Consider the following 72,089-nt stretch of genomic DNA (forward strand, 5'->3'; position numbering starts at 1 on the left):
TACATACAAACATACAGACAGACGGACGCGGACCGGACGCGGATCGGACGCGGATCGGACGCGGACCGGACGCCGGGACCGCGGCGAGAGAGCGAGTCGCGGTCCGTCTCCCGTCAGAGTATCATACAATTCAATCGAGTAACATCGGCAAAGGCACGAGCGATCCTGACGCCGTTTTATAAAATAAATCCAGTTCCCCTTGGAATGGTCCATTTTCAATTGTCTTTCCATCTCCAGACATCTCTCTCCGCGTTTCTACTGTTCGCTTAAACGAAATCCGAGGGTGACGTCCATTGCAGTCGGTAATATATTTTGCTCTCTTTATAAGGGTGTTCGATTTACGTAAGCGAGCGAAAAGAAGAGGGGGGGGGGCTTCTAGGATTGAATAATATTCTTTAATAATAAAGGGAATAATTTTTATAAAATCGTAAAACTATCATCTACCAAACTTTAATGCTTGACAATGAAACAAAAATAAATGTTTCATAATGTTTCCTGTTTTCCTTTATACCCCCCCCCCCCCCAAGCCGTGCGTAATGTGCGCTCACCTTAAGTCAATATTAACATGTTTACAACGACTGGTTAGCGTCGCCGTTTAATTAAAACATTACTAATCTCAGAGGCATTAGTTTCATTGATAATATTATACATACATAAAAAAATGCACCGAACAGACCGACATAACGATACCTAGCTTTAATAAAACAACACTACACCAGCACTACGATGTCATAGTCATAATTTGCCCCGTGAAGTTAATAGCACAGAAATGTATGTAAAATAGTTGAGAAATATGTACAAAAATCAACCTTATATACCAAGAAATAAAGTCCAATTTCACATAAACAACTGTCTGTCTGTTATCAAATATTTCCAACTATTCAAACATACATTTTAATTCTTAGTAGGCTTAGTCTGTAGCAAAGCTGATGACTGTGATATCATTAAGATACTTGAACGGACCCCCTGCAGCACATACACAATGACAATGTTGACAATATATGTTGACAACTTACAAAAAACGTCACAACGACAATTAGTTACCAATATAACTGTGATTAATTAAGTTACGTCTCCAAAAGGAAAGATAAGTCTTCAATCGTCACAGATAAGAGTTACACGGAAGAGAAATCCGTTCAAATATTCTTAAACCGTGTGACACAACTATAAGGAATAAATCCAGTGCGTTCGAGACATCGTACACTTAATACTAAAGCGATTTTAATGTACGCGATCGTTTCGCAGTTTACAAATATTGATAATATTATAAATGTTAATTTGACATGACAAAGAGGGGGGGGGGGAGGCAACGGACTAGCGATGTGACCGCGAGACGATCGCGCACACGACACTAGCACATCGCGGATACAATTACTAAACTGTACATACCGTCCACATTGCAATAATTTATACAACATTACAGGAATTTAAGCCTTACCTCATAACATTACGGTCGATGTTTGAATGACTCACGTTTATTTATATATAAAGTAACGGGAATCGAACCAGTGATATTCGTCAGTCAATCAAACGCCGCCGTAAACCAACACGCCTTTATCGTATTATTTAAAATAATATCGAGAATGTTCCTAAGTTTCGTCTAGCATATACCAAATCAAAGTGTAAATCATCTACGAGACATTTTATTCCACTAAAGATATATATGTACATATATTACACGTAGCTATAGACTATTGTCATAGTGTTGAAATGTATTATATATATATGGGTTTTGGTATATTATATATATGTATATGATATTTTTGATGAAAAAACTACGTTAATTATTTTGTAGCCGCTATATTCATAAACTATTTTAGAGTCTGCTAATATATATCAATAATTAATCATATATATACATTATATTAGCAATATCAGCCTTAAAGACATCCGGTGTTACAGATTAACACAAATATCTCACTGAAGATTTAGAGGAGAGCTACAAACGAACTTCAACCACAAAGGTAGCAAGATAGGTTTCAAAATTAATTTTACGATGGATTTTGAGCTTGGCTTTATTTAAAGATTCATTTGTCAAATTCTACACATACTTACAAGAAATCGAGAGACTACATTAGAAAGAGACAGCATTATATAGTGACGTCACAGTAACTATTTAAAGAGAGAGAGACTAATGCATTAATCAATCTCGAGTGGAATAAAATGTCACCACAATCTCCATGTATTACTTGTACAATAAATTTAGTTACAGTCGAGAAGAAAACTCCCTGCCTCGTAGTCGTTTTAAATGTCTATGTATAATTAGAAAATTAGCCTAGAGTTATGTCCTATGTCATTGTATATGTATATTGTGTTAGCCCTTCCCTCTCGACTGTACTCCATGCCGGTCCCGCCACACGATCCCTCTGCATTAGGGTTAGTCTGAGATACTTCATCGACGACGGCAGATTGACAAAATGGAGTTTAATTTAATATTATTTGTTAGAATGCATATCGTTCATATCACGGCAGTGCGATTCGGTGAGAATTCACTTCGTATCTCACTCGAGAAATTTTCACAACCGACCTACGGTGATACGCCAATGTACTATAATTTTTGTCATGTATAATCTGTTTTCGTAAGTTTCGAGATTGATCTCACAGAATAGCGCTGCCGTGTGTCGTTTTATTTACTCATATATACATAATGTGCTCCTCCATTTCGGCAAACTATTGTGACGTCACGCGGTCACGCCCCTCGCGCGCACCCCCCGCGCCGCTCGCACACCACACCACAGCGATAAATGCGTTGCTTAGAAAAATATAACTACATCTCATAGAGGAGTCTCTACATTTATTTCGTATCGAGATCGCAACCTCCCCGGCCGACGGGAGCGCTACTGCCTCACATTAAAATAACGATAGTTGAATAAGAATATCATACATCGTTTTACAAAAGAATTCCGAGTAACGATCGAAAAGAACACTAAATGCAACGTAGGCTGAGCTCACGCAGCGGCGCGGGCGCGGGGGCGGGCGCGGGCGCGGGGGCGGTCAGTCGGTCTGCGTGCTGCGCGAGGCGCGTCGGGGTCGCCGCTACGAGTGCGAGCTGCCCTTGGCCGCCTCCTCGCGCTGCTTGCTGATGTACACCTGGCGGCGGGGAGACGAGATGAGTATGCTGATGTTACTTCGTCTCTCACGGCGACATTAAAATCTACTAATGTGATAATTATATTCTCCTGATCGATGTTTTCTATCGGAAATATATTAGGCACAGGTGGCATGGTAGTGTACTTGTCATTTGACGAGTGTCGACTTCTAAATTTCGGGCTGCAAATTGAGAATTTTTAGACAGAAAACTCCCCCATATCTGTCAGATTCCAAGATTGAACCAATGACCTCTGTTAGCAAACTAATATAATAGAGCTTCTCATTGCATGTAACGAGCGACGAACCTGCAGCAGGCGGTACTTGCTGACGGAGAGGTGCTTGAGGTGCGGCTGCATGCGCTCCTCGCCCAGCGCGAAGGTGAAGGCCACCATGCAGAACACGGCCGCCTTGCGCACCGCCGAGTTCTGGTGGTCGGCCAGCTGCCCCACGCCCTCCATGAGCTGCGCCACGGTGTCGTCGCACAGCTCGGCCGAGCGCGCCTTGGCCACCTCGGCCGCCAGCTTGAGCGCGCACAGCGACGTGGGGTAGCCGCGCGTGCGGATGACGGGCTTGAGCAGCGCCAGCACCTGCGCCGCCGGCAGCGCCGCCGCCACGTGCGGCAGGCCGGCGTCCACGGCGCGCATCACCTCCTTGCTGAGCGCGCCGTACGCGTTGATGAGCTTCAGCAGGATCAGGTCGAAGTACTCCAGCCACTGCGGGCGCGTCTCGGCGCGCCGGCACAGCCAGATCAGCACCTTCACGGCCTCCGCCGCCGCACGCTCGTGCGCCGAGCCCCAGCCTGCGCACGCTCCGCTGTACAGTCCGCTCGCACGCACGCACGCACGCGCACGCACGCACACCCCCCTCTCAGCCCGCATGCTTACCGGACGGCTGCTGCGCGTTGGTCGCGCTGTCGGCGTTCTCCTTGTCGGCCGCGTTCTCCTCGATGGACAGCGCCGCCAGCGACACGCGGACTATGTTCCTTTTGTAACATACCATCCAATTAATATTCGTAACAAATTATAATTTATCGCGACACAACTACTCTAGCCGTAACTTAGGCTACATGTGTAAACGCTTTGTAAGTAATAAGATTTAATTTTAATTTTACAAGAAAAAAAACTGCAACTCACTTGAAGTACTCCTGCGGACGGCGACAGTCGCCGTACTTGAGCACCTCGTGCGTGGCGAGCAGCAGGCGCTCCACCAGCTCGGGCGAGGCCGACGACACGTCCAACGTCGACAGCGCCTCTAGCACCTCTACCTCGCGCAAGCCAGCTGCGGACACAGACCATCGCAGCTTTAAGAGCAATCATCGTGATTTTTGTTTATAGCATAGGTAAGCATGAGTATAGCATAGGTAAGAATGAACTACCAGATGGTAAGTGGTCACCACTTCTCTGCCCATTTTAAAGATCCCTAAGATCGCCAATACGCCACTAACCTTGGGAAGATGAGGCTATGTCTCTTGTGCAATTACACAAGCTCCCATCAAATCGGAACTCAACCCTACCATCAAATGCAGCACCACTGACTTACTCTGTGGTGGGTAATTGTTAACAAATCAATTTTAAGAAAATAACTTGGCGTGCCGGACATCGGCCAGTATGGAAAAAAATATTGAAAGCAGTCCTTACATTTGGTAATGATCAATCCATTTTCGTCGACCTCGAAGGGCTTCACCTTGTCCCGGCCCAGGTGACCTGCGCTGTAGTCACTGCAATAAACGCCAACACCGTTTATACTTCGAATCAACTCAATTATCACATCTCTCCACACACAAAACATACCATGTTTCTTAAAAGTTCTTCTTGGTAGACAACCAGTTACATTCTGAATATATAGTCTATTTACATTTTATTTAAACTTTTAAAATAAATTATAATTATTATTATATAGAAAATATGTTATATGACTGTCTGTATGTAAAATAATCTACTGGAATATTGATATGTATAATGTATCGTGTCCTCACCCGTGACCGTAGTCGAGCCTAGCGTGGGGGGTGGGTGAAGACTCCTTGGTGCTGCTCGCCTCCTCGGAGCTGTCGGCCGACGCCGCGCGACCGATCATGTCGCTGCGATACGGAGAGATATTTGATTTAAGTCGATCGCTTAGAAATCGTGACACCGTGTCTAGTACACCAGAAGTAAAGATTAACTTCACGTTAATTAGCTGTTTCCTGTGACTTTATCTGTACCCATAAATGTAATAGGATAGTAAACAGCTTAAAAAAGGGTCGTTTTTTTTTAAATTTATATGTGGTTGGTGACTCGACCGCATGCGAACCAAGATGGTATATGCCTTGTATAATAAAATTAGCTCAGTCGCCCCCTATTGTGGGCCACAACCATATTAGTATAACTGAATTTGTGATAACTGGACATGATGGTATAAGGCCTAACGTAGTGCACAAGCATGTGCGCAACCAATTTTCCCGACTCAACCGGAATGAGTTCGGGTGGCGTGTGAGTCACTCACGCGCAGTGTCCGTTGGTGGCGGGCGCGGCGCCGTTGTGTCCGCGCGACAGCGTGGCGTCCGACATCTGGCTGATGCCGGAGTCCTTGCTCGACATGTGGTTGCCGCACTCCGCTGGAAACACACGGGTACACGTTCGTACTGTCATTTGTATGGCCTCGCCAAATTACAAAATTAACTTAAATGTATATTATACATTCATAATTTGTCATTGGAGTGACTTTATTCTTCGCATGGGTGGTATTTGTTAATATATATATGAATATATTTCTGTGTTCTATAGGTTGGGTTAGATTAGGTTGGATATAAATTAAAACTGGCACTCATAAAGAATTAGACACACAAACAAATTTTACCACTTTTTAATATTAATATATATAGTTACAAGGCAATATAAACATCTGTTTTCAGGGAACAATTATCAGCATTAAAAGCTTTACGTTTATTATATAACATAACATAACTAAATAAGTGCAGCATAGAAGCCCAACGAGCAAATTAGTGATTCCCACGAAACACGTGCTCTTTCTTATTCGAATGTATGATCTCACCGTTCGAGTGCTGTGCTGTGTACGTGTGTATCTCGTTGGTGGTTTTTCTGATGCGGGAGTACACGTCCTCCGCGTTGTTCGAGTTCGCGTTGGTGGTGGACGTCCGGAGCGGACTGTCGCTGCCTGCTAGAAGTCAGGTGTGGGATTAGGTGAGCAATGTTATTTAAAACACACTTTAACATAAACAACAATCAGATTAACAGCAGAATAATAAAATTCAGGTTTGTAAACAAAAAAAAAGAATTTCAAAGATTCAGTAAACGGACGAAGGGTTTGCATCTGAATATAAGACGTACTGCTAGATGTGCGGCGCACGTGCTGCTGCACCACTCCGTTGACGAGCGCCTGCGTCTCCGCCGGCAGCTCCGACATCAGCGCTGTGAACTGACGCGCACGGGAATGTTAGCACGGCACAGATAATCACTATCAGAGGTTTTGATTGAGTAGATCGCGTGTCTAATTTATCATTCTCGCTAATTAAATGATGTGATAAGTTTCACTTTTATTTATAAAAACCTACAGCAAGGCGAGCAGGCACCATCTTCTATTGAAATATTTAGGACACGTATAGGTTATCGTCACATACCTCATAAGACGCACACATAAAAGCGAGGTCAAGGTTTCGGTGACCCGAGATGGCACTGTGTACAGACAACTAAAACGAAGGCCGCGGTTTCGACCCCACGCGACCACCACGATCGCGTGGAGTCGAAACTCAACGTAAAGTCGTTCGTGCGGAGGTGCGGAGGTGCGTGCGGAGGTGCGTGCGGAGGTGCGTGCGGAGCGGTGCGGCGGTACTCACGGGCACGGGGTTGCAGTCGTACAGGCAGGCGAGCGCGCGGCGCGCGGCGTGGCGCACGTCGGCCGCGCGCGCGTCCGCCGCCAGCGCCGACACCTTGGCCAGCGCGCGCCCCGCCGCGCCGCCCGCGCCGCCTGCGGGGCACGCGTTAGCGTCACTGGGCGGCCCAGCACGTCGCAAGCGACGGGAGCGGCTGCCGTTCGTCGGCCGGCCTTACCGTGCAGCGCGAGCGCCAGCCCGCTGGGCGTGCAGTAGTCGTGCGCGAGGTCGGCCAGGAACCGCAGCGCGGCCACCTTGGTCTTGGCCGTCGGGGCCGTCGCGCCGTCCGCCAGGAACCTGGGGCACGGATGCGGTACGTTGTACTACTATTCGCAATCGAATACATTTTTTCTCATTCTGTTTCTTAAATGTAATCGTAGTTGATTATCTCACTTGTAAACGTGGAGAGCGCCTACCTGAATATATTGTGCAGTTGGAGTTCAGCCGGGAAGCATTCGTGTATGACGTCCAATGTCTTCATTATCTTACTCTGTACGGAACCTAGGATATCTGTGCCGAGCTTCATCAGCAATCTGTGGACAAAATTACAGCAAATTATTATTATTTTTTCTTTAATAAAAATACACCTCAAACACTACTCGACTATCTCGTTAATCTAATGCGGAGTTTTAAGGGTATAGCCCGACGTCCTGAGATCGATTCCTCAGAACAGGTTAATAATAAATTTTATTAGATTTAACTGTCAAAAATATCCAACCAAAAAAGTGCAAGTGTGTGCAAATGGTAGTATATATTCACGGGATTTCAATTTCTCTCCGCTCGTGTTTAACAGACAGATTACTGTCCCATCCAACAATGAGATTAACATAATAGGAAGTTTCCGTCCTTTGGAATTAGTTACAGAGACCGAAATCCGGTCCGAAGGACCATATTTATACACAATTATATGTGCTAGATGAGAAGGTGGAATAACTGTATGAATGATTTTTCAAGTAATTATTTACATGCATTTAGTGTATCTTGTAAAAAGGTTTTTTTTTTTTAAATTGACATTTGTTTATTTTTTAATTTGCAATCAATCTACGTGAACTTTAGGGTAGGTATCACATACTGTGTGAGTAAGCCAGTGTAATAAATGATTATGAGCGGTGATGACCACTTACCCAATATCAATATGGCCCATTTGCTCGTTCGCAAGCTATATAATAAAAACAATGAATCACCTAAACATGAGTTGGTAGAGCCAGTCACGCAACTGCTGCCAATGCACCAGCAGCAGTTCGCAGACGGCGTCCAGCAGCAACGAGAACACCTTCGTGTGGGCGTCTACGAACATCTTGTTCAGCAACTCCGTGAGGCGCCGGAGCTGCTCCTCCGTCAGCAAACGACCGCTGTTCAGGTAGTTGGCCTGAAACAGTCATGGTATTAGCACGGTATATTTCAAAAACTGCTATGCCATTTCGTGTCGTATAACACATGCATTAGCCGGGTACTCACGAGATGCGTGAGGCCGTCCTTGCGCTCGGTCCAGTGCGTGCAGGCGCACAGCGCGATGATGTCGTCGGGCGGCGGCGGCGGCGGGGGGGAGCTCTCCCAGCCCAGGCGCCCCGAGCCCGACCACGACACGCTCTGCGGGGTGTATTTCTTAATTATAATATATGAAATTTAATACAATTAAAACGTTTTATTTCGGTTGAATTTTCCAAGAGTGACTTGACTGTTAAATGTCAGAGTAAAATTCAAGTTTAGTCAATGAAATGCGAATGTGAATTATTTAAATTAAAAGGTCATATCTTCTGCCGTCATTATATATTTCCCATCACTGGAATCTTTCAACACTTCTCCGTTTATACTTTTAGTCGTGAACAACGTAAACTAGTGACCAAGACTAATAGTATACGTGAGCAGAAGTTAGGGCACTCACGTCATGTCTGCGATAAGAGTCTAAGCTGCGCTCCGAACACACACTGGACGCCTCGGAGTCGTCGTCTCGCCGCACCTCGCAGGCCGAGCTGTCCTCCGGGCTCTGCGGACAAGCGGAGGCGTGAGGTGCATCGTTGGGGGGCGGCGGGGGCGCCGGTGGGGGCTGCCGAGGGCGTACCCGGAGCGCGGCCTCGGCGTCGCGGCTCTGCTGCAGCAGGCGCAGCGTGGCGGCGGGCGCGCGCTGCGGGCGCTCCACCGACTCGCGGCGCCGCAGGCTCACGGCGCCCGCCACGCTGCTGGAGCGCCCGCTGCGCGTGGGGCTGGTCTCCCTGGAGCCGGCCAGCGAGCGGGGGATCCCCGAGGGCCGCCTGCGGGCGCTGGACAGCGACACGGGCCCGCTCCGGGACGATGGGGATGATGAACGGGATGTCGCTGAGGAAAAAATTCCATCACAATCTTATATATCCACACAAATAGGGGAAAACACCTCAATAGTGTCAAAAATATCCAATATTAAAAAAATGTTTATTAATATTGCGTGCAATCATTTGTTTTAGTATTAATATATTTTTTAATTTATAATATAGTTGCCTATTATTTTGGTAACGATTTGCATCCCAAACTATTGACTGGAAGACATCTCACATTGAGATCACTCAAATTAACTTCTTAAGTTAGTTTTTTTAATATTTATTATGCATACAAGTAGGACATAATTATACAAACTTACGTTGCGATTGTGACACACCCGGGCGAGACCTGGAGCGGCCCACTACTCTCTCGGGACTCGGAGGGACGGCCGCGCTCACTGGAGACCTTTTAGCTCGGGCTGCAATTATTGAATACATTTAATCATAACATGAAAGTGTCTCAATCATAGAAAAGATTATAGATAGATTTATTTTATCTTAAAACATTTAGTGTGGAAAACAAAACAGTTCTATGACAAGTCAGACTGTTTAAAACGTGCTGTAAGTAAGGATGGCAAAAACAAATGTGAATAATTTGAATGAATAAACATTAAATAATAATTTTATTTATTTGATTTATTATTAGCAAAAATAACTTCTCTTGAGGCTCAAGATTCTAACGCATTATACAACATAATTAAAGATAATTATTGCTACATCCTGAGCATGTTAGGTTTGGCGAATTGTAGAGTAAGAACTTATAGATCGGATGGTATTTTATTTAAGTTATAATTGTTGGTGAGTGTTCGTAAACGTCTGAACGAAAACACTTTTATGTCAAACACACAATATATTAATTTTGTTGTAACAATAATGAATAGCTGTCGTGATAAATAGCTTTATTAATATTTTTAGTAAACTTAGTTTATATTAATATTTGACTATATTATATACCAATTAAATATTAAATAAAAGTGCTGCGAGGAAAAGTAACACTCTTTTACACGAAATATATTTTTAGATACGTAGAGTTACTTGATAAAAATAATGTTGAAGAGTCAAATAAAAAAATCGATACTATAACCGCACATCGTAGACTTATGTACGAGCAAAGTTAAAAATACTCTTATAGTCAACGATATTTAAGGTTATTATTATACTTCGACTATATTCATTCAATAAAAGGTAAAGGTAAATTTATGAAATGGATAGGTCTGCGATGTGCGCTTAATAAATAATGTTTTGTCTATTTATATATGTACCTTGCTGGGCGACCTCCCCCTCTTGACGATAGCATATAAAATGTAGCATACTGTTATTTTTATAAAATTAAGAACACAGAGTAAATCAGAATTTGAATCAGAGATATGTTCAGAAAATCATGGAATTAAAAGGAGATATCAATATTGAATACATGGGATTTTCTGTAACATAATATGCAGCTGAATTTCTGTAGTTCGCTTTCCTTAGTCTCGGCCCAAACTCATAGCATATGTCGAAATAGCGTAGAACAGGACGAGTGAGGTTCGGGACGAGGGGGGGCGGGTGTACTCACGCAGACTGGCGGTGCCGGCCGCCACCTTGGAGCGCGCCAGGTGCGAGTAGAGCGCCCGCGCGCGCGCGCGCTGCGCCGCCGCCGCGTCCAGCGCCGACACCGAGCGCGCCGCGCCGCCCGGCGAGCGCTCTGCGGGCACACCGGCCTTAGGGTACCGCTCGCTCCAAGCTTATATCGACTTTGTCTTTGTTACTCGTGCTTCTTTATTACTAAGGTAATCGCACTCGTCGCCGCGAGTCGACGACGGGTTAAAATTATTCATACAAGGCGAACATTTAAAACGATATAAAACGCTATTCGACCTCTCATGGCGACCGGTATGTGCGAGATGGGAGGTCTCTCCTGCGACGCTCGCCTGCGTCTCAACGAGTTGGTCCTGCTGACGCCGGACACTAAGTTTTCGGTTGAGGCTTACGTGTTCGATTAAAATAGACCAAATTGTATTGCGACAGAGTTAGATTTACCGAATCCATTGCAGCGTGAAAAGAATAATTTATAAAAATTAATCACTTTATAATTCAAGGTATATATTTTTATCCTTATTACTGTGACAATTACAGACATTATTTAAACACTATACTAAGTGCGATATATAAGCAAAAAATCATTTAATTTTCAAGTAAAACTTTAATATTAAATTATTAACATAGATGGTTTAAAATAAAAACGAAATATATATAAAATAATAAAATTTGTCATTTATTTTTCTATCAGATCTTTTAAAGTATAGAATCATCCGTTACCTGAGACGCTCGCCGACGGGCTCCTCGGGCTCGTTACAGTTCTGCCTGTGAATTGATAAACGATATTATATTTACCGTACCTTTATGTAAATTAATAAGGAACTGTTTCTATGAGCTTGGGTTGACGCGGCCACATTGGTCAAAATCGAAATAATATTTGATGTTCATTAAGGATTGTTAATTGGAATATCGGCGAAATCGTTATGGAAACTTGGGAAGTCAAAAAGTAGATATAAGTAGTGTAGGGTAATAGTGTTGTATTATAAATATAGCAAGAACTGTTTGTAGTGTGTAATATAGGGGAACTAGTAACAAATCACGTGAATGTTGATTTAGGTCCAGTTTATTTCTATTACTCAGCACCTTTTAATTAAAAATAAGAGACCGGGCAATTTTAGTTTCCATTGAAAAACATATATTAAATATGTAATTTTACTGAGTTTGTTGTCGGTTCTTCTCGGTAGAATCTACATTCAGATCCGTTGGTAGCTTTAATTAATATAGTTTTGTATAATGACGTTTCAAATGAGTGCAGTAATCAAAATAAACATTATCTAATAGGTGAACAGTGATCATGGAAGTGGTGGTCACCGGTGGCGATGGTGTGCAGGCTGTCGAGGCTGCCGAGCCGTTCGCGCTCGATCTGCTTCTGCGCGGCCACGTCGAGGCGGGAGAACAGCGCCTCCGCGTCCTCCGGGAAGTGCCGCTTGTACGCCCAGTACGCTCTGCGGACACGAATACAGCGCGTCACACATCAGGGGGACCCTCAAACAGTTCGATGTACAACTTAAAAAAATAATGAAATACTGACTTGCGTCCGTAGTTCCTGGCGGCGCCGTCTGCGTCCGCACAGACACGCCTAATGGCGTCGCGCATGACCGCTTGCTGCTTCTCCACACTACTGGGGCTCCAGCGCTCCAGCAGCAGCACCAGCACCTCCCTACAGGCCAGACTCGAAGTTAAAAACAACTGCGGTTCATTCGGTTCACCCAGCTAGCTTATCCGGTTACAGAAGAGTCAATAAGTTAGTAATAAGTTGTTTTCCAATCGGGATATCTTTCGTAGCAGCCCAGACTAAGGCCTTGAGAAAACCACACCCTGCAGAGCGCTCTTAAAGCAGTCGCTGTTGCGTGTGATATTTATTAGGTCATGTCTCGTAGGACAATGAGAGCAGCAGTGGGGGCGTACCCGAGCGTGGCGCGTATCTCCTTGCTCTTGTTGGTGGTGAGGTTGGTGGCCAGCACGGGCACGAGGCGCGGCGCGTGCACGTACGTCACGATGTAGCGCACGCACACCGTGCCCGCCGACGACACCACCTGCCGCATGCAAACATCGACATCAACACTTGTACACATTGTTATATATTATGATAAAAAAAATAATTTATATGAGTCGTTCTTCTTGTAAAATGTCTAAATGCTCAATGAATATGTAGTTAATCCGTATTAAAAGTAATTATTGTCCTACTCACTAGAAGTATGCTCATACATTATGACACAACAGTTAATATTCCCAAAGTGAGTCTCAATTCCAAGATTATAAATATCTCAGCTCTTTTTTGTAGAATAAAAAACGGTTTCAATATCCTAGTCAAACTGATTATATATAACTAACTAAATATACTATTTATCTTCAATTAATTCAAACCATCTCCTTCAACACTTTTATAGAATGTTAAATAATGCAAAACCGACCTTGGCAGCGTTCTGTATGAGGTTGATCAACTCCTGTAGGATGTACAAGCTGAACTGCTCCAGCTTATTCTTCAGCACCTTGGCCATGTGAGCGATGGTGATGCAAGCCTCGCGGACCACCTGCCAATTGCACTTTGTTACACTTGGAATACAAACGAATGGATGGATGGAATGGATATGATTCTGACACACATGTATTGCATATGTATCACACAAACAATAATACTGAGCATTGCTGTTTGTGTGACGAAAGGTTTGTAACTAAGTATAAATATCTAAATAGTTCTGCAATCACCTGACTCCTCAGATCCTTGATGACCACCAAGAAGGGCACCGAGAGGTCCTTGAGGTGCGCCGCGAACTCCGTCGGGAACTGGACGTGCGCGTTCGCCGTCAGCAACGAGCGAATCTTTTTGAGCTGCAATCACATTGCATCCATGAAGACCAGCATCACGAGGCGATACGTGGACGGGGCGGGGGGTACGCACGGCGTCGACGCGCTTCTCCCAGTCGGCGGCGCGGTCGCCCAGCAGCGCGGCGGCGTGGCGGCAGTGGTCGTCCAGGCCGCGCGCGCCGTACACGGCGGCCGGCGCGCTGCCGGCGAACGCCGCCTCGAACGCCTCGCCCGACACCGCGCCCGCCTCGCCGGCGCCGCCTGCCGACGTGCCGCGAGTTCATTAGTACGGAAACGTGAAGCGTTTTCCTGTCTCTGTTCGGAGTCGAGTCCAACGGGAATAGTTCACTCGAATGAGTGCCGTGCGTCGGTCGCGCTGGACTTACCGCCGGAGCTGGCGAGCTTGGTCGGCGGCGGGGGCTTCCTGCTGGCGGACGGCAAGCTGTACAGACCCGCCACCGTCCGCTTCGGCGGCTCGCACGCTGTCGTGCGTGCGGTGACGTGCGATGTACGGTTGTATGTGTGTGTTCGTGTGTTTGTGTCGGAGTTACGATGTATTTTATTATTGAAGGATTTTTTGTCAATTGAAAAATATGATGTTTTAGAATGATTGAAAATAGAAAATTAATCGTTAGTGTGAGTGTATGGGTTACCAGCGGCGCAGGTGATCCGGTATGGCGTACAGGACATGGCGAAGAGAAAATATGCGTTAGTTTTATATATTAAATGCTATAGAACAGTTTCGATGGTGCGGTGAGGTGTTACGAGTGGCAACACTACCATAAGTCATTCTAAAGCTCGATAGTATACTGACCGACTTATGAGCGATAATATAGATCTCTTTCAAAATCAAATTAATCTTTATTCGATTTGCCTCTTATCTGCTATAAAATCTTCATTTTACAAGATTCAATTGCTATGAATGTTAATTGTTGATAATGATTATATGTTTAAAAAACAATGTAGAATTTTATCACACAATTAAATGTTATACAGACGATAAAAAAGCGTGGAGTTCGCATTCGTGGGCTTCCATATAGGACCATACAGAAGTTCATTATTTTACTACTGAGTTTCTTGAAGGTTTAGAATCGATATTCCAAAATTAGTGGATTTAAATCTAATTGGATCTTGTAAAACGCATTATATATTAGGTATATTATATGTAGTGGGGGGCGATGCCTGGCGCGCGGACCGACCTGGCGTGGAGGCCCCGCTGCTGTCTCCGTCGCGACTGCGCGCGGAGGTCGGGATCGTCATCGTTCGTTTCACTGTTCGGGACACGAAGTCCGCTTCGTCTGTGCCTTGGGTTGCTGGAAGTATTACCCAAATCGTTAACCCACCGAACACTCAATTCTAGCCGAGATAGCCCAGCGATTGCAACTCGAGAATTGTAAAGTTTATGGATTTAAATCCGTCTGTGAAGGAATACATCAGAAAGAAACTTGCCATATACATGCAAGTCTGCCATATACTTATCCACCGAACTGCAATTTAGCAGCGAGGTAGAACAAGCTCGAGAGATCAATGTCTTTGCTGAGCAGTAAGTACGTACAGGGTGTTACTATACCACAAAATTTTAAATGTTGTCAATTTGTGTTCATTGATTAAGGAAAACTGGATGAATCGACTTCAATACTTAGACATATATATCATATATGTAAAACCCCAATTGGATCTCTGTGGTGGCATAAACTTCAAACAATCTTCTAAAGAGCCCATGAAAGAATTATTGTTTTTTACTTATAATAAAAAAATAGTCACCAGAGGGCAGCAACAATCCCGCCTCTCTCGCCTCGTCAAACTTCTGCTCGAGTATGGCCAGCTTCTGAGCCGGCACCAGCTCCTTCTTCTTCAGATCCTGTCTCAAACGTTCACCTGGAATATTCAGAAAATATTTATAATTAGCTACAGCAATGAGATATAAAAACATGTCATCACTCATAACTTTCATACGGCGTAGAAAATTGTAATTTTTTAGTTAATATATTTATTTATATAAGGAAAATGTTATCGATTTCCAACTTTCACCAATAAACCCCAAAGAGTTCCTCGAGCCTGTTAGCTGATATTATTTTTGAGTATCAAGAAGTGAATAAAGGAATGTGAACGTATAGAGCAGTGCGAGTCTCACCGACGTGCCGGTAGACGTCCACCAGCAGCTGCATGGCGGCATCGCGCACGGCGCCGTTGGGGTCCGCCACCAGCGCCGCCAGGCTCGGGATGGCGCCGCGCAGCTGCAGCTCGGCCGCGCCGTGCCTGCGGGGGGACACTCGTGTAGCGGCGTGCAGCCGTGCGGCCGTGAGGCGGTGGGCGCGTACTCACTCGTGCAGCAGCGAGGCGACGCAGCGCAGCGCCTCCTCGCGCGCGTGCGGCGCCTTATGCTGCAGCGCGGGCGCCAGGCGCGCCAGCAGCGCGCGCGGCGCCACGGCGCGGCTGTCGCTCAGCGCCGCCACGCACGTGCGCGCCGCCACGCGCACGCCCTCCTTCGTGTCCGCGAGGCTGCGGCGTTATATACGTTATATCGGTGTCGTTACAATTTATATCGGAATCGTTGCTTGCAGAAATTAAATCATTTCCACCCACAGCAACACAAATAAAAGTCATTATATACGTTTAAAAAAGATAAGCAACTTTGATCGATTGGGAAAGGATTCCTTCTAGTATTGTACCTTTTGCAAATTATACAAAGGTGGGCATATATGGACTTTGTATAATTTGCAAAATTAAAATAAAAAGATAAGGAACCCTGCTTCAAGCAACACGCACCACTTATATCATACTAATAGTCTGATATTTTAAAACAATGAATACCGTGTATGATATAATGAAATACCTATCCCCTAGTTTAAGCAGTTAGTTGTAAATGGCGGAAGTGACGTCACTGAAATGTTTAATCAATTGCGACCGTGATATTAGTGGATGGGATAGGCCCATTGTTTATATTTTACGATACGGTCTGTGCTTTAATAACATACCATTATATGCAAGATTTAATATTTTTAATCGACTTAAAAAATTAATTTAAATGATTAACCGACGTATCGCACCGCTTAAGGATTCAAATATTGCACAGGAATTCTGTATGGAAAGTGAAATGGCAAATGAAAGTTTATATGGAAATTCCTCATGTCATATCGTATTTGAAATATGTAAATAGGTATTGAGGCTCATGCTGATGATTTAAAGGCAACTGTTTAATAAATCATAACCTAAAAGGTTGACATTAAGGATAAAAATTCGTAACTTTTGAAAGTGAAAAATGTAAGAATCGGTTTTTGGGATTCCGAGTAAAAGATAGCTTCTAAAGAGATTCTGAACATTCGTCACCCGAGAGGGTACAAATTGGAGCTGAACGTTTATGGAAGTTAGTAATATGAAAATCGGTATTTATGCCAACATTCTAGTGTGTCCTCATGGGACTTCCCGTCGGGACACGGGTACTATATATAAGAAATTTCTTGTCTAGCTGACGATCAGCGCACAGCTTCAATTATGACGTACAGACTCGTGTTTGAAGGAGACTCGATTCTCCTGTGATGCACCAATTTTGTTCTTTTTTCCTGACCGGTTCTTCCACAGCAGTTGCCTCATCGGATAAATTGCATAGTAAGTAAGTAACTTAAGTGGGATTCCACATCATGGACCATTTAGATCGGGTCCAGTCGTCGAACCAAAGACGTCCGAGGCGCTCTTCGAAACCCGATATCTTTGAACCCAGGAGACCTATGGCCACTAGGCCGACGAGACATCATTAGTTAGGCGATAATTTATAGACCATGCTAGGTACGTACCGGTCAATTATATGCGGTAGCACAGTCGGCACGTAGTGCGAGAACTCGTGTCCCATCCGCTCCGCGATCGCGCTTATCACCTCCAACCCGCTCTGAGCCACCTGGAAGGTACAAAATTATCTTACTTATTAATAAGTTACAGACAGTTAAAACTCCAAATACAGTATAACCCCTTTAATACGATCACGCTTAATACGATTTCTCGCATAATACGCTGCTTTACGCCAGTCCCTGCAACTTGAGGCATATTTTCATACATTTCTTAACGCTTAATACGATTCGTCATCCCGTTTAATACGCCCGCGCTTAGTATACGCGCCCGCTCTCGAGGCCAGCCGAGGGCGCTCTAACGGCGACGGCGAGGCGTAGCGAGTTGACGTCGTGTTGGAAGAAGAAGAACCCGAGATACTGTAGGATTTTCCGGGATATTCTTCCATTGATGACAATGTAGCACCGTACGAAATTCGATCAATTCAAGATCTTATTGAGAATGTGAATAACACACAAACCGATGTAAGTGATAATGAAGACGAAGATGAGTCAACTCCGGTTTTGTCAAACGCCCAGGCATTATTAGCTATTCATGATTTAAGACGCTATGTTGCTTTTTGGATGAAAGTGAAGACGCACTGCAAAAGTTGCATTATATTGAAAATCTTTTAATTGCTAACGCATCAAAATCTCTCTGAGAAACCAAAATAAGTGATTATTTTAAATAATGTATTGAATGAACAAAATACATAAAAATATGTAGTACGTTCGTTTTATTTTCCCTATCCCGCATAATACGCTTTCTCGCTTAAGACGCGTTTTTAGTAAGGTCCCTGAGAAATCGTTTTAAGCGGGTTATACTGTACATATATACTTTTATAATTAATTTCATACACGGCGACGAAAAGCGCGCGAGGAAGATTGTATTATACATCAGATTAAACCCTCCTCTGGTCTGGGTAGGTACCACGTAGTCATCATACATTCTATCACCAAGCAGTAATACTTAGTATCGTTGTGTTTGAAGGGTTAGGAAACCAGTGTAATTACAGGTAGGTACAAGGGATATAACTACTTAGTTTTCAAGATTGGCGATTTGCCAATGAAATTAAAATTTCTTACGGCACCGATGACTACGGGCGGTGGTGACCACTTACCAACAGATGGCTCATTTGCAAGACCTATGTTAAAATTAAAATTCTTTACCAGCAAATTTTGCACCTACGGATGCAGCTGGTAAAATTTTAAATTTAAATTTAAATTAAAACGTACGTAAATTAAAATATAAATATTTAAATTACATGCTGTAAAGTGCCGTATTGATCTATATTAAAGGCACAATGTATTTAAGGTACATAATTCAATAAGGATTAATGCTGTATCGCTTAAAACATATATAGTTAGACCATTTAGGTATACGTATAATTTCAATGGTATCCTTACCTAGCGGGTCAAACGAGCAGGGAGGCAACTATTATATTAAATATTCACAATAAGAAAATAACACTTTATAAATCACACAGCGACACCACACAGTGTGCAAATTTTCTCAAACTATCTTCGAATGTAAGCAACACGTGTCGCTCGGATGAGCACTAAGGACGGAGCGGACTCCGAGCCGAGAGTATCTTTGTGATGCCGACCGACTTATTCTGGTTACAAATACAAATATTCTGTTATTTTACGACTCATGACACGAAGCATTTACGAACGAAGAGTATTTTTTCTTGTGTCATTTCGACAACTTATTTTATTATTATTATACCCGTGTTAGTTTACGGAATTAAGATAGTTTTCGTGAAGTTGTAAAGCTAATCTCATCTCAAGCTCACCGTAACTTGCGAGTCTTACTCAGATTCGTTTCATTATAATTTATAAAAACCCAAAAAACTTGTATTGTATACAATGTATTTTTTTTTTTTAAGATTTAGCAATAAGTACGATTCAATTAGCATTATGAGTCGTGTACATGTTACACATTAATGGGTCCGAGGATGGTTTAGATTGAAGATGGGTGACGCTGCGATCGAGAACTAAATCAAATTCTGATATCACTCAGTCAGTCGAGATTGTCAACTAATCTATTCCTACTGATATCATAAATGCGAAAATAACTGTCTGTTAAGATTTCACGCTTAAGCCGCTGAAACGATGGCGATGAAATTTGGTATGTAGGTAGTTCGAGATCCGGGAGAGGACATAGGCTTATACTTTTTTATTTCCCCCATCGAGCATCTAAAATGGGGATGAAGGTTTGTATGCAATTGTAAAGATTTAAAAAATTTGCGCGGCTAAAGCGAGTTCAAGCTAAGTAGTAAATAAAGCTGAAGTATTTGTTTATTTGATTGATTTGTTTTGATGGCGTCTGATATCCAATTTATTGGGAAAGGCGTAGACTTGTAAGTCGACCAAAAGCGCACGGCACCCGCTGACTACAAGACATGAGTGTCAAGGTGAGTCTGTTCATCTTTCGACTTAACCAATTATAACATTACTCGTTTTGTAAATGTACATATGTATATGATCGGTGACAAGAGAGTAACTATAGATTTTATAGCCGGTTCCTCACCGTAGAATTGAATTCACGTCGTGAGGGATGGATTATATTTCTCGGTGTCAAGGTATATTGGCGATGGTGACTACTCACCACCAGGTGGATTTGCCAACCTGTCGATCATCTTTATTTTAAGCGATGTCGCCCGTGTAGTAGCCGAGATGGCCCAGTGGTTAGAACGCGTGCATCTTAACCGATGATTGCGGGTTCAAACCCAGAAACGCACCACTGAAATTTCATGTGGTTAAATTGTGTTTATAATTCATCTCGTGCTCGGCGGTGAAGGAAAACATCGTGAGGAAACCTGCATGTGTCTAATTTCAACGTAATTCTGTCACAGATGTATCCACTAACCCATATTGGAGCAGCGTGGTGGAATATGCTTCAAACCTTCTTCTTAAAGGGAGGGGAGGCCTTAGCCCAGCAGTGAGCAATTTACAGGCTGTTAATGTTTGTGTATATGTATATATGTAAGTATTGCGCCCGCGACTTGGCTCGCGTTTTAGGGGTTGGTCATCGCGTATTAGATAATAAACCTATGCTCTTCAACGGATTTCAAGCATTCTTCATAACGAATTTCATCAAATTCGGTTCAGTGGCTTGGCCCTGATATAACGACAGACAGAGTTACTTTCGCATTTATACATATATATCGAAACCGAAAAGTCATGGTCTGACGACCTCCGTGGTCGAGTAGTGTGTACACCGGTTTTCATGGGTTCGCCACTCCGAGGTCCCGGGGTCGATTCCCGGCCGAGTCGATGTAGAAAAAGTTTGCCTTGCCTTGGGTCTGGGTGTTTGTGGTACCATCGGTACTTCTGATTTTCCATAACACAAGTGCTTTCGCTACTTACATTGCGATCAGAGTAATGTTTGTGATGTTGTCTAATATTTATTTATTTATATTTATTTATGTAAAGAAAGGACCGTCGTCGGAGGATAGTCGTAAGCGGGCGGGCAATTCGGCCACGTTATGGTAAGTGTTCACCACCGCTAAATCAAAATATACTTTATTCAAGTAGGCCTTTTCAAGAACTTTTATTTGTCATTTTACAAACTATATTAAGTGAAGCTACCACCGGTTCGGAATGCAGATTCTACCAAGAAGAACCGCCAAGAAACTCAGTAGTTACTTTTATCCATCATTCCAATTGGTGTACAATAAAGTACAATTAAATTTTTAAATATCCTGTCTAGAAATCAACAAATACTAAGTCCGCGCCTTTAACCGCTATCGTATTGAGTAATATACCTAATTTATCAATGTTTTTTTTACATGAGCTTTAAATTTTTCAATAGGCCAAGTTATAAATAACTTTTGAACGTTTTATTTCCATACCATACCGTTCCATATTTGAGCCAGTGTAATCACAGGCACAAGGCACATAACATCTTAGTTCCCAAGGTCAAGGTGATGTAAGGAATGGTTAATATTTCTTACAGCGCCTTTGTCTACGGGCAGTGGTGACCACTTACCATCAGGTGGCCCATATACTCGTCCGCCAACAAATGCCATAAAAAACTAACTTCGAAATTCATAACAACAAAATATCCCTGAAACACTGAGGTGTCAAATTTAAGATAAGGATATCAACATTGTTAGTTATCGAAAGATTACGATGATATGTCATACAGTGAGAAGGTAGACCTCTCATCGTATCTCCCTCTTGGAATGTTGAAAGCCGTGTATTTTGATGCGCATATACTAAACTAGTTGTCGTCCGTGGCTTCGTTCGTGTTTTAGGTTTTGTTAGGTGTCAGGCATCAAAAAGTAGACTTGTCCTTGCTAGGAGTTTTAATCTATTACATTACATATTTTATGATATAGCTAGGCGGACGGGCATGTTGGCCATCAGGTAAGTGGTCACCACCGCCCATAGAACACTCTAAGAAATATAAACCATTCCTTACATCGCCGATGCGCCACCAACCTATATTGCTACGTCCTTTGTGTCTGTAGTTACACTTGTTCAATCGCCCTTAAAACCGGAACACAACAATGCGTATTGCTGTTTTGGTAGAATATATATTGATGGGGGGTACCTACCCAGACGGACTCGCACAAACCCTACCATTAAACCTTAGTAAGATATAAATTGTGTATATCATCATAACGCCAAGTTACCGACTCCACAAAGTCAATAAATCATTCTTGGAGCAAAGTATCCGTTTCTATTATAAAATTCCGCAGACATTAACTTTACCGTTTCGTAAATCATTTGTAAAAAATACTTTGGTAAAGAAGGCATACAAGATTATATCGATGATAAAAAAGCGTGGAGTTAATGCTTGTTGACTTCCAGGCAGGAGTAAATTGTATTTAACTAACATGACTGTATTTTTAGATGTTGAAAAAGAGTAACTACTGAGTTTCATGGCGGTTCTTCTCAGTAGAATCTACATTCCGAACCGGTGGTAGCTTCAACGATTCAAAAGTGCTTCTAAAAGCCTACTTGAATAAAGTATATTTTGATTTTAACCCGGTGTAATTAATGTTTACTCCTTGCACCAACGTAACGAGTATCATTTTCTCACAAGTCTGCGGTGAGTTTCATGTTCGCTTCTCACAAAATAGTACAGAATAAGACGCGACGCGATCACGCGTGTCGTCTGAATCAGAGTGTGTATGATACATCGTTATGCGATCGTTCGATTGCTTTGAAAAAAAAAAATATTTGACAGTTTCGGAACGATCGCCGAGAGGAACACTTCGAGAAACAATAGACTGAGACATTAGACATATTAAAACTTGCGACTTTTTCTTATTATTAATTGTATCTCCGCGTGATCTCCAGACTTGTGTCCGTACCAATTTTATTGCAGAAATCCAAAAATATTTTAAACATATATTTTTAACTAGATACATATATAAATTCAATCTAATCTTATTATTACGTACTGTATTATAATTATTTTGCATAAACAACCAGGTTACTGCAACCGGGAGTAACATTGATTTAGTACGGCAGCCTCTCGGAAACCACGGTATCTGTTTTAAGGGACATTTTGATTTTTCAATACCATAAGCACGTATTCGCTCTTTTGAAGACTATTGCGTACACGGGGGAACGTTTAAAATAAAATAAATTCTAATGCAATTCATTTTAGTTTATTTATTAGCAGCCTGTAAATTATCCCACTGCTGGGTTAAATGCCTCCTCTCCCTTTGAGGAGAAGGTTTGGAGCATATTCCACCACGTTGCTAAAATGCAGGTTGGCGGGATACCCATGTGGTGCCTGCCTGGGTTTGAACCCGAAATCATCGGTTAAGATGCACGCATTCTAACCACTGGCCCATCTCGGCTCATTGTATATACGTAGTATATACATAGTATGCGTTACAAATTACAAACAAATAATTTTGCCCCTTCATTCTGACAAAGACACATAATTTTAACAAGTAAAGCGTTTGTTCTGCTTCTTTTTTAATTATAATAATGTAAAGGTACCGTCCAGTCAAGCCTCATTATTAAGCTAATCAATCGTTTTAAATTTCATTACAAATGACCGCGATGGAATTTCCACCAATGGGAGACTAATTTCACATTTACGATTAGGCGACGGAGATCGGCGACCAATGAGCGATCAGATCAGAACTCCGTAATTAGTTTATCCGCGTTTGACCAGCGTTCCAGAACAATGTAATTAAACTGTTACAGCTTCCTTGTATATTTATGGACCTAATATTCTAAATACTAGATACGAGGCCCATAATTACATTTGATTTCTTTGCTGTTACGTTTTTTTTTTTTTTTTTAATCGGAATTTTATTTAAATGTTTTTGCTTTTCAGTGTATGCTGTGGTCTCCTTTAATTGAAGACACACAACTTGTAAACTTTAAATTGTTTAATATTAACAATATCTATTTAGTGCGTATCTTTTTTTGGAAATAATAAAAATTAAAATAGAACAAACGTAATCTGTACTAATATGTAAAATGTATATAAAACATCACCAGAATATGCAGCGCTTTTCGGGAAGAGTTTAGTATATAATATTGGTACGTATACTTCGATTGCGTACGCTTCGCAGTTGCACCCGCATTAAATTTAGATCTCGACGTAAAAAAACGCGATGCGATGTGAGTAGAATAAAAATCCTTTTATTTGTTGCGACTTACACTAAAACTCAATCACTATTTAAAATCAAAATCAAAGTATACTTTATTCAAGTAGGCTTTTACGAGCACTTTTGAATCGTCATTTAACAAACTATTTAAAGTAAAGCTGTTACCGGTTCGGAATGTAGATTCTACCGATAAGAACCGGCAAGAAACTCAGTAGTTACTCTTTTTCAACATCTAAAAAATCTAAAAAATCATAAATTCAATATAAGTTCACATTCTAAACAAACTCCTTGATATTTGGTGGTAGGGCTTCGTGCAAGCCCGTCTGGGTAGGGACACATACACACATATTCTACCGCTAAACGTCACTAAGCGTTGTATTACGGTTTGAAGGGTGAGAGAGCCAGTGTAACAACAGGCACAAGGGACATACAGACAGCATCTTAGCTCCCAAGGTTGGTTGCGCATCGATGTGATCTATGTAATGGTTATTATATCTTACAGCGTCAATGTCTATGGGCGGTGGTGACCATCAGGTGGCCAGCATGCACGTCCGCCTACCAGTTACAAAGGATCAGTCAGTTGTCAGCCAGCCAAAACCAGTGTTGTGTTTCGACTTGACATACAACACTATACGTGAAATTGAAGTTGTCGGTCTCAGATTATCAAAAGGGGGACAGGCGAAGCGCGCGGGACATTACGATGAAACCACAAAAGTGCTAAACGTCGCGACGTATTAACACGTCAAAAGTTCCGTCACTTTGATTACTAATTTTATTGATGCATTTGCAAATTGTATTGACTCAAACCGAAACTAACGAGAGTCGAAATAGCCCAGTGGTTAGAATGCGTATATCTTAACCGAAGATTGCGGATTCGAACCCGGGCAAGCACCACAAGAATTTTCATGTGCTTAATTTGTGTTTGTAATTCATCTCATGCTTGTCTCGTTAATGCGAAAGAACTCTGTCTGCCTGTTACGCTTTCACAGCCAAATCACTGAAACGAACATCATGTGACAGCTTTAACCCCAAGAAAGGGCATGAGATTCTTTTATACGTCACACCTGACTGAACGATGAACCTATAAAACGAGAACAAAGCCGCGGGCGGCAACTAAGTAAGAGATAATTGAAAAAAAAAATCCGTGTGATTATAAAATCGTTGCTTTAACAACTAGAGTTCACTGCCGAAGTGAGCAGTTTCATTATATACGTTACATTGTCATAAACGTATATATTATTATCAAAAAATCTAGACAGCGCGATTCACAAACTTCAAAAATAAATCAACGCCATCTTTTAACGATTAGTCTTACCTTAAAGTTTCCACCATTGAGCCACGTGATGAGCGCGTCCAGCAACGGGCCCACGATCTCGTGCGTGATCTCTTCGCGCCGGACGAGCGCCGCGAGCCGCTCGCCGAGCTGCTGGCGGAGGCGGGGGTCGGGGCGCACCAGCAGCGGCAGCGCCGCTTCCAGCGTGGCTGGTTGAGGATAGTGTGCCATCTGACGGAACGATCGTTACATGAGACGCTTCATTTTGACATCCCCATCCAAGCACACACAAAAATATATATTTTATAACTATGAATATTCTAAAGTTAGTGACTGTTTTGTATTATAAATAAAACTAATATATTTTCATGTTAATTTCTCATCACGTCTCCTTCGGCGTTCTACGTGAATTTGTCGAAACAATCTGTACCCTGTCGGCAAAATTTAAAGCCAAAGTCAAGCTAAGGATATGGTGCTATTGAAGTTTCTAAGCTAGGTCTCCTTTACACGAAAACATTTCTAGGTATATAGACCACACCAACCAAAGCACCAATCATGTTATAGATAATCAATTCATCCTCCCTTCATTCTTCGTCATCAAGCAATGTTATCTTTAGCAATTAATAAATTTAAATTTGATATTCAAAACGGGCGATGTGGTCCACTTATCATAAATCGCTCGTCTAGACTATCTATTATAAATAGAACCAAAATGAATTTAGATAACACGTCCATCACAGACAGACAGACTCACTGGCCATCATTAATTTTATCTTTCCTCTTTATTATGCGAGATGGCCCAGTGGTTGGAAGTGAATCTTAAGCGAAGATTGCGGGTTCGAACCCTTGCCAGCATCTGATTTCGTGGTCGATAAAGGAACACACCGTGAATAAACCTACATGAGTCGGATTCAAATCTGTTATATTTTTTAATTAAGGAATATACTAATATTCCTAATTACCCCTCCCTTTAAGCATACTTGTGTTAGGAGTGGGGACGACATCGCTAGGCCTCCCGTATAGCTTTGCACTATTGTCGCTTAAATGTGTGTTGGAACCGCGTTGAAGTCGCGTTGTGGAATACGCGACTTTCCTCAATCCAAACACAGAGGAGGCTTAAGATCAGCAAGATAGACATCAACGGGCTATTATTCTTAACATTTAGAGCCTTACCTTTTAGCAAATCAGCTTCTCCGATAAATCCAAGAGTTCCTTGCTCGTATCACAGAATGTCCTCCATATAACAGTCATTGCACACGCGGTGGCGCCACTTTAAACCCCACGGCACCGGCACGCGATCGCGAACACAGAAACGGCACCGAACGAACACTTAGCACAAAACTTTATCACAGATCCTGGCGATGACGTCACTGTCATACGTCATCTCCATTTACTGATGTCTTCGTTGCTGAAATAGAAACATCGTTATTAGTATTTGGGTTATGTCCTCGTCGTCAATGAAACGGGTTCAAATCCCAACATTTAATAGCAAAAACATTCAATTTATGAATATTAACTTCAAAACACAATTTAAACATAGTACTCATATGGAACAGATAAAAATCCATGATTATGTCTAGTTTTAAAATCCTACAGTAATATATACAAGGCTCGAGTTATTTCGTCATTACAGTATATATACATCTATTTCTAACCCTCGGACTTCCACGACTATATGCCATACATATATTTATAGATATTATCACAAAATTTATATATAATTATTATTTTACTCGGCTATATAAAGCACTACAAACTGTTCTTGATTAATAAACATTTATTTATAACACCACATTACTTATGTCGACATTAATTTCACTTCCAAAGTTTCAACAACGACTTCACCATTCAAAAATATTTATAGGCGAATCCATAGTGAATACCATAAATTACTCAAGATCTCGACCAATGATATCGCGTAAATTCAATGTTAAAGGTTGTTTATTTGTCTTCTAAACCTCTTGTGGTTGGAATAGGCTGTACTCCTGTCGAATAATATACAATCGTATGTGTACTCAACTATACAAAGCTCGTATATAGATATATTATTAACGGAATTCTTAATCAAAATATACTTTATTCAAGTAGGATTTTATAAGCACTTTTGAGTCGTCATTTAAGAAACTATTTAAAGTAAACCTACCAACGGTACGGAATGTAGATACTAGCGAGAAGAACCAGCAAGTAACTCAATAGTTACTCTTTTTAAAAGTTATATTGGCCAAATACAATTATACATGTATATAATATATCCTCCCTGGAAGTCAACAAGTATTGTATCTTTACATAGTATAAAACAAAGTCGCTTTTTCTGTCCCTATGTCCCTTTGTATGCTTAAATCTTTAAAACTACGCAACGGATTTTGATGCGGTTTTTTTAAATAGATAGAGTGATTCGAGAGGAAGGTTTTTGTATATAATACATAGACAATATAGTTAAGTAACACTGATAATTTTAAAAGTTTCTAATGTGATGTCGTAAATTTATATTTTTTTTTCGCTTACATTGTAAACGCTGGCTGAGCCCTACGAGATAAATCAAAATAATGTACTTCAGTATTGTACACCTTAAAACGGTCTTCAAAAAAGTCCGCGATGGTATATGTCTATCTCTTAGGGATTACCCACATTGCACCCGTGCGAAGTCGGGGCGGGATTATATTTACTAGCTGAACCTGCGGCTTTACCTGCGCGAAATATATAAAACTATACTCATATCACACAAATCTGCACTTCATTTCAGCTTCTTGAGGGGTGAATTAGAAAAGTAGTCTAGTCCTTCCCGGGACCCAAACTATCTCCATAACAAATTTCACCTTAATCGGTTCAGCTTTTTAAGCTTGAAAAGATATAAGATAGAGTTACTTTCGTATATATAATATTAGTATAGCAGTCACAGACACGGTTTATGTTTGAGTTTTCAGTGCACATGTCAATACATACTGCATGAACGGGTTCGACCCCCATCCGTAGCAATTATTCATTTAAGGGCGCTTATTGTAGTCTGGATGTTTGTAATGCTTTGTTATTCTGGTCTCTCCTGGGGTTAGATAACAGTGCGAAAAATACACACGGTTTTATTCTTGTATTATCGTAACACTTGTGATACGGAAAGAACCCTACGAGTTTTAAACCGCATAGCAACAAATTTTTTTTTGTTTCAATACAAAGACGCGTCGCGGTATAGATAAGTAACGTAAAAAAAAAAAAACAGATTTATTCTTCAAAATAACTTTACCTTTAAATACATTTAAATCACATGTTAAATATCTAATAATATACAATAAAAAAAAAAACTGTGACGTATCGTATATACACTCGTCTTTACATAGTATAAAACAATGTCGCTTTCTCTGTCCCTATGTCCCTTTGTATGCTTAAATCTTTAAAACTACACAACGGATTTTGATGCAGTTTTTTTTAATAGATGGAGTGATTCGAGAGGAAGGTTTTTGTATATAATACATAGACAATATAGTTAAGCAACACTGATAATTTTAAAAGTTTCTAATCTGATGTCGTAAATTTATACATTTTTTGCGCTTACATTGTAAACGCTGGCTGAACCCTACGAGGTAGATCAAAATAATGTACTTCAGTATTGTACACCTTAAAACGGTCTTCAAAAAAGTCCGCGATGGTATATGTCTATCACTTAAGGATTACTCACATTACACCCGTGCGAAGCCGGGGCGGGTCGCTTGTTGATTTATATACATTACAAAGTAAATTATGTACAATTGTAGTACGATACATTGTAGTACACAGTCGTTTTTGTAATATCATTTAAGAGGAGGAATGACTAGTCAACCCCTTCTAGACAGTTCTCAGTAAGATCTACAATCAAATTAGCGTAGTTTTATATCAATTTTAATATCGTAAGATTCACAGATGATTAAAATATTGAATTCGTATTCGTAACGGTATTCGTATGTATGATAAGTTCCATTATAAATTTACGATAAAATGAAAGCTCATGTCAGAAACATTGATAAATAAAACATAATACATGATTACATTTAAGATAAAAGAGCGTCGACTTAGTATTTATTGATTTCTTGGCAGAATATATAAAAAAAAAAATGTTCTTTACTGACATACTGTAATTGAAATGGTGGAAAAGAGTAACCACTGAGTTTCATACCGGTAGAGTCTGCTTTCCGAACCGGTGGTAGCTCTACATTTAATTCAACTAAGACAAGACTATTTAAAAGTGCTTTTAAGAGCCTACTTTAATAAAGAATATTTTGATTGTGATGTTAACACACCGGAAGTTATTAATTATAATATAATTATTTACTAGCTACTTGACCAGACGTCATACGGATAGACAAGCAAAGAAAGATCTTGGGTTTTTTTAATTTTTAGAACAGGACCCTTTTTGGCGTACACAGAATAACTCACTAAGCTTTCAAAACTAATCAGATAAATAGTTGAGTAACGTCACAGAGTAAAGAAAACAGCTTCTCGTACCGCGGACCCCACATAATAGACATGTCTAGACGCGTCCGTTGGCTCAGGTAGATCTTCTTTACGCTGTGATATCGTATAAACGACAAACACACAGATATTAATTTTTAGGTTCTTCTTAATAAAAAATGAATCAATTCGTCATAAGCCTGTTTCCATCTACGAGAGACGATTAGAGCAACTTCCGACTTACATCGACGCTCGTGTCTAAATAGGGCGATTCGGGAAGCACAGACGCACAGAAGGTCACCTATATCACTCAGCCGAGTACGCTTTATCGTGAGTTTAGTAAGTAATATAGACACGGTACGTGACTTGATAATTAAACTACTATCTTTAATTAAATGTGAGAAATAGTAGCTCAATGTGTAAACTATTAAACTAATTGAGAAACATCATAAATCACAAATAAAAACAAATGAAGACTACCGAAGATAATCTGGACTACAATCTAAAAATCGTGACCCATTACAAAGACCTCATCGTGCTGAATAACCTTGGCTAAAAACCATCCATAACAGTCGAGGAATATATACCACAAAGACCAATAACGCAATTCAAGGAAGACAAATTCTTTAATTTTTTTTCCTAGCATAAATAGACGGATTGGCAAAAGAGGCACCGGATGGTAAATCAAACCATAGACATTGAAACTAACCATTAGTTAACCATTCCTTACATCACTAATGCGCCACCAACCTGGGAACTGTGATGTTATAGTCACCCTTCAAACACCACAATAACACTAAGAATTATTGCTTTATGAGTGAGCGGTACATATTCATACGGGTTAGCACAAAGCCAAACGACCGAGGAAAAAATCAAGAAATAACTTGTTTATGTGGTCATCAAACATCCTAAATTGTTAAACACCTAAGATAAGCCAAAGACACGGACAACACGTCTCTGTTGACAACACGTACTATAATTCGAAAGAATGAAACAAATCAACGAAATAAAATACATTCACAGGACGATGGTTGCAGCATTCTCAACGGCCGATAACCAAAGAGAGGTTTTTCAAACAAGCGCTTTAGAATGTATGTTACAAGTTTCAGAATAAAGATTCTATCAAGAAACGTCAAGAAACTCCATGGTTTTACAATCATCATGTTATAATTATATCAAATTAAAGTAACCTCTCACTACTGGTCCTTCTCTCTTTGCTTCTTTCTCGGCTCTAATTGGTGGATATACAAACGTGGCTGATTTTCATCTGACACACAGACAAACTCACTTTAGCACTTATATTATTAGGCTTGCGATGTATAACCTTGTCCAATACAATATGCTTTATTTATTAATATGATTTTAACTAATATATATCAATGTATTAAAAACCAAAACCAGACACAGCCTTTCACAGACGGTATGTTAGTCGTGGGAACTTCTCGTATCGTGGGACAACAAACTACTTTCATGTAATAAGGTTAAACTTTCGATCACATTCATGACGCCCCAACGTCATGTTGCCAGCTGTCCCGATTTCCGCGAGACGTCCCGATTTAAAGGGGTCAGGCTACGACCCGATTAGCGTCAAAAGGTGTCCCGATTACAAGTAGCGCACATACGATCAGCAGACTCAGTCATATTATACGCTAAGATATTTCAAAATCTATATCAGAAGACATTTTTAGTATTTGACACCAGGACATATCAAAACTTAAAACAACATTTGATAGGTAATCATTTCAATGCGAATACATGCTTATCAAAAAATTTATTTAATTAGAATGATATTATTAAAAACTAACCTAACCTAACGACACAATAAAAACTGTTATGATATAAATAATTTATGTTAATTATAAAGTATCTCGCATTAAGTTACCAATTGAAGGTATATGTTGAGAAATTGGGAAAAACTTATAAGCCCTTAGCAATATTATTTTTTATTAAATATATGAGCCCATTAGGACTATTCAGACCTCTAAGTTTCCTTTTCCCATATAGTAACAGTCCTATAATTGGTCAGAGACATTTTGATGACTTTTTTTTTTAAATGTAATATGTAGGCAAACGATCAAATGTGGCAGTTGTATTGCTGTGGTACCTGCCCAGACGGGTACAATGCCCAAAAGCACCAAGTAAATTCAGAGTGCCTGGACTTGAACCAGTAACCTTCGAATAAGATTAACATAATTCCGACACGTAAGACTGAAACCACAATTAATCATGACCTCAATGAAAAGATAGAACCGCCAAAGCACCAAAGTGGTGCACTTTGGAAATGAAATTTAAAGTTAACTTAGTAAACTTAATTTCCCAAAAACGGCACTTTGGCGCTTCAGCCTCTCTTCCTTTCCAGTGACCATACAATTACAACATATACTGTTTTAACATATACATATTATCTATATGCAAACTCGCACAAATATTTATTATTATTGGATAATCAATTATATTCGTGATCCAAAACAATGTTATCGCTGAACATATTGATATATATCTCAATATTAAAACAAGCGGAAACCGACTCTATCGCTCTAGCAATACGAACGATAATAAAACGACCCCATTCATAAATACGTGCGTAGGAATTTACGATAACATTTAAGATAAAATTATTGATACTATAACAATTTAGAATCATCTATTGACAATTCCATCTGCAAAAATTCTGCCGTGACGATCAATGCGAAAACCATCTGCTAGGGATGCTTAACTATTGATCTGGTAGTATTGTGTTTGGGTACCACCCACTCGTCATTTATTCTATCACCAGCAATATAGGGTTGTGTTCCGGTTTGAAGATTGAGTATGTGTAACTACAGGTACAAGGGAGCTAACATCTTAGTCCTCAAGGTCGGTGGCGCATTGGCGATGAAAAGAATGGTTAATTTCCTACAGTACGATTGTCTATGAGAAGTGGTGACCACGTACCATCAGGTGACTCATTTACCCGTCACAAGGGGCATAGCATCTCAGTTCCTAAGATAGTGGCTTATTAGCAACCTACGGAATGTGGTAAGTTGGCAATGTGAAGATTTTTTATGTGTCCTAAAACGCCAATGTCTAAAAAGTTATGTTGACGACATATTAACTGGTGACCCGTTGTGCTACACAACAGTTGTTCCGAGCAAAACCCGATACTTTCACCGGTTCTTTTCTGGTCTGAGATACTAACTTCCGTGTACATTTTCGAAAATCAAAAAGCAACGTAAAACTATATGGAATAATGATTTGGACTGTGCCAAAAAGTTCACTTCATCGTTCAAGTTCGCCTGGGCACCAAGCAATAATACTTAGTATTATTATGGTGACAACTAACCATCAGATGAACAATTTGACAATTCTTCATCGCACGTGACATTGGCCAAATAAACTGTGCCTCTCAGGCATAAATAAAAGCCAAAAAATAATTGACAATCCACCTACTGACACCGAAATAAAACAATTGCAAAAGTGAAACTGTATGACGTAATTACTTTCTAATATTTAAACATAAATCTGACGATTAACGTGCGCAGGAGTGCCGGTAGGTTCAACTAATTGTATACCTAATCCAAACGGCAATATTTCTTCCACGTCTGATATCTTTATTTCGGAGTTGAGACGACCTTGAAGTGTCATTTATCGACTGTTAAGGAGTTCCCATACAGGACCAACGACTTCACGTGCTCACCGAGGCACGAGAGTTAACTTCTAGATTACGGAATACTACAGAGATCATCCCTAACTATAAACACTCCGACTTCAATTTGAACTTCAACGAAGCAGTCAAATAACTAATGAGTGGGTATGTCATTATCTATTCGTATCCTAATAAACGCGGAAGTAACACTGTCTGTGTGTCTACGCTTTATGAAACCATTGAACCGTATTCGATTAAATTTCTTATGAAGACAATACTTTTTGATACCTAAAACCCCCCAACCAATCATGGGAAAGCTTATTTCAATATATCTATATTTTAAACAAAGAAACAAATATATGACGTTATTAAACAAGTTCTTTATTATGGTATTGGGAGTCGAGCAAACTTTAATAAGGTCTGTGAATAAAATTGTTATTGTATCAGGCGGACCGACGCCTACACATCAACTTTTAATGGGCACATAGTCTAAGGAGGTCTCGAATTTATTTTCTGTACAATATATAATATAAATTAAATAATCATATGTTACTTAATAATTAAAGTAATCATTAGTTTATAAAAAATCAGTACATATAGTTAATATAACCAATTTCAGTAAAATTATAAACGCACTTATGTCAAAGATTATAAGCTCGACTATGATTATGTCAAAGATTACATTATTGATTGTGTATTAAATGATCCATTCACAGGACAGTTTATAATCTGGCTAGATTTATTATAAACAAGCTACCCTTACAGTTTTATAAAGACATGTATGGAGATGATAGTCATTAGAATGCATGAAATCTTAACTGATAATTGCAGATTCAAACCTAGACAAGCACAACTGAATTTTCATGTGCTTAATCGTTATTACTCATCTCATGCTCAGCAGTGAACAAAACCATTGTGTAGGCCTGCATGTGATCATTATGACGAAACTTTAATGTAATTAATAAAAATATTTTTTCTTTCTTTATCCTTCACAGAACACATTTTATGTACACCCTGGAGAAGCCGGGATTGGCGGCCAGTACCTAATAGCATTTTTGTTAGTACTTAGCAATTTATACATTTTAAATATATATATATATATATATATATATATATTTATAACTGAATATCTTGCAAGTTTTTCTCAGTAGAATACAAATAACAAGTAACGCTTGATGATTCAAGTTTTCCAAAAGTGTATTGTAATAAATTGGTGTCCCTGAGCATGTTCAGTTCATCTCTGACTCAGGTCACTTGACTAATTGTTAATTATGTTTCATTAAACATTCCACATACATTATTTTTTCTTAAAGCCATAATCAAATATGTTTTTTATTGTTTTGTCTCTTAAACTTTTAATAATGTATGTTGAATATTTGTTTATAAGTTATATTATTAAAACTATTATAAATATCTGGAATTATAAACTCAAAATATACTTTATTCAAGTAAACTGTTATAAATTATAAACATAAACAGAATTAAATTAAAGTATAAATAATATGCTAGATATTAAAAATATATACATAATTAATTACTTGTCACATCAATACTATTTGTATTTACATCCTGAGTGGATATTCATTCAATAAATATATTTATTCACAAGAGATTTAGGTATATAAATTATGAATATATTTTGTATCAACTTAGCTATTATTATTCAATTCAATTTATTAGAAGTTTTGTCAATTATATAAAAAAAATTAAAAAAATATATTAGTAATTATATATATACTATATATATCTAATTAGCAGGTAAGTATGTTTAAAAACATTCATTGTGTAAAACTTTATCCCTATACTTATCAATAAAACCAGACATACAAGTTATTACGTACTAATTTGACAAAATGAGACCAATATTGTTACAAATGAAACAATATCAAACAGAGATTACAAGTCAAGTTTGAGAGTTTGTATCTGAGATGGAAAAGGATAAAATGGCACTAAGGACAAGAGAAAGGGAGGACAAGATCAACAGCAAGCAATAAATAGAAAAGAATCACTAGAATGTCAAATGTGTGAAAATATTTAGAGGTCATGCAAGTTGGTAGCTGAGAACTGTGTGACATTTTTGTTATTTCAATGCAAATTAACAAAGAAATTCAGATCGAAAAGTTTATCGTTTCTAAAAAATAAATATATCTAAGTATATTTAAATAATACTAAATACATATAATTTTTGAGATGTTTTTTTTTTATTTAAGAGAACATCTTAACTTTTACTAATTTTTTTCCATGGCTTTATTGGCATGGCTGGCATTATGGCTTTGTATATTGTTTACAGGAATATATTTATGTTGTCTCACCTAATACATTTTTAATGACAAGACTAACAATTAGTCCAGACTGACATTCCTTTGTGACCAATCCTTAGATTTAAAAAATATTGTAAGATATTTACTTCCACTCATTGAACATTGACAAATATTTAGCACACTGAGAGACCAAATGGCTGGTAAATAGACATGGTCACATTCCGCATCTTTTGTTAAATCCAGTTAAACAGTTCTCTCAAAAATCATCTTTGAGGTCCACATTGAGACTCACATGTGGACTCTCTAAGTTAGCCTCCTTCTACACTGAGTGTCCTTTACCGTTGAACTTTCACATTACATACACTATCTATGTAAAATAAGTGTCTGTAAAGCACCAATCTCTTAACTCTTTTTAATAGGATTTTATACCATTATATATAAGGTATATAATGATGAGTGTAGTATTATAATACTTTGGCTAGATCTGATTGTGTCCAGCACATCCAGCATCTATTAACAAATATATTATTAATAAGGCAGACCAAGGTGGTAACTCCAGATTGAGTAAAGCAATGTAATACATGCCTATTTAAATAAGTTATATATGGCTCGAGGATGTTATAGCTGGTAGTGTGGTAGCTTTACATTTAAAACAGTTATGTAAATGAAGATACAAAAGTGGTAAAAGACTACTGGAATAAAGTACATGTTGATTTGATTTAACAAATTTATTGCTGACCCTTTAACTTATGTCTAAAGATGTTGGTATTTGTTAAGGATTAATGGGCTTTCAATTCCGTTTGACCAATCACTCTGAAAGTAGCACTATGATCATAGTCACACTGGACAATGTCATGTGAGACCAGTCAACTATACAGAACAAATTTTCGTCTGAATGTCCAGTGATCCTAGGTCTGAGGTCCTCTATGGAAATCTAATCTATGTCCGGTATTACCTACTTATTAAATTTAATAAATTATATATTGTTTAGTTAAAATAACACATTTAAAAACTTCACCTACATGATATAGTCTTTGACTATCTTCTGAGCCTATTTATAATTAAGTTTTTTTTTTTATAGAAACCAGTAGATTCTTGTGTAACCAAGACACCTATATAATAACTATTGGCACTATGATGTCATGCAAAACGAATCAACACCTTCTTGTTGAATACATGTTCGGCCAAGCCATTGTTCAAGAAATTAATTGAATGCAATATACTATTTTCTTTGCAACAAACATAATATATAATTAAAAAATTAACCAATGGTTTGTTTTATGGCTTTAGTTGATGACTCCACTAGTGGAAATATCAATGACAAACATGCACTTTAAAAAAAATATATCCAGTTTAAAAAACTTATTTTGTTAGATATAAAAATAGATACACATCTGTAAATTGTTTTGAAAAATAATGTTGTTAGCGTCTTTACAGCATTATTTTGAAATACTCATTCAACTATCCTACACTAAATAAAGTATATTACATGATAGATTGATTTTTACACATTTTCCTTAATAATACATGGGTCATAATTATGTAAGATATTAACAGAATGTTCTTTTCTTTAAATATTCTTACCAAGAAACCATAAATATCTATTTTAATAAATAAATTATAAAAGTATTTTATTGTCTAGTTTAAAATTAAAAAACAGTTTACTAATGGGCAAAGATCATATATTTAAAGCCAAAAAAAACTTCTTTTAGATATCTTAAAGACATATTCGTGATAGAAGGTTATTACTCAAGTCTCATTAGATATATATCCATACTATATATAATATCTGTTATATACAATATATAACGTATACAAATAAGAGTTTAAAAGACGTTAAACTCTACAAGCGAATTTAGTACGCTAATGGACTTGGAAGGATCGCATATGTAGGTTGGGGGTTTGCATAAACGCATCCTTTGTCTCAATTGCAATATTCCATAAGGAGTTGTGAATCGTTTGTAATATTTATACACACTGAACAATGATGTCATCGTATAATACCAATTGAGGATAGCGATAATTTATACGTATCTAGAACTGACGCATCGTAAAGGTCCTACTTTCTTTTTTTTAGATTTTATTTGCAACGAATCTCGTTTATGATAAATCTAGCTTACGATGAGTCAAATATTTTGTGCAATGTGTATTTTTTGCGTAGACCTGACATAACAGAATTTCTACAAAGCACTGTCAAATACTATCAACGTTAACGACAGCATTTCATATTGGCTTAAGAAGTACAATAATAAAGTAATAAAAAAAAATATATCAAGTCTCCCACCTTGGAAATCCAATCACAATTGTAATAATTCACTGCTTTTTTATTTCGATGTGAAAATAAGAAAATAAGAGCCTTGTATAGATTTGACCTTTATAACTAAACACTGCAACACTGTCATCCACTGGCACTTAACGATGCTACATACGAATAATTTTTTTAATAAACACGAAATGTGGTTTAAAATTTAGTTCTTCAAGAAAATCTCACCGTTTCAAAATCACTCGGAAGATATTCGGTAGTCGCGCATGCCCAACAAAAATTTACATCACGTGACCTGTCATGGCGTCACGGATACTACTTTTTCAGTAACATTAAATTTTTTTAGTACGCTACGACTGAACATTACACAGCCAAAATATAAAAAAAAATGTATTTATATTAGGAATTATTTCATTTTTAATCATATATAAATAATAAATATATAAATAATAATAAATAGTGAAATAGTACTAAAACATCTGAAAATATAGTTATAAATGTGGTTTTAGTGTGCATTTAATAATTTTAAAATTAGATAGTAATTTTATAAGGATTTAATTGTAAATGTATATTGATTTACAGTAAATTAATATAAATAAATTTTAATATTGGATTCCTTTGCTTTATTAATCTGTATGAATGCTCATTCTAATCTTAAAAACTACTGTTAGGATTTTCATTTTATTTTCAGCATTAGAAAATTGATTAAAAAGGTAAGTTTAAAATATTATACTTTGACTATTCTGTTATTTAAAATTTAAGGCATTGATGACGCGACATCGACGAAACAACTTAAATTAAAAATTAAAGTTTGTAATTTGATACAAAGTAGTATTTTTCTATGGATCGTAGGGGTAAGCGAAAGAGCTAGAAGACGACACGCGTTAATACTAGCTATAGTAAAACAGTATATAAGAAAAAAAGTTAATTAATCTTTACCTTCAAAGGGTGCTACTTCCAAATTATTATTTTAATTAAAAGTATAAATCTAAGTCAACAAACGTATAAATATTTATTTCCGCATAGATGATAATATAACGGAACGGCGCTAGTGTACCTACCCTTCAGTTACAGTAGCGCCATTTCTGGAACCTGTATGTCATACATTTAGATGAACACTTTTTTCGATATAGTATCTCATATACCTAATATGAGATACTTATTCTTATATGCACTTTTATTTGCTTTTATCTTTTACAGTAGAGAAAAATGTAAATACTTTGAAAATAAACCACTCAAAACAAGGTAGGGCCCATCCTAAGTTAAACTACAATTCCGCCTAAAAATAATATGCAAGTTAATGATTAGCGAAGCGATTTCGATACATTATTGATATGTTTATGACTCTTTTCATTGGTAAAAAACATTGGCTTTAAGCGATAACGTTATGTACGTATTATACTGTTATTTTCAAGTGGGTAGTCAGAAAAGTTAAGTGGCCAAAACTTCAATCAACGCAAAAAATCTCAGTCGCTAGTTGTAGATACATTCTGTATTTTACTGTTGTATTTTTTACTTTCTTTTTAGTTTGGTTTAGTGTCGGTGTTATTAGCGATAATTTTGCCTAGTTCTTGCCGTCATATGGTCATGAAAACCGTAGCAACAATGATCATCAGTAACACGAAGTCATGATGTGTCGCGAAAAGCTTTCCAGAATATGTGGAATTTGGAAACGCTACCAGGAGACTACAGGAGAGTGTTGCTAGGAAACCCGTGACAGAAAGAACTCTAACTTCAACCGCCCAGAAACGGACGAAACTAAAATGATGATCGACGGATGCGCATGGCGAACGTTTTTCGTAATCCTGCATTCATCGAACAGACCGTTTTAGGACCCAAGTGTTATGGGGTAGTATAAGTTTGCACGGTAAAACGGAGCTGGTAATGCTGAAAAAAAGCTACCGTAACTGCGAGCTACATCGAGTGGGTAATCTGGCCTCATGTTATGCTATTTTCACAAAGAGTAGGCACAGAAAGGACCTTCTGACGCCAATGTTACCATAGGCCTCTCCTAGTTTCTTCCATTCATCTCTGTACCGTCAACCTTTTGGTAGGTTTGTATTTTTTATTTATTGATCGATAAAAAAAAACTGTTTGTCATGCTTTATATTATATTTTTTATCAATAAATTCTAACGAAGATGATGCTCGTTTATGTAGTGTATACAGAAATAACTTACGAAACATTTTCATAACTAAACACAGCGCTTAAACGAAACTTATTTGTAAGTTTTGTGAAAACATGCATTTCTGACAAATAATTTGTCAAATATCATGTACAAGAGACTAAACTTTTGTACAGTATTTTTGTTTAAGCGACTCATAATCTTTTGGTTCTCAGTCCCGTTTAAAATATCTCGTAAAAAACGACTAATCCGACATAAAAGTACTTAATAGTTTTTTTTTAAATAAAATTATAGTCAAAGTCAAAGTCAAAGTCAAAAATCTTTATTCAATATAGAAGTGTTTGCACTTGCTTATTGATTGTCAAAAATCTACCACCGGTTCGGAATTTAGCACCTCGGACCTGAGAAGAACCGGCGAAAGAAACTCAGCGGGATATATTTTTTTTATTTTTTTAACCATTTTCCATGTAGGTACAATGATAAGTATATTTTATTTGTTTGAAACAGCCTGGAGGCGATCATTTCATTCCCAAGGTGTGCAGTCAACTAAAAAGTCATTAGTGTTGTAATATCCTTTAGCACACAAACGCTCTTTAACGACTCTTTTGAATTTTATAATTGAATAATTTTGAACGTTTTCTGGGATCCTGTTGTAAAAACGTATACATTGCCCCAAAAAAGAGTTACTAACCCTGTGTAATCGGGTACTTGGAGTAACAAGTTTATTCTTGTTCCTAGTGTTAATAGAATGTACGTCACAATTTCTGGGAAAATCATTTATGTTTTTGCGTACATACATAACATTATCAAAAACAAATTGAGAAGCGACAGTCATTATTTTAATTTCTTTAAATTTACCTCTTAACGAATCTTTTGGGACCATGTTATAAATTGCACGAATAGCCCTCTTCTGCAGTACAAAAATAGTATTAATGTCAGCTGCATTACCCCAGAGTAGGATGCCATACGACATTAATAATATTTGTTAAACTAAATTTATTTTGATCATTTCCGCTTTTGTTTTAAGTGTTAACTGTTTTAAGTATTTTTGTATATCGGTACTGCTCCCTCTTATATAAATCTAGGAACGAGTAAGCGGAATGGCATATCACGATGTCTGTCCATAAACAATTATTAAATATTTAAAGCTCACATGTAAATAAATATGTCGTTTTATGACCGACTAGGCAAAAAATTACTGATGATAATAATAATAATAAATAATTTATTGGAGCCGAGATGGCCCAGTGGTTAGAGCGCGTGCATCTTAACCAATGATTTCGGCCAAACCCGACCAAACCTACCTGGGTAAGCACCACTGAATTTCATGTGCTTAATTTGTGTTTATCTCACATCTCGTGTTCAGCGGTGAAGTGAAACATCGTGAGGAAACCTGCATGTGTCTAATTTCAACGAAATTCTGCCACATGTGTATTCCACCAACCCGCATTGGAACAGCGAGGTGGAATATGCTCCAAACCTTCTCCTCAAAATTTACCGGCTGCTAATGTAAAATGTATGTATTAAAATAATATCTTTTTAAAATATTTTTTTAATTTTTTTTCTTTTTAAATTTGGACCGATAATATTTTTTTAAATATTGAAAAATATCCAGTGTTTAACCATTTTTATAAATCAGAAGAAAAAAATAGATTTTAATTGATACTTTTTTTTAAATAAAATTTTGAAGTTGCATTTTTGACTTATTTTGAAAAAATCGAAAAAACGCGATAACTCAAAAATGGTTCACTTTTGCATCATGCATATGGGGGTTGAAATTATCGCAAATAGTCACCCCTATCACCTCCTAACGGGAATACGTCAAATTACCAATAACATTGTATAATAGGAAAAATAATTTACTGTGTCTGTTATATTTGACACAAAAAAATTTCACAAAGAAAGTATTGCACAAATATTCAGAGGAAGCATTTTATGCTCTTTAATTAACGCAAAATTACCAATAAAACCGATACCGATACGAATAATTAGACGTTCTTAAAGCGTTTTCACATTATTCGGTCCGATATCGGTTTTGATATCTAGCTTCTTCAATGGGATGTGTCCAATACTCTCTTTGTACAGATCCTTTTTTGCGTCTCAAAGCTATCTATTATAGTCTGCTATGATGACCTGCCCGCACGAAGCTATGGAGCTATAAAATGTAAAAAGCAAATAAATGAGAACCTTAAGTGTATGTGAAATTAAAGTTAATACATTTATATTTTATTTCCTGGTCTTTTACATAAATGTACACAATCGTATCGATACAAAAAATAGATTTAATATTATGAAATGGAATATTCCTATTGACATTTGAATAAAAAATATATATTTAAAAAAAATCAATGGTAATAAAAACTGGGATATCGAAATGGCGGCATACGACTGTGAAGTGGATTCATTCCGTTACAGATTCGGCAATGTCGCTGCATATGAGCAGAACAAACATTTGGACGGTTTTTTTTGTTCAAGCATTCACAAGGACCATCTAAGTTCTCTTCTGTTACCCGTTCGTTTGAAGTAAATTTCTTTTGAGAAGACTGATCTTTTTCGTCTTGTATAGAAGATTCTGTTGGAATAAAGGTTATGGAAGGTCGTCTACATGACTGACCACGAATTTTCGAATATAACATAGGCTTCGGGGTCGATGATGGAAGTACAGGTGGAATAAAAAAACCCTGTTCTTCACTATCCCGAAATGGTGTTGGTGGTTTGTTAGGAATTTGCTGCGCCTGAGGTGGTTCATTAGGAAAATTTCCATATGCTCGTACATCTAGGCTATTCGTTAAAGGACTATCTGTTTGAATTGGCTTGGGTGAGTTTTTATGGATATCTGGTTCAGAAAATTGAACTCGACTCGGAATTTGTGAAGTCATTGGCGAGTTTAATTGTTGTGTAAACTGATTAAAAGAAGGTCCCGATGTTCTAGGATTTGGAATCGATTTGGAGAAATTTGCTTGATTTTGCTGCATTTCGCTTGTTTGGGTCTGCTGGGTTTCATTTCGTCGATTTGAGGTGCTGTGAGCCAGACTTTGTTGATTTAAAGTATGTTCCGATAAGCTTAAATGATTTCGTTGTTCACTTTGTGTCGATTGTTGTGGCTTTGACGAAATATTATTCATAGTTTGTGTAAAACAAGGACTCGATTGGCTATGGTTAGATCGGTTTCCAACTGTGTTACCTGCGGTGCAGGAAGGGCTACAAGAAATATTTTGATTTGAATTCATTACTTTTGACTGTCCATTTGGTTTTGTCTTAACTTGAGCGTCGGTGTCTGTATTTATAGAAGAAGATAAAAATGATCCTTTTGCAAAATTCTCGTAACTGGTGTCAGAGTTATTGATTAATCTACTTTCAATTCTTTGTCGTGCTTCTCGTGGATTTGCGAAACCTCTTTTTTCAGATTCATCAAATTTAAGGGGTTCATTGTAATAATGATCATGGGTGTTTGATGATTTTGATGTTTCTGGTAACAAGGTAAACCATTGGTTTTCTCTGTCTTTCTCATTTGTTTCATCATTATGACCACTTTTTTGTTTTTCTACGTCTTCATAAGACAAACTATAGTTTTTTGTATTGTTTTTCGATACATAATGTTGTAAACGCTTAAGGAACGTATCTATAATATGAAGATCAATATTTTCATCTAGTTTTTTCAAAGTCATAGTGACGTATTCTTTTATTTCGATATAATTATCATATGCGTTGCCTTCCTTTATTATTTCATTTAATTGTTTTGCTAACGATACTTTTATTTGGTTTTTAAGAGCTAAATTGTCTTCATTTTGACTTAAAGAAAGATTATCAAATAACTTAATTAATTCAAATTTGATTTCAATTTCTTGTATTTCTTCCAGGATTGAACTTTCTCTAGGTGTAGGTATTTTAGACAACTCACATAGTAATTGATTCGTTTGTGGCAATGTATCACGATGTACATCTATACTTTCATCTTTATTACTATCCAACAATGTAAAGTACTTCTCTACAGAACAATTAAATAAGTTTTTATATTTCCAATTACTATCGTCGTCATACTTATAAAAATTGTAAATAATAAAATGATCCGCAATTTCTTCCTTTATATTACTGAAGAATATATTTTTTTCAGTATTTTTATCAAATGGATCTTTTAAAAATTTATCTATCGTATTTTTTATTTCTATTTTATATGCATACATTGCCTTTTCATCTATAATAAGTGGTTTTACGGATATAATAGCTTCTTTTAATTGATTTTTTCTATGATCTTTACTGTGATTAAGCTCGTACGATGCTGGTAATTCTGACATTAGATTTTCGAGTTCAACATCTAGCAATGTATTGTATAAGAAGTCGTCATTAAAAGTTTCAGGGTTTGTATTAATTTCACTTATTTTCATAATGATTTTAACGATAAGATTATCTTTAATTATTTTCACATCCTCTTTTTCTTGTGGCGTATTTGCAGACAAAGGAAGTTGGTAACACCAAGATTCTACAATATCGAGAATTATGTCTGCTGGCTTTTTATTTTTTTGAATTGTGGATGTTTGATTGTAAATCGATTCTGAAGGCGGAAGATTTACTTCATCAGTATTCAAAATACTTTTGCTTTGATCTATAACTGATTTTTGTGATTTATTTATATCTCGCGGCACATGTTTCCTGTCGGAAAGAGAAGATTTTAATCTTTTATGTAAATCATTTGCGAAATCGTCGATATTATTTGTTTGATGGGGTAAGAGTGGTAGTTTGACTAGCCATTTAGTAATTTCTTTATGAATCTTATCATCACAATTTTTGTCGTATTTTTCAAATTCATGAAGTCTTTTGGCTAGCATTGCCAAAATTTTATCCCATTTTAATAATTCACCCACACCAGTTGCCTCTCTCAAAGGTAAAGTTTCAAACCACTTGTCTATTTCACATCTTGTCTTGATTTCTTCAACTTCATCAACCATGGACGATTCATTTGGAAATGGAACGCTATAAAGTGCACTATATAAATCATTGTAAATTTGATCTTTAGTAAGTGGTACAGAATTTTTATCTTGAACGTTGTCAAAATATTTATCGATTTCTGTTCTTATCCTCTTTTCGTAATTCAACTTAACAGCATCATTTCCGTGATCAAAATTTTCTAATATAAACATAGTTGCTAACCGATCTTTATATATTTTAAAACCTGGACTGTCTTCACGTTGGTTACTGGAACGAACCGGGTAAGGCATTGACATTTCGATTGTTTTTTCTAGATCATATTTATATTCGATTCCTGTTGTTTTGTTTCTTATTTCGTTTCTGAGAGCCATAATGATGTCCAGCAAATTTTCCTTTAATTCTTTCTTTGTATTCTGGAGTTTATTATTTTGGGGTAAGTTGTTAAGCTGAAAGTCGATTTCTTCAGACAGCATTTCCTCATACAATATATTATTATTAAAATATTTGGGATTCATATTCAACTCTCCCATTCTTTGATAAATTTTAGTTGCAACGTTTTGTTTCAACGTTTTAGAAGCATTATCATTTTCTGCTTTCACAGGGAGATTATTACACCACTCTTCTATAATCTCTACAATAACTGTTCCAGGGTCACGATTTTGTAGGGAAATGTTAGCTTTAGTACGACAAGAATTTGGATATTTACAAACGTTACTAGAAGTTTTTTTATCTATACTATATGTCGTCACTTCTTGTTTTTTTCTATATTTTTGTTCTTTATTTCTGTTACTGATTCGATTCATTCGATTAATTAATTGTTGTATCACAACAACAAAAGCGATTTCCTTATTTTGATCCAGTGGAAGATTACATATCCAATTAGACACATAATCTATCAAATCTCTATCAATATCTGTGTTAGGATTTCTGTTTGTGAGTCGGTTGCTTTCTGACATTTTTTCAGCTAAGCTGTTTACCATAGAAACTAATTGATTTTGAGAAGCTTTATTTCTTAGAGGCAATAAAGGTAAATTGTTTAGCCAGTTTGTTATCTCATTAGCATATTCCATCTTAAGTGTAAAATGAGTTATCGTTTCATTACACGACATATATCTGTTAGCGATGTTATTAGGAACACACGATGTTCTGCAAGCGGCAGTATTCTTATTAGTCATCGTATGTATTTCACTAAAAAGTCGCGAAATACAAGCCTCCAACTTGAGATCATCGTCGAAAATTTCTTCATCATTTTCACGAATATAAGCTTCTATATAATCACTTAGAGTTAGGTCAAAAACACCGGTGTTTGTTGAGCAACAGGGAGAAAGCCGTTGAACGGCAAGTATGTTGTTAACTAAGTCATTTACCAATACTGGCATCATGTTTTCATATTGTGATGGTATATGAACTGTTTTAAAGAATTCTGTTATTTTTAATGTAAGATGGTAATTATAATCTCTCTCAGGTGGTAATTTTTGTTTGTTTTCATCAATGTCATTTATGATTTTCGCTAGTGTGTTTACATGTTCAGCTCGAAACGAATTTTCTGTTTCACTGAAAGATTCTTGCAATGGTAGCTTTCTGAAACAGTCAGATATAATCCTAATATATTGCAATTCTTTTGACATTTTTTCAATAGAAGTTTCGTGTTCTTCTATGTCTGTTGACATGTTTGGATCTGACTTGGAAAGAGCACCTAATTTTTGAAGTTCCCTTTTAATAAGTTGGGCACAAGCTTCTCTTGCTATAAAATTCTCGGAATCGTATTTATGTTCTAAGAATTTAGCTATTAATCCTTTGGCTGTTTTTTCAAGACTAACTGTGAATATATCTGTTATGTTTTCGTCACAACAGAGATTTTCATCTACTATTTGGTTACTTCCTTGGTGTTCATGAATAACATCATTATTTTTATCAAAAATTAAATTATCAATCCTACTTTTAAGCGTTTCTGCTAGTGCTGGTATATTTCGCTTATGCTCTGGTCTTATTATTTCATTTAACCAACCTTTAATTTCCTTTGTGATTGGTTTTCGTGATGTATTCATTGGATCTTGCAATCGTGACGCAAATTTTTGGTTCAACTCTTTTGTTACAGTCTTTATGTTTTTTAAAAAATATTGAACTGGTTGTTCATTTACCCAACGCGAGATTTCACTGCTAAGCTTATTCATCTCATGGAATTCTAAAGTTCTTTGTTGAGCCGATGCGTTTTCGCTACATCTAATTTCTGGCAGCTCTTTATCACTATCTTTTTGAGATTTTAAAGAATTTGGTATTGATATATCTTTTATTTTTTCTATTAGCAGATTAACGTATGGTTTTGCCTCGTTAATATTGTCAAAATAATCATATCTATGAAGCCATCTGTTAATAAAAAAGCACAAATATTTGTCTCTTTCCATGCTAGTTTCTGGAGCTATTTTTTCTAATTTAACTTGATCTAAAATATCTTCGACAAGCTTATTGCCTAATGTTTCTTTGATCTTTCTGGATTTGTTAAATTTTTGAGGTGGTAATGCGTTAATCCAAGCTATTATTATATCAGCCAACTTCTCTGTGTACATAACCAATTCGGTATCTATCTTAGAGTTTCTCTTTTTCATGATACTCGTTTTTCTTTTATTAATGGAGCTATTACATTGATCAAGTAATTCTGTTTCTGATTTAAAAACGGATATTACGTTTCCAAAACGATATTTATCTTTACTCTTTATAGTAGCTAAATTATTTTGGCTTAAATTACCAATAGCAATAAAACTTTTTAGTCTCTTCACAATGTCATTAGCAATATTAGTAATGTTGATATCAGATAGGTCTGTTAAAGACTTCAAAAGATTAAATAATTTAACTTTTAGTTCATAATCATGCCTTTGGATCAAATATATATTTCGTAAAAGAAATTCTATTATTTCTTTTATAATTATTCCAGATTTATAAAGATCATAATATTTATCCAGATTCTCAGTAACTACGTAGTTTAAAAATGGCTTAATTTTATTTAATTCTACGTTAATACAAGTATTTTTCTTGCAATTACTAAGACAATCTGTGTCTTGCTGTTGTAAATAAGCTATTTCACTATTTGATTCCTTATTTAAAACAAAATTTGCTAAATTTTCTGCAAATTTATTTTGCTGAGCGATGCTAGGTTTCTTCATTGTAACATTAAAATACTCATTTAAGAATTTTAATACCTTTTCTTTTATACATAGTTTAATATCTAATATTTCATTTTTATTATTTATTAGTGGCAACAAGCGATTGTATAATTCTTCAAGCATAAGTTGTATATTAGTGTATGATATATTTAAATTGGCTTCGTAATTTAAATGCAAAAGCGATTCTTTAACGTATTTTTTTAAATTTGTGTCATTCGCACGTGAATTATCATATCTTGATTCTTTATTCTCTTGTACGTTATTTTTATCTAATACTGTTTGCGTTGTAGTCTGCTTATAAATAGGCATCTTACTAGTATTCGTTGTTTGGTTATCGTTTAATACATTATTTATATCATTATAGCAGAAAGCAGTGTCGTTTCCACTCAACGAACTCTCCAGAGTGTTAACTTCACTATTTTGAATTTTAGTATTACTTTCTTTAGTTTTTTTACTATCTATAAAATCTGTCGACGTGCATTTATTATCTGAATCGTATTTTTTCACATTAATGTTGGTACTTTTATTTTGTCTATTTGAACTTGCGTTTCTCTTATTAAAACTGGATATTTTTGTAGCGATTTTTGATTTTAAATTTGTCATAATATCAACAGCTTGTTTCTCAATATTTAACGGAAGAGAAGCAATAAATTTATCAATCGCATTATTAAGTTGAACATCATAATTTTCATCTGCATAATCTAATGATAGCTTACTGATTTTATCTGTGAATTCATTGATAATATTTTGTATATTAACGTCACTTGGTTCTTTATTTATTGTTATATTCTTTATACATTCGAGAATAATAGCAGGTAATTGTTCTTTATCTGTTTCTGGTTCTTTATCAGAAATAAGATCAGACGTAGACGTGAGTTCATTTAATTTTAAGGCTGATATCATTCTTGATATGTATATAATTTCAGGCTGAAAATGATAAATATTATTTGAACAAACTCAGATTTCAGAATTGGTAAGTTGGTTTAGCTGTTAAAAATTATTATCTTCTCTTAATAAATAAAAAATAAATATCTTTTGCCTGTTTATCCTCGACGAATTAAGGTAAAATTTTAATGTTACTTGTGAGCAAACGAAGCCCAAAAAATTTTATTTTGTATATTTGTCCTTTAGTATAAGCGTCAATCGTATAAGTGTTAATCATATGTAGCTGCGGGTAAATATGATCCTCTGAGTACATATCTAGATTTATCGTATTCTTCGTAATAATTGATTTATAATAAAATAATAGACGTTTTTCACAACTGGTATGTCTTACCCATTTCCGATGTGGCGTGATCTGCTGAATACTGAGTGATCGCTTCAAAGAGTAGTGATGTGACGTCATATGATTATCTAGACGCTCTCTCATAAATGAGCATCGATTTTCGCCGCACGACTGCAAAATTAACAATTTTCTAAATAAACACGATGACGAATTCACAAGAGAGTTGCTCAAGATAGGCGGCAATCCAGCCCTGAAAGATCCAGTCCTACTCAGAGTGGAGACTGCGGATTGGCAAACGCAGCGTAGGATCAGCCAGGTGGCCCAATGGCCTGAAGATGGTGATGGCACCCGTCTGGATGCGAAAGGAGGAGAACCGGCATCTTTTGCGCAGTTTGGAAAAGACCACTCCGCACTTTGGGACTAGCAGTGGATTGCGAATGGCTGATAATTCATATGATGATGATATAAGTATTATAATAAAGTTTTATTGTAATTTCTTTGATCCGATTAGCCGTTTTATTATTTGGACCTATTTTGATGATTATCTTCTCGTTAGAGTCAGTCTACAGGACGGCTTAATTGCATTGGTATCGTTCATTATAACGTTGTTTATTCTGTATTTGACTAATATTGCCATGACTTACAATACAAGATTGAATTCTGTCTTTAATACTGCGTATATTCTCCATATGTTACACGTGTTGTCTACCGGTTGACCACTTTATCTTCTACACTCTTCTCCGCCTGTATCTTTAATAAAAAAATACTTTTTAATAAAATCTATTTTGCCAACAACAGTGATTACGTTTTAGATAAGTACAATACGTCGAAATATTTATATGCATATATATACAAGAAAACTAGTATAAATTTTCAAGAGATGATCGTACGATGATGTGACTATTAGTAAGTAAGCGTAATGCTTTATTATTGAATACTAGCTATCGCCCGCTGATTCGCTCGCGTTTTAAGGCTCAACACAGACAAACAAGCAAACAGTATAGCTTTGGCTAAGCTAACAGTATAGATAATGAACTTGGATTTTGAATTGATTCAGAATAAGTTTAAGGAAAGAATCAAAATTAACTTTTTTAATAATTAATAACTATCAAATGGCCATACCAATAGTTCCAAAAAATACGATAAAGTAGGTTTTGAAAAGAAGATAGAACCGAAAAGAACCTTCGCACATAGCTCAGTAGTTAGTTATTCCTTTTCATTAATTAGTTTGATTAACAACTGTAAATATTTTGAATTAAAATATATGAATATCACAACAATAATTTTGCATTCTTCGAATGCCTAGAGCCTTGTAGTGCTTGATTATAATCAGGGCCGGACCGTGATTTTAGGCTAAAACTGGGCTAAAACTACTTAGGGGCCCACCTATATATACACACCTGAATGTAGACATGAATTAAATAAATTGAATGGGTTTGATTAATTGCAGTATTCGCAGGGCTGCAAACCATACGATCTGTTTAATTTAATAAAATTAGATAATTCTTTCGCCTTATCGTCTATATTTGACTTTGACTTGACTTAGCTGGGCCCTTGATCCACGGGGCCCTGGGCTGAAACCTAAAAAGCCATATGGTAGATCCGGCCTGGATTATAATCACGTAATAAAATCCACTCAGTTGTTTTAGAAAAATAATATTTATATTTATTAATTCATACCTTTAGTTTTTTCATTTGATATTTATACTATTTATTATTATTTAAAGTCATCTCAAGAAGACGTCCGTACATTTGTACAATTTTACGATTTAGATTTTTTTAAAGGTTACTTAGATCATTTCAAATGTTTATTATTATTTTCATGATTTATGTCATCCTTATTTGACAGATTTATTTCCTCTTTATTAATCTAGAATGACTTCAGTGCGTAATGATTGTGCCTTATGACATTGTATTTATATATTTTTCGTCGATATTTAAATAAAAGCAGTTTTGATTTTTATTAATTTATTATCCACAAATTGTTATACGTTTGTTATACTTTGAACGAGCTGACTTCTTCCAAGGATCCGACCCGAATGAAGACTGGCCAAATAGTCGAAAATTTGTAAAAGAGTCATCAATGTGTAACACCTGTACAACTTTAATGTTATTTTATGTTCAATAGGACAACCAATAGCAGATACAATATGACATCAAAATAAAAAAAAATACATTTCAAAATTATCTTGGCAAGTATTCTACGAATTACAGGTAGTCACACCATGCACTATCAAATGGCACAATATGTATTCAAAATTTAAATTAAACAGAATCCATGATTAGAGATGAGAATTATAATACTTTTTTTTAACTATTATATAATAAATAATAATTAATAAAACCAATGAGATTCCATAAAATTAGAAATATAATTCTTTATTTTCGATTTAACTGAAAGCAACATATGTCTAAATCTTTTACTTACAACCTACGAGAACATAATTAACGGTAATGCTTACAGTATATTGGAAGATTTCGACAAAAATTCCATTTAGAGACCTAAACGACTAGATCAGTGGCGCTTTGGCGACATAGTGGCGAAAGGATGGTTAATATTTCTTGCAGCGCCAATGGTGGTGGTGACTATTTACTATCAAGTGACCCATTTGACAATCGTCACTGACCTTGGGATCCTTTTGAGGAAGAACAAGGCAATCCTTACGATCACGTAAACGAAACGCGTCCAAGGAATAATTATTTATTGCCAAAACTGGCCATATTTAGAACAGAGACTTGAATTTAAAAGAAATAACGACAGAAGAACAATTATACATTATGTCATATTAGAATTTGAAGGACAGCGATGATGCCAAAATCCTAAATTTTCGTTTTTATAAAATTATTTGTCTTTTTAATTAAATATTTTTCTTTCGGGACATGTAAGTATTCTCCATTTTATAAAGAAACTAAGTACATATTAATAAAGCTCCACATGTTTGTATTTGCTTGAATGTAAAAAAGTATTTACAGCAGATTTTCAAATAGCTATTATTCCATAACTAAATGAATCCAAGACGCGAGGTTATCTCACTCAATCGACTAGGAATGGCTCAACTTTTCTGGCTCCTATAGCTGATCTTTGAGTGCCCATAATGTTCAGCCTTGTAAGGCTCAGATATCATACCTGTAATGTAATAACGTCGAGTACAATAAAATATTATATGGATGATAAGAAAGCGTGGAGTTAGTATTCGTTGATTTGCATCAGGATAAACCATTGGAGAATAATCTACATTCGTATCCATGTACAATGAGAGCATATTTTGATTTTGCGGCTATCGAGGTAGACTTAATTATGTACTAGCTCACACGTATATCTTTGTTTTGTGGCAAGTTTACTTGGTCTTGGTGAAACCCAGGTACGAAGAATAAAGTTATTGTCTAATTTTCTTATGATTCCTACAGTTAATTTCTGGTAGCAGTCAAATCTTTTCTTAAAAAGTATTTTGCTATATTGTGACATAACATCAACTGAACGCAACATATTATAGGGCATATGTTAGACAATCATTAAAATATTTGAATTATTACAGTTAAAAAAAAACGCCATTGTGTTATCCATAGGTCTTTGCACAACCAGGAAAATTGGAGAGGTTGCTATCGGCTTGACCTGTGCTATTCTTCGTGTCGTATGCTTAAAATGACTGTTAGTGCTTGCTTAATTATTACATAAAAGGAACAACCTTACAGGTCTTGCTGCGTTGATTACATTGAACCCTTTGAATGGCTTGAAGGTATTCCACAGCTTTGTCTGAATGCGGATAACAGTTTTTCACCCGATATTTGCAGGTTTTGTCACGATGGTTTCCTTTGCCGCCGAACACGTGATGCATTAGAAAATTATCAAATATTTTTAATTACATCAATCAATTTAAACACGCTAAAATTCAGCGGTGCCTGCCCAATTCTCGGGTGCCTGCAATATTCGTTAAAGACTCATGTGTTCTAGCTACTGGCCTATCTCTCTGGCTTAATTAACATATATGTATATTGGTCTTGTAGCTCCTTTAAACCCGTCATCAAGGTCATCAATTGCCTCCATAGGAAGCGTTTCTACAAAGTCTGATGCAATTGACTAGCATGCGTACCCTTTAACAATACCCTTTAAAACATGTCTTAGAACCTAGTGTAATTATAAGTGGAAGGTATATTTAGAAATATTTCAAGGCGGGATATCAAGTTAAAGTCATCGAATTCTTAATACCAAAAATTCGAATAATTAAAGAGTTATCATTATTTTTAGCATATCCCCCTACCTAACTCTTGGTAACCATGGATGGTGAGGGTATGGTGGCAGTAGTGCGCGGGCTACGGGGTTCAGGACTAGCTGTTACGTTGCTCGACTCTGGACGGCAGTTTACATTGCTCCCTGAGAATAATAGTAAGTTCTATTATTTTAATTATAATTTAAAGAACATCGATTATTATGGGTACCATTATCTAAACTATTTTTTTTATTATGCGGTGCTTTCTTCGTTAGGAATAGAAAAGTATCCAAGGACGTGCCTGGACCATATACATTAAAATGTTTCATACCCAAAAATGTGATTATTGAAGAGCTGCTGCTCTTGCAGTATTGATTTTGTTGGTCGTTGATCTTAATAGAAGATATATTATCAATAAACAGTGCTAGAGCCCATACTAAAAGCCTTTTGACTATCAATAATATTTTAGTTTAAATAAATACATACATATTATTTGACATGGTTAAGCAGTCCGGTCAATGCTCTATAAGTGGACGTTAGTGCCCATAAACATCAGCTCTGTAAGATATATTAACAAACCCTTACATCGGCCACGCGCCACCAACCATGGAAAATAAAATATTCTTTCCCATTCCTCACGATCCTTCGAAATTGATCGCAACAATACTTATTAGTGCTTTTTAGGGGTTGAATATGTGATGTAAAGTTATTCGTCTTTGGTCCTTAGATACGCATCCGGCTCCAGCGACTAATATCAGGCAAACAACGGCGTCGCAGTGCGTTAACAATGTCGCGCGGCGAGAAAGCAGCGTGCAAGCGACGGATGGGCGGTATACGAGCACTTATAAGGTACCTTACATAATAACGATTCGTTGTGAATGAATATTGAGTGCTAACATTAATAAACAACAATTGAATTTGTTGAGTTGAACACATAAACTTTAACAAAAGACTGCGAACCTATTTTGGTTACGGCGAAGGCGAAGAGCGTACAAAATGGTGATTACTAAAAATATTCTAGATAAACTAAAAAAGGCGATCATTACATTACATTAGCAGCCTGTTAATTTCCCACTGCTGGGCTAAGGACTCCTCTCCCTTTGAGGAAAAGAACCTCCAATGCGGGTTGGTGGAATACACATGTGGCAGAATTTCGTTGAAATAAGACACATGCAGGTTTCCTCACGATTTTTTCCTTTACCCCCGAGCACGAGATGAATTATAAACACAAGGCACATGAAAAATCAGTGGTGCCTGCTTGGGTTTGAACCCGAAATCATCGGTTGAGATGCACGCGTTCTAATCACTGGGCCATCTCGGCTCCATAGTAGAAAATGATCCGATTTTTATTCTTAACCGTAGTATATTATTAACGAGGATTTAAAAGTAAGCTACCTAGTATCAACAATAAGACCCAGAACTTTAGCTGGCTATGTCTGCGTCATTCAGAAACCTGAACATTTTAATTAGCTCTATCTACCGGTATCGCGTTGTATATTTGTATAAGGGCGTATGCCCTTAATTATACTTGCAGCACTTATTTCCTACACTTATTACATAAACCTTTTCGCAGCTGATGCATTGTCATTCAACACCGACTTCCCCGCCGGAGCAAGTGACGGAGTTTCCTCCACAGAGAGCCGATACGACGTATCCTGGTAAACCAACTGTTTTTCGCAGTTTAAAGAGCTTACTCTGATTATGGAGCATATTTTGGTCATTTTGATCTTCAGGCAATACAAGCTAATAAAACTGCTTCGTTTGATCGGAAAACATCGTGATCGCGAAACAGCTCGAAATCGATGCGATCTTACCCCTTTGCCGATCTTGTTGTAACTTACGCTATATATATTGTTGTTGTTTTTTTTTTATTTACATTTTTCAATACAAGTATAGGCTTTGTATTACATATTTCCTCTTCGGTTGGATTTTATAGATCTGTTTACACACATATATTTTGATCTAGATTTTGCGTTAACACAGAATGTCTGATTAGACATACTCGTGTCTAAGTTGCGAGATGGCGACGCATATCTGTTGTCCCTGTATGCTGGACGATAGAAAGTTATCATAAATGTCTATGCTCATAAATGAGATGTTATTTTTTTGTAATGCCTGACTGAAAAACCTTCTAAAATATAGATATACCTATACAAGAAGATGCTGCACGTTTCGGATAGGGTTTTAGTATATAATATTAATTGTTATTAGCAAGAGCCATTTGCTAATAATAATCCAACCAAATAATCCAACCGAAGAGGATTTTATAGATCTGTTTACACACGGAGACGCAACTCCGCCTTTGTAACTAGGTATTTGTTTTTGTTGCCGTATTTCTTACATTATCCCACGCACATTTACGATTATTAAGTACGAGCGACATTCACACTAAAGCAAACTGGTCATTTAGCGTGGAGGGGCGCGCCTTCGTGTGTGAATAAATTATTTACTAAGAGTTACTAAAATGAAACGCTTCATTTGAAGTATTTGATTGTGATTATTTTATTATGAAGATAAATTAATTATATTGTAAAATTATTTGATTAAAGGTCACGGGAATTTCATAGTGGGAGGTCAAGGAAGCGGTGAAAATTATTGTTACCCAATGAAGAGTAATGAGTTCAGAGGCGCCATGTGCTGGCCAGACAGAGGTATCAATCTAACTAATAATGTCAGTAGATCAGTTCTGAATCAGATATTTGGTGATAATTATCCCCAGTTTGATACAGGTTACAGGCCTGTAAATGTCCAGCTGGGCTTATTCTTCTCTCCCTTCTGAAAAGGTTTGGAACTTCTTCCACCACGCTGCTTTAGTGGGAGTTGGTTATATATGGCAGATATCATTGAAATTAGACGTATGCAAGTTTCCCCACGATGTTTTCCTTCATCGCCGTGCGCAAGATGAATTATAAACACAAATTAAGCACATGAATATTCATCGGTTAAGATGCACGCGTTCTAACCTCTGAGCCAACTCAGATCTCATTCTCGGGTATTCTCCCATTGATAATGCTTCCATCCACAGGTTCCGTCTGCAGCCCCAGACCCTCGCTGCAGCCGGACTCGTTCGCAACATCCCTCCGAAAGTACCCGAACATCTGCCAAGATCGCTCCTCGGAGATCGTCGAGAGACTCATTAATTTCACTCAGACTAAGAATTGTTAGTTGTTGGTTCTTACCAAAATTTTTATTATTATTTTACTCGTGTTAGTTCACGGATTCAAGATGGTTTGTAAACTATATTGAATTGTAAGGATAATCAAATGAAAATCAATCCTGTACTTTTCAAAAATTGATTTATTGCGATGGAATCGTAAAAAACATCAAAATTTTGATTTTACAATTAAGTGTGTAACTTGAGAGCACCCTTATCTTGAAACAGAAATCACTAATGCAGTCAAGCTTACTCGGTGGTTTAATAATAAAACGAAAATATACTTGCATTGTATATTTAGATAATTATTAGATAACGTTGACATCCGGCAATAAGTAGAATTGTTTCTTTTTCCTCGATTCAATGAGCGTTATGAGTCGGGATTTTCCAAAGTCATATTGTGTTTATGAATGATTCTAGTAAATTTTGATAAAAAATGGCTCGTGCTAATAATAATTAATATGATATACCAAAACCCTCTCCGAAGCGTGCAGCATCTTCTGGTATAGGTGATATACATATATGTATATATTGGTTTAGGACGTTTTTCAGTCAGGCATTACAAAAAAAATAACATCTCATTTATGAGCATAAATATTTATGATAATTTTCTATCGTCCAGCATACAGAGACAACAGATATGCGTCGCCGTCTCGCAATCTAGACACAAAACTGTCTAATCAGACATTCTGTGTTAACGCAAAATCTAGAATCACTGGCGGAGAGAGGTCTAAGAGAGGCTACCTTCCTGAAGTTACCATCAGACCTACAAGGTTAAGTTATGTTTTGATTACGTTAAGTAAGTTATAAATGTGAATATCCCATAGCTGGGCTTAAACATCCTCTCCTTTTGAGCAGGTTTGGATCTAATTCCATTATACGGGGTGTTATACTTGTTGCAATATTTTATTCCACAGATGCAGGTTCCTCACGATGTCATCCCGGCAGAAATAAAGCACATGTACAAAATCCACTGCCGAGTATGATATACATTTTAAACACAGCACAAACATGAAAATTTAGTAGTACTTTTCTGACTAAATCAATGTGTGCTTTAATTTAACGTGCATTAAATTAAATTAAATTAAATGATAATTAATTAAAAGATACTCTCTTGTCAGTTTCTCAATGAATACTAGCAAACTATCTGTTTGTTTTTAATCTTATATAGGTAAGCAGTGTAATGTGATCACTTACGCCCATAGATATGTGCATCGTAAGAACTTACTACGTTGCGCTAGCAACATTGTGAACTGGAATGTAATTACACTGGCTCACTCACGTATTAACGTAACTTATCATAACAATACTAACCTAACCTGCTAACACCTTATAGTGGTAGAATATCTGATGAGGAGGTGGTACCTATCCAGACAGATTCGCACAAAGTACTTTCAAGTAAATTTTATTTATATTATTAGATTTGAAGAATCGCGAGAAGTCTTTAAACAAGATCCATATGATGGAAGAGCAAAGGAAACTTGGAGAAAACCAACATACTGCAAGACGAACGACGTCAGATACCTCAGGGATGTGTCGAGAAATGTGAGGGACGGCATCCGAAGTTTATCAGCTCAGGTATTTCGGACTACACCAAGAATTATTTTCTATATTATTTTCAATAATTTCGCCAAACAACGGAAGTATAGAAGGTTGACCTATGTATGTGTAAGTACTTACGCTGTACGCTTGATATGTTAAATTTTATTATAGGAAGATTTGTGCATAAATTAAGACTCTGTAAAGTCAATCACTCCTGACCTAGGGTTAAAATATTCGTTTTTATAATCAGATCAATATTTTAATGTTAATTAAGAAATTACAGTGTCTTTTAACGTTTTCTTTTTTTCAGGCTAACGATAGGCCGGAAAGATTAAATCCAAGAGAAAGATCGAACTCTTCGAATGAACATCGGAGAGGTCAACAGCAATGGGTTAGTAACCGAAACCATTTCACAACGAGGTACCGGTCATATTTCAGGCAATCTACACAAAAGCTTTATACAATTATTCAACTAGACCTTCGTCATGAATATATTCTTCCATTGGTGAAAACCACGTTGAAATCAAATCTGTCGCTCTTAAGCTTAAGCATCATCAGCCTGTTGGTAAGGTTTGGCACTGGGAGCTGGATGTTAGTAAACCGTGTTAAGCCTTAATCTTTGTTCATACCACTTGAGCTTTTTCCGATTGTGGAGCGTTATCCGTCCCATCGGATTATGAGCTTTAGGTATTAGAGAGTGCTTGTGTGTGTGCATCTGTGTTTGTAAGCACGCTTGTGCCCTTTGTTTTATGTAATAGGTAGGCGGACTAGCAAGTGGGACACCTGATGGTAAATGGTCACCGCCGCCCATAAACATTGACGCTGTTAGATATAATAGTCAATCCTTACATCACACCAATGCGTCACAAACCCTGTTATGTCCCTTGTGCCTGTAGTTACACTGGCTCAGTTACCCTTCAAACCGGAACAGAACAATATTGAGTACCGCTATATGGCGGTAGAATTTCTGATGTGTGAGTGGTACCTATCCAGACGGGCTTACACGGAGATGCTCAGTTGGCTGATCTCTCTTGAGGTTGGACGCCGTAGCTTCGCTCGGGTGGATATAGTCATTATTGTAAATTAATTTGTTAAGCGAGAAATGTTTTTCCATATTCACACCATATTCACAGAAGTGATTTTTAAGTAAATTATAAATATCTCTTTTACAGAGTACCGAAACAGTGAATATGGAAATACAAGGTAATTAAATAACATTAACTTGTTAGATAACAATCTGAATAATTACTGTTAATGAAAACACCTAAAATTTGAAATTTTAACTTTTTCAGCGGCCGTTCAGATGATAACGAGAGAAATTATGACGACGCCGAGGATCGCACCCTCTCAGAGAACTGTGAGTGTTATTTACCTTTTCAGCAGAAATGTGTTTTTATTCTAAGTCGTGGTGGCTTTGTGAAAGCTGGTTTGAGTAGATACAAGGTTCCACTAATAAAATATTCTACCAAACAGCAATGCTTAGTTTCGTCGTGGTCGGATTTGAAGGTCGAGAAAGCTAGTGACACTACAGACATCTTGACTCCTAAAATTGTTGACATATCGACGATGTAAGAGATGATTAATATTTCTTAGTGTCCATAGATTTGGACGATAGTGACGATTTGATTGTCAAAAATCTACAACAAGTTCCCGAAACGAAAAAACGAAACTTGAAAAGAACCATCGCTAGAAACTTAACAAACTTTTTGAACTGACATTTAAAAATTACGTTTTACAATATACTACAATCTAAAGAAGATCAGTCATATTAATGTCTGTTTTGGTTTTGAAATAAAAGAGTAAAAGATAAAAAAGAGGAAAGTGACTTTTAAATTTATTTGTTCGTTCACTTCCCTTAATAACAGTCCCTAACTGCTTTGACGCGGCGTTAAATCCAGACACCCAACATTTACTTTTTGTATTGGTATTTCATAAATAAATCATTTAGTATAACAACCATGATTAAATATAACATAGAGATAATTTGTGATGAAATGAAATAGTTTCATAATATTTTTTTTTATATCGGTAGGCGGACGAGCAAATAGGTCACCTGATGGTAAGTGGTCACTACCACCCATAGACAATGGCGCTGTAAGAAACATTAACCTCTCCTTTCATCGCCAATGCGCCACCAACTTTAAAAACTAGTTATGTCCCTCGTATCTGTATTTAAACTGGTCCCATCACCTTTTAAACAGGAACACAACAAAACTAACATAAACCTTATGTCATGATTCAAATTTTAAATATATTTTGCAGGTCGCGGTACCTCTAACACCAACATTATCGGAAACTAAACAAAGTTTAGATGAGAGAAATGAAGATACAGACAATGTTTGTGAAGAGCAGCTTTTAAATCCAAGAGCACAATTTATGGAGACGAAATTAAGGCTCGTTGACACGAATGTTCAAACTTTGTCTAACAACGTTGAGTTTAGTTTCCATAAAAAACATAAAAGAAGGGATAGGATACGCAGCCGTTCTGAAGAAAAACTACAAATCATTGAATTGATGAAGTACAGAAATGCAGGCGTTGCCAAACAAAACGCTTTAAAATCTAGGTCGTATCGCAAGTTTCATAGCAAAAGTAAGCCTAGTGAAATTTTCGTAGAATTCATTAAAAATTTTGAAAATCAAATATTTCACGTTGGTATACCTGGGAAGAGAGAATGTGCAGTAGACAAATATCGTCAATCCTTCGCTAAAATATTTTATTCGAGTCCCACTGATAGTAAAATACATTATGAAGATGACTTAAATAAGATATTAGAGGCCTGGATGAAACTTGTACCTTTAAAGTTAAAAGATAAATTTGATATTGAGAAGGAAAAGAAATATATACAATATGATTTATTTAATTATTTAAAACGTATCGCTACTGTTCCACCAGAACAAATCAGAAAAGAAAAACTTAAAGCTGATATATTAGACCGGTTGAAACTTATTCACCTTGATGTTAAAAGAAATAAAGCAGCAACCCTAAATTCACTAGCGGAAATTTTAATACATAAAGTTACATGTGTTGGTCGTCGGAGATGGGACATTGATGGAAACAGAAAAGGAAGAGATGTAAATCATTCTTTGTTGAAAAGTCTCCAGACACCGACAGAAAAAGACGTAGAAGCTTTCGTATTAAAATATACTACATTATTTTTACAAAGGTTTGGTTTAAAGTTACAAAAATCACTAATCAAAGAGATACAAGACGAATTATTAGATATATTTATAACATCTATGGAAGCAATAACTAATGGTAATATAGAGTTCGTTAAAACAGATATTGTACAATTCCTTCGTAAATATGGTTTATCTGAACAGAAATCGTATAATTTTGCAAATATTTTAATTAAATATTTCAAGGAAACATTTACAAACGATACGATTCACCACAAAGTTAGATCAGAAACACTAATCGTATTACCCAATGTATGTAGCAAAAGATCAGTTGCCACAGTCCCTGATCTTACGATAGAGAATAGCACTAACGATGATATTGCTACAAATTTAAAACATTTTACAAACAAGATATGTCAACATATAAATGAATGGTTAAGTGACTTAGAAATACCTCAAGCTCAAGATAAAGAGTCGAGACAAGCTTTAATAAACGAGCTAGCTGAAGAAATAGTTGAAAGGCGTAAATACCTGGAGCTTAATCCATATCACAAAGTTTCTGATGAAGCTGAACTTGAGCTATTTAAGTATCAAGTTTTCAAATGGATTAAAAAGCTCACAGTTCAAGATAGTTTAGAAGCTGTAGAGCATGTACATGATTTTATGAAACGAATTAAGAACATTCCTGTTACTATGATATCTAGACTACAAGACGATTACATCTTTTCTAAACAATTAAATGATACTAAAATTATACCCGACAAATCTGTAGAATTAAACATCGTTCCACAAAAAAATATAGTTTCTATAGCCACAACTTGTAATATTGATCAAAATGCTCTGCAAAATTATGAAGATTTCTCAAAAATAAAATCAATAATTGGCAGCACTTATGCACCGTATTATAAAAAAGAAGGCAATGCACAAATAATTAATATAGCATTAAACAACAATGAACAAAAAACAAATAAAAATCACGAAGTTAAACCTACGCCCCAGTGCTCTCACAATTTAAAAAATACTACTTGTGAACAGAGCTGCCCGAACCAAAACAAAGTTTTGAGTTCAAGTGTTGATATTAAAAATAACGACCAACTTGAGGCAGAGTACGATCAATTCATTAAGGATTGGGTCCAAGAAATACCAATGGCAGCAACCAATCAAAAGGAAGAGGTTATATTGGAGAAGGCGAGATTAGGCATATATAATGGCTTATGGAAAGTAATATCCAAACTAAATTGTGATCCTTCCACGTACTACAATCAATTTCTGTATGAAGATCTCCTTGACGATGCTATAGATGATTTATTGGATTGCTTACCTCAGTCTTCAGATTTAAAATCTAAAAGACATTTGCTAAAGGTTAGACTTATTGAAAAAACTATTTCTACGAATAATCAAATAAAAGAAAACGAAGAAGCATCATATAAGAATAAATTAATTCAAAATGTTGTAATTAATTTACGAAAACAAGGCATAACTGATCATCGAGACGGAAATCCCACAGAATTGCATGAGCATATGCAAATAACAAAATTAGTTGAAAGCTATCTTCTATTAACAAAATTCAAAAATGAGGACAAAGTGATATCGAACGTTTACAGAAAAAAATTGATAAAAGAAGTTAAAGATTTTGTTAATGACTTAGTAAAAAATCATGCCAAAGAATTAAAGGACATTGATTTAGATAGTTATGAAAATGATATAGTGAATCTTTTAAATAAAGTTCCTCTCCCGAGTGAAAATACAATAAAACAAGAGGCTGACGACGTTCTCTTAGGCATTGAAATAGAACAATGGTATGGTGATTTGCCAATTGTTTCAAATAACGATTACACTGAACAATATCAAAGAAGAAAACAGAGAGATAATTTAGCTAAAAAGATAAAAGAAATCGAGAATAAGAATGACATGGATTCCTCTGAAATGGAATTAAGAAATGAAGTGTCAAGATTTCTCGAAAAAGCACCATTGGAAGAAGGAGAAAGTTTAAACATAAACTTCATGGTAGATGAACTGTTAAATAGATTAAAAAATAAAACGAAATATGATAAAAGTCATAGTGCCAAGAGTCCTTGCTGCTCTAGTTTTACAAAGCTACCAAAATCACCAAGAGTTGTCATCAAAGAACCACCAAGTTATAGATTATTTGAAGAAGAAAGACCCTCAAGTTCATCATTCAAAGAAACGTCTAATAAACAGTGGCATACTCTACAAAAAACTGTACCCGATGTTGGTACACAAACAGAAAACAAAACTATGCATACACTGCCTCCATACATTGATCCTTCATATACTCCTCCTATAACACAGGAGAATAGAAAACTACAATTATCTAATGAGACTCATATCGAAGCAATGGACGGAAACGTAGCAGCCGGTACTTCAGAATCTTATCACGAACCACATTATTTTATTCCACGTGAAATCCAAGCCACAAGACATGATGGTAGGACATATGGCAAAGAACTTAATGCTGACCCTGGAGTAAATGAAGATAACCACGAGAATATGTACATAAATAATTTTCCGACAACATCTCAAAGCTTGAAAGGTACAAGTCCTTATCGACAAAGAAATGGCTATATATCTTACCCAAGAGATATTTTTACAGAAGAAATGAAAAATCAAACTACTAATGACGAAGAAGATCAATTTCTCCTTAAATCTTCAAAAGTGTCCCAAACCGACAATAAAACAAAAAATGTTGCGACAGAACCTGACACTGTTGATAATAAAACGATGGAATCACTTTTTCGACGTGCAAAAAATTCTAACACTGCCCAAGTTCCGAATGACAGAAGAGTACCAAAACTAGAAAAAGATGCTCAAAGACAAAGATTTACTTATGATTCTGACGAAGAAGATAAAATTCCTTGTAACTGTATCGAGCGATACCTGAAACATAGACAAAAAATGCAAAACTATCCTTGTGAAGATTTCGATCGCCTGCCTTCGTGTCTACCGATATTTTACCCTTATCCCTACTTTATGTTATAAAACATATTTCTGTAATAAATTGTTCCAACTATGATTTCTATTGATTTATACTTTTGTTTTATTCGCTTATTCAATTTCAATTTAGTTGTAATACCTATTGATACCGTGGCCAGTCATCCATTGTTAGGTTTGCAAGTTTTTTATTAACGACCTCACAATTATAAAACAATTTGCCTATACAAGTAGCAGACGTTGCTGACACTCTTGTAGGTTAAAAAAACATTTTATACTGGTCAGTCTCACACCCATAAGTTCATTAGTTATGTTGTTATTTGTTGGGCTATCACTTGGGATAGGATCACTCTTCCGTCCCCATTACCAACCAAAGTTTTACCAAGTTTCAAACCCATCCAGGTTTCTCTAGTTTCCAATGTTGGTGGCGCATTGGCGATGTAAGGAATGGTTTATATTTCTTACAGCGCCATTGTCTATGGGCGGTGGTGACCACTTATCATCAGGTGGCTCATACGGTCGTCGGCCAACCTGTACCATAAAAAAAAATTAAGACTTGTCGAGACAAGCGTGAATTTCACGTTCTTGTATGTAATAAAAAGTCACACGATGTACAAAACACTTTAATAAGGACAATTATCACAAATATAGTAAAAATCTTTACAAATCTCTTTTAAAGAAAAAGTAACTTGGATGAGGACATTGACCTCCAAAACATTTCGAACAGTACTTTAAATTGTTACTAGTGGCTTTGTACCGGCAGCCGGGATAGGGTCTGTTTCTACATTTGGTATTTAAATTCTTTTTCCAACCGCAGCAACTATTATCTGGTTTACTTTTTCTTACGTTGATACATTCCGGGGATACATAACATCTCCGTTCACCTGTTTTAGGCTGCCTTGAAACAGATAGACATTCGTCTTCGTATTCAAAATGATGTATATCATCACTTTCAAGCGTTTTCCTATGAGGCTGACAGTCAATATTTCCTCTGGCTCTACAGAACGGCTTGTGTTGGCAATTTGGTGTTTCTAATAAAATAGTATTTGATGCTTGACAATGTTGTGATTTAAGCAAAGGACGTCTTTGTCGTGGACATTCATTTATGATTCGTGTTTGAGTATCTGCTGTTCGAGAGACTTCATCACTTCTAAGTTTAAATAAATATTTGCTCCTTGATATAGATGGTCCCTGTGATTTCATTTCGTACTTTGAATAGGAGTCAGTTTGCGATTCAGTTGTTCTTACTATTGTTTTACGTTTATGAGAAATCGGAGGCGATGCGAGCGTTTGACAGCTGGGTTTAGATACCGTTGAGTCCCAAAGATATTCTTTAACAATAACATGAGGCGAAATTTCCTTATTAATAGAACTTTCACGTATAGTGGTTGTATTTGTTTCAACGTTTCGTGTTATTCTATAGTTAACACCTGTTTGAATACCAATATCTGTACACGTAGTTAAAGTTGCATTTTTACATGTTTGTTTGTTTGATCTAGCTCTAATACTTTTTAAATGATCGATTTCGTCAGTTCTTAAGATATTTGATGATTGTTGAATGTGTTGAGTGTCTTCCATCGATATATGTGAATTATTTTCCAACCATTCTTTGGCTAAAACGTTTTTAAATTTTGCAAGTACTTTTAAGTTTTCTATCAAGCCATTAGTAGATTCTTCTAAGCTTAAAACTTCATCTGATTTTAATTGCAAACTTTGTAACCATTTTATTATTTCATGTTTTATTTCATCTATGTTATTATTATTTAATTCTGGTTTATTAAGTATGGGATAAATACGGTTTGCCAAAATGGAGATCATAACATCGCAAACAGGCTTACCTTTTACCCATTTACGTATTTCTTCACTTATTTTGTCTCGATGGATGTCTAAATTTGATTCAATTATCGGATATGCTACATTTAACAATACCCTATGTAAATTTTCTTGTATCTCGTCACCATGAAGATGTAAAGCGCATTTACATTTCACATAATCATCACAGAATTTGTTGATTTCTTTACACAAATTATTTTTGATTTTAATACGCACATCCACATCATCTGACAAAGAATATAAGTCAATAAAAGCGTAAGCAAGTTTCTCTTTGAGTAAATTAAGCGAAAATTGTTCTTCAGTCGTAAATTTTTCGAAAAATGTCTTACTAACAGTGTCATGTAACAACTGCTTATATATAACGTCCTGTGCTTCTTGCACTTTTGGTTGTTTTGTTCTTTCAGCGGTTGTAAGTTTCATTTGAACGTAAATATCTTTTAACATTGTTGTTAAAGCTGTTGCCAGATCTTCGATTCCACTGTAACCCTGTTCGTTAAATTGTAAGGGGATTTTGCTTAAAAATCGTATAATATGCTCTCTCAATAGATTTTCATGGCTTATAATATTTAATTCAGAATATTCTACTATACTTTCAACAAAATTGTGAGCTACATCTCGGATATCTCTAATTGTTTTACACCCTTGTAAAGGTAAATTATCAAGCCATTCATTGACGGCTTCTTTAATTTCATATTTATACCCAGTTAAGTCAACTTCACATTTTCTGCAAGCATTGTGAGTTCCATTAGCAGGTTTCCTATCTGATATGTCATGAAACAATTTCAAATCATTTAAATACTTCAAAAGATCACATGCATAATGACATAATGCGGAATTCTCGAGGTCACCAGTAACTTTCTTCAAATTTTTAATTATTTCTTGTATTAATAATTTATTTAAATTGTCACCAAATGAACACGAACAATTAGCAAATACTTGTTTTATATCATAAGCTAGTATCGATGCAAGATAATGCTGCATTTTATATTGAAGTTTGTTTCTATACTGCGTTGTTGTAAACCAATCTACGATAGCACCTGACAAATTTTCAAAAACAAATTCACTAGTATCTTGTAACGGTATATACGTTTCTGGTGCACAAGAATCATTTAAATACATTGTTAAACTTTCGGTTAAATCGTTTAATTTTTTACAGTCAATATTATTTAGGATACTTGGTAGCCATTTAAATATTTCTTTTTTAATATGAACGCTATCGAAATTATCATTAATTTTAAGCATCTCTAAGTTTCGTGCCAGCATTTCAATCATGTCTTTATTATGTTGGTTATTTAATGCGCATGGTGGTAAAAACTGTTTACACCATTTTGTAATTTTTTGAAGAATGATATCAGAGTTTATAGATACCATCCGAATAACTGTTGTTTCATGTTGTTTGAATTTGGGCGACAGATGTTCGAATTTCGGTAATTGTAGCGATATTATTCGATATAAACAGCTTACATTTAATATTATGTCATGCAATAATTTATCATCAACAATGCTTTGAAGTCTTTTAAATATTTGGTATTTAAGATGTTCCAATTCATCTTTCTCACATGTGCACGTACTAGACAATTTTAAGTATTTTTGCCTATTAATTATATCAGATGCTATACCCTCTATAAAAATTTCCTTTTCACTATCGTTTATGGTCTTATCGAAATGACTTAACCAATTTCGGATTATATTTTTAAGTTCGTTCAAAAATTGCGAATTTTCTGAAGCTTCCGCTGCAATTAATTTACTTTTATTTACGAAGCTGTTACTGATGGCAGCTGAGAGGCCACCAAATTTCGTCGACGGATGCTTAAGAGTAGAATTAACTGGAGTTGAAGTCGAGAAATCATTATCTAAAAATGATTGTTCATTTGCTTTACCTATCGAATAGTCTGTTTGCATAGTTTTAAACGTATTTTTGGGATCATTTATAGTATTAGGATGGGATATATTTACAGTTTTCCGTTTTTCTATTTTCTGATCAAAATTTTGAGATGCTAAATCAATATTTCTTAAAATAGAAAGATTGCCGTTATGACTAGTCGAGTCATTATAATTTTGTGAGTTAAATTCTTGTGTTTTACTTGTATCTAGATACGTTTTGTTATGCTTTTGTATCTTTGAGCTGTTATTACATATTTTGCAAGACGTATAAGTTCTATCACATAATTTTTGTTCCGTCTCATTAAATAATAAATCATTAATTTTTTCAGTTATTCTGTTTACTATTGTTTCGATGTCGTTTTTATTTACCTGCGTTTCTTGTGTTACCATATTCACAAGTATTGCAAAAAAATTATCCCAATGTATAGGAGTATCAGTGATATTTTTTAAAATAGCACTCAATATGTTATTTTTAAGAATTTCCTTTCGTTCTTTTGACAGCAGAGCACATGATTCCACGATATTTGAAATTTCTTCAATCAAAAATTGCTTGCAACATTTTTTATGCTTTGGTAAAGTCTTAACTCTTGTTAAAACTGTTGATTTCAGTTCGTCAATATAATCTGTTGTAATATTTGTATCATTATGTTTATTTAACTGTTCTACAAAGGTATTAATTTCATCTTCAATATCAGATTCGATTCCATCTTTATTGTTTGCCGTTTGCATTTCCATTAATCTCACAACAAAGTCTCTAACGAAATTGTTTGTTTCTAAATTATCGTAAGGTTTTATACTAGGAATATCTTTTAGCCAAGTAACTACGTCGCTTTGAAGTTGTTCTTTTTTCCGAGTAGGCACGTCCGTTAACGTTACTATCAGATCATTTACAAAATTATCTTGAGCTTTAGAATCTAATTGTATATCCTTTGCTTGCAATATATGTTTCAACCATTTCGATATAATATCTTTCATATCGGATCGCATATTTTCAAGGTCATCATTGCGAACTAAAATTTCTTTTAATTGAAAAGCTACATTTTTGAGAGCCCTGTTTAGTTCAATACTGTTTCCTATTGAAAGGTCAGGTATGTTATTAAACCATTTCATAACATGTTCTATAACTGATGCACCCAACAGCCTCTCTATTAACTTATTGCTAAGTTTATATTTTGTTTCAGAGTTAAAGTTTGTATTCAGCCTTGTCGCCATGGTGTCTAACCAATTTTCTAAATCCTCTCGTAGTTCTCTAACGAAATTATCATCTTGTATATCACATGCCTCATATGCGTGAAATTTATCGGCGAATGACTGAACTAGATCAGCGTAATCTGTTGCACTGTGATTGGATAGTTCAGGTACTTCTGTGCACCAATCGAAAAGTGTTTTCTTTATATTCTCAATATTTTTTTGCTTACTGTCCACTTTGAATATGTTATTGTGATGTAAACGTTCCACAGCTTTCTCAGCCAACCTAAGTATTTGTTGATCGTTTTGTTTATCTGTTTGTAAAGGTAAATCTTTAATTATATTAATGACTTCTGATTTTAAGTTTTCCTTATATTCCTCGTCACCTTCAGGTCTTTTTAAAGCAACTGCTGTCAATTTATCAACGAATGTGTCTATTGTTTCTCTAATAATATTCTCCTTTAATATTTCAGTATCAAACGGTAGACTTTTAACTTCCTCGGAAATAGCCATTTTGAAGTCCTCTTCAGCTAAATTTGTTAACCTTTTTATTAAGTCGTCAACTATTTGTTCCTCTAAAACAACTTCAAATTCCGAATCACCAGGGCGCCACATGGGCAACATATCAAGGTATTTTGTTATTTCTTTCTTAGCCAGAGTGGGAAAATTTATATCTTTATGCAGACTTTTTAAAGCTTTAGCTAAATCTTTGGTTAATTCTTCTCGCCTTATTCTTTCGTGTCTACTAAAGTTTTCTTTAACAGGTATGTTACTTAACCAGCCGTTAATTTCACTTACAAACGTTTTTATTTCGTTATCCTGAGATTTGTGAAATAATTCTTCGGATTCACGGTCATCCCAATCACATGATGGTTGGCAGGGCTTACACGTTTTCCGACAGCGTGCAATCTAAAAATATAACAAAATACGATTACTGAATAACAAAGTCTTAATTATCAGTTCATTAATACCTATCCAAGATTAGTGTATTTCTTTATAAGATTTTAAATTAACATTAGCAGCCCGTAAATGTCCCACTGGGATAAAGGCCTCCTCTCCTTTGAGGAGAAGGTTTGGAGCATATTCCACCACGCTGCTCCAATGCGGTTTGGCGGAATACCCATGTGGCAGAATTTCGTTGAAATTAGACACATGCAGGTTTCCTCACGATGTTTTCCTTCACCGCCGAGCACGAGATGAATTATAAACACAAATTAAGCACATGAAAATTCAGCGGTGCCTGCCTGGGTTTGAACCCGAAATCATCGGTTAAGATGCACGCGTTCTAACCACTGGGCCATCTCGACTCACATAACACATATATTATAACATACACATAAATTAACATGGTTATTTTTATTACTAACAGTATTTAAAACGGGATTTTTACCATGTTTTTTATTTTTATTTGGTAGAGCTCGATATTCTCGACACTATCTACGAATGTCTTGTTCACGAGACTCTAAATATCGAGCTCCACCAAATAAAAATAAAAAATATGGTAAATATCCCGATTTAAATGCTGTTAGTGTATTTCTGTATCAATGTCTATGTATGTATGTCATACTTTTAGTTTATTTTCTAGATATGAACGAGATAATATCTACAGCCACATTTTAGTACTTTGTTTTCAAGTGTCCCAGTTTTCAAATGAATATATCAATGTAGTTACACGAGTCGTAACTTATTAGTTCTAAAGGACATATGTGATCTGTGAACTTGGACACGGATGATGCTAAAGACTGCGCGAAGTGGAGTTAACTTAGTAGGAAGGCCTGGCAGTGGCCGGGATTTATAAATGCCAAGCAGAAAAAAGAACATAGTTTAGTTATCGTATTTATTATTTAATCGTATCAGTCGCCGATGTACTAGAGACAGTTGGTATTTTATGAATGGTAAATGCAGAACGAAAACATAATGTTAAGAAAACAATGTAATCCAAGACGTAGAAGCACACATGAGTTTAGAAACTATAAACACACGGTTGAAACGAATTTGCTTTTGCTATATTTTATAAGCCAATATGGACTCGCAAAGCAAAACATTGTCGGAAGACAAGCTGTAGGAGACCAACGACCGCGAACCGATATTTTACACCAAAGTTTAAGTCTAAAGTGAAAAATGTGAAAACAAGAACAGCGATAAAGGATTTATTATTATTATTTATAAAACAGACACAATGAAATGGACTAACAATGTTTGAGAGTAATTAAATAACAATAATTAATTTGTTATTTAAAATCCCGTGTAAATTGATAAAATAACAAAAAATAGTTGAAATAATTTTACACAGAGAGAAAGAGAGAGAGAGAAAGAGCTTGACAGGACACTCTACAATAAGCCGCGTAAAGGAGCTTCGTTCCAAAAACAATACATTTAACAGTAGAGAGTCTGCAGCGTTAACAAGTTACTCTCAGGTGATATATGATGTTTGTTCTCCTGTAACCTGTAGTTAAAGATATATATATAATAAGAAAATAATTATATCATACATTAGATGTTGCATCGTTTTCTATACTCGGCGAGTCAGTTGACGTAGCATCAGAGGCCGCGTTCCTTTTCGTTTCTTCAATTTTTCCTGCTTGATTATTAAATTCCTACAAGAAGTTATTATTTTTTATTTCACAAGGAATTATTGTGAAGTGTACTGATGTTACATGATGAAGATATTTATTTATTTGGTGGATTTTATGCTAAGTGTTTAATAATACTAATATAAGTATACTATACTAAAATAATATTTATAAACGAATCTATATGTAAATGAGAAAAGATTACAACTTAAATACGTTTACGAGGAAAAAAAAACCTTTTTTAATTTTTTAATTAAGATGTATGCTCTAATTTATCCCTTCTTCTCAATTCGATTCCCAGTTTTACGATCCCA

The 72,089-nt window shown here is 36.4% G+C and overlaps 3 protein-coding genes across 7 annotated transcripts; 1 reads left to right on the forward strand and 2 right to left on the reverse strand.

Annotated features, from left to right (window-relative positions):
• Nucleotides 1-2,952: 2,952 nt before the first annotated feature.
• On the reverse strand, nucleotides 2,953-38,109 carry LOC125074155 (CLIP-associating protein). 3 transcript variants are annotated; one of them, XM_047685392.1, is made up of 35 exons: nucleotides 37,909-38,109; nucleotides 26,493-26,727; nucleotides 25,362-25,550; nucleotides 17,433-17,533; nucleotides 15,964-16,140; nucleotides 15,773-15,897; nucleotides 15,403-15,516; nucleotides 14,838-14,951; nucleotides 14,025-14,120; nucleotides 13,733-13,899; nucleotides 13,540-13,662; nucleotides 13,245-13,364; nucleotides 12,739-12,866; nucleotides 12,362-12,490; nucleotides 12,142-12,275; nucleotides 11,551-11,595; nucleotides 11,110-11,217; nucleotides 10,808-10,936; nucleotides 9,573-9,671; nucleotides 9,021-9,274; nucleotides 8,844-8,945; nucleotides 8,417-8,548; nucleotides 8,143-8,327; nucleotides 7,375-7,491; nucleotides 7,137-7,255; nucleotides 6,923-7,053; nucleotides 6,417-6,504; nucleotides 6,121-6,246; nucleotides 5,572-5,683; nucleotides 5,066-5,167; nucleotides 4,728-4,807; nucleotides 4,224-4,368; nucleotides 3,975-4,072; nucleotides 3,396-3,889; nucleotides 2,953-3,090 (listed from the first exon to the last, which is right to left on the reverse strand). In XM_047685392.1, exons 3-35 carry the CDS (start codon nucleotides 25,548-25,550, stop codon nucleotides 3,037-3,039), a joined length of 4,437 nt encoding a protein of 1,478 aa, XP_047541348.1. In that variant the 5' UTR covers nucleotides 26,493-26,727; nucleotides 37,909-38,109; the 3' UTR covers nucleotides 2,953-3,036. The 3 variants fall into 3 exon arrangements, with proteins under 3 accessions (XP_047541348.1, XP_047541350.1, XP_047541349.1); XM_047685394.1 differs by lacking the exon at nucleotides 11,110-11,217; XM_047685393.1 differs by lacking the exon at nucleotides 11,110-11,217 and having other exon boundaries at nucleotides 10,808-10,975.
• A 5,512-nt stretch (nucleotides 38,110-43,621) lies between these two features.
• Nucleotides 43,622-47,544, reverse strand: LOC125074111. The gene is made up of 3 exons (XM_047685338.1): nucleotides 44,146-47,544; nucleotides 43,760-43,995; nucleotides 43,622-43,634 (listed from the first exon to the last, which is right to left on the reverse strand). The coding sequence occupies exons 1-3, from the start codon at nucleotides 47,542-47,544 to the stop codon at nucleotides 43,622-43,624; spliced, it is 3,648 nt and encodes a 1,215-aa protein (XP_047541294.1).
• Nucleotides 47,545-52,182: 4,638 nt separating this feature from the next.
• On the forward strand, nucleotides 52,183-64,376 carry LOC125074153. 3 transcript variants are annotated; one of them, XM_047685389.1, is made up of 15 exons: nucleotides 52,183-52,206; nucleotides 52,892-52,973; nucleotides 53,571-53,709; nucleotides 54,036-54,067; nucleotides 54,260-54,381; nucleotides 55,106-55,190; nucleotides 56,082-56,183; nucleotides 56,558-56,692; nucleotides 57,309-57,459; nucleotides 58,108-58,264; nucleotides 58,539-58,619; nucleotides 59,401-59,431; nucleotides 59,521-59,585; nucleotides 60,491-63,654; nucleotides 63,685-64,376. In XM_047685389.1, exons 3-15 carry the CDS (start codon nucleotides 53,600-53,602, stop codon nucleotides 64,343-64,345), a joined length of 4,896 nt encoding a protein of 1,631 aa, XP_047541345.1. In that variant the 5' UTR covers nucleotides 52,183-52,206; nucleotides 52,892-52,973; nucleotides 53,571-53,599; the 3' UTR covers nucleotides 64,346-64,376. The 3 variants fall into 3 exon arrangements, with proteins under 3 accessions (XP_047541345.1, XP_047541346.1, XP_047541347.1); XM_047685390.1 differs by lacking the exon at nucleotides 54,036-54,067 and having other exon boundaries at nucleotides 53,571-53,708; nucleotides 60,491-64,376; XM_047685391.1 differs by lacking the exons at nucleotides 52,183-52,206; nucleotides 52,892-52,973; nucleotides 53,571-53,709; ... (6 more) ...; nucleotides 58,108-58,264; nucleotides 59,401-59,431 and having other exon boundaries at nucleotides 58,550-58,619; nucleotides 60,491-64,376.
• Nucleotides 64,377-72,089: the final 7,713 nt, after the last annotated feature.

This window comes from Vanessa atalanta, chromosome 27 (genome assembly GCF_905147765.1).
Source record: "Vanessa atalanta chromosome 27, ilVanAtal1.2, whole genome shotgun sequence".
NCBI classification, from domain to species: Eukaryota; Metazoa; Arthropoda; class Insecta; order Lepidoptera; family Nymphalidae; genus Vanessa; species Vanessa atalanta.

Excerpts from the sequence above, each read along its gene's own strand:
- LOC125074155 (XM_047685392.1), bottom strand. The coding sequence starts at position 25,550 with ATGGCACACTATCCTCAACCAGCCACGCTGGAAGCGGCGCTGCCGCTG. Across the intron at positions 9,672-10,807 it reads GGCCGGCACCGCCAGTCTGC|CCCGAGCTAAAAGGTCTCCA; the intron begins GTGAGTACACCC and ends CAATAATTGCAG. Across the intron at positions 8,549-8,843 it reads ACTCTTATCGCAGACATGAC|AGCGTGTCGTGGTCGGGCTC; the intron begins GTGAGTGCCCTA and ends TACACCCCGCAG.
- LOC125074153 (XM_047685389.1), top strand. The coding sequence starts at position 53,600 with ATGGATGGTGAGGGTATGGTGGCAGTAGTGCGCGGGCTACGGGGTTCA. Across the intron at positions 54,382-55,105 it reads GGTATACGAGCACTTATAAG|CTGATGCATTGTCATTCAAC; the intron begins GTACCTTACATA and ends ACCTTTTCGCAG. Across the intron at positions 63,655-63,684 it reads TCATATACTCCTCCTATAAC|TGAGACTCATATCGAAGCAA; the intron begins ACAGGAGAATAG and ends ACAATTATCTAA.
- LOC125074111 (XM_047685338.1), bottom strand. The coding sequence starts at position 47,544 with ATGAAAAAGAGAAACTCTAAGATAGATACCGAATTGGTTATGTACACA. Across the intron at positions 43,996-44,145 it reads CGATAGATAAATTTTTAAAA|TACTTTACATTGTTGGATAG; the intron begins GATCCATTTGAT and ends TCTGTAGAGAAG.